Raw genomic sequence first — 72,089 nt, forward strand, 5'->3', positions numbered from 1 at the left:
TCAAAAACTATGTTTACGGTTAAAATGTATGTTGCTTGCAACGCACTTGCAACTGCACATGAGTATAATACACAAATCACATGGTCTATGGGCAAAACATAAATCGCGTGTTGAATTCTTCCTTTTCAAGAGTAAGAGATTTTTTTTTGTTGCAAGTCTGACTGACAATTTATTGAATGTGTTACTTTCTAATGATTCTCTTGTAAAATTAATTTGAATGTTTGAAATATTGAGTGGTTTGCTAAAAGCATGTCAATGGTGATAATTCGCCATAAAAACTATTGATATCGTGTGAATGTTTATACTAAGATAAGATTTTTCATAGTAATTGCTAAATATTGTACACATTTCTTAAAAAATTCTTCATATCGTAAGAAAACTTCTCATATCGTAAGAATTCTTAAGAAAATTCCTTATATCGTAGGTGAAATTATAGCAAATTCTTAATTTCGTAAAAAGTCTATAGAAAATTGTTATTATTTTATTAATATTATATTAACAATTTTTAATATCGTAAAATTTTGTATAGAACATTGTTAATATCTCAAAATTTTCTATATAAAATTCTTAATATCGTAAAATTTTCTATAGAAAAATCCTAATATCGTAAAATTTTCTATAGAAAAATCATAATATCGTAAAATTTCCTATAGAAATTTCTAAATATAGAAAAATTTTCTCTAGGAAATGATTAATATCGTAAAATTTTCTAAGGAAAACTCTTACTATCGAAAAATTTTCAAGTCTTCTATAGAAAATTCTTAATATCGGAAATTTTTCTATAGAAAATTCTTAATATCGGAAATTTTTCTATAGAAAAATCTTAATATCGGAAATTTTTCTATAGAAAAATCTTAATATCGTAAAATTTTCTATAAAAAAATCTTAATTTGGTAAAATTTTCTATGGAAATTTTTAAATGTCGTAAAATTTCCTATAAACAATTTTTAATATCGTAAAATATTCTACAGAAAATTCTTAATATCGTAAAATTTTCTATAGAAAAATCTTAATATCGTAAAATTTTCTATAGAAAAATCTTAATATCGTAAAATTTTCTATAGAAAAATCTTAATATCGTAAAATTTTCTATAGAAAATTCTTAATATCGTAAAATTTTCTATAGAAAATTCTTAATATCGTAAAATTTTCTATAGAAAATTCTTAATATCGGAAAATTTTCTATAGAAAATTCTTAATATCGGAAAATTTTCTATAGAAAATTCTTAATATCGTAAAATTTTCTATAGAAAATTCTTAATATCGTAAAATTTTCTATAGAAAATTCTTAATATCGTAAAATTTTCTATAGAAAATTCTTAATATCGTAAAATTTTCTATAGAAAATTCTTAATATCGTAAAATTTTCTATAGAAAATTCTTAATATCGTAAAATTTTCTATAAAAAATTCTTAATATTGTAAAATTTTCTATAGAAAATTCATAATATTGTAAAATTTTCTATAGAAATTCTTAATATTGTAAAATTTTCTATAGAAAAATCCTAATATCGTAAAATTTCCTATAGAAATTTCTAAATATCGAACAAATTTTCTATAGAAAATGATTAATATCGTAAAATTTTCTGTAAAATATTGTAAATATCGTAAAATTTTCCATTGAACATTTTTAATATCGTAAAATTTTCCACAAAAATTTCTAATATCGTAAAATTTTCCAAATAAAATTTTTAATACCGTAAAATTTTCTATATCGTCAAATTTTCTATAGAAAATTCTTAATATCGTAAATTTTTGTATAGAAAATTCTTAATATTGTAAATTTTTCTATAGAAAAATCCTAATATCGTAAAATTTCCTTTAGAAATTTCTAAATATCGTAAAATTTTCTAAAGACAATTCTTAATATCGTAATAATTTCTAAGGAAAATTCTTAATATCGTAAAATTTTGTAAGGAAAATTCTTAATATCGTAAAATGTTCTAAAGAAAATTCTTAATATCGTAAAATTTTCCAAAGAAAATTCTTAATATCGTAAAATTCTCTATAAAAAATTCTTAATATCGTAAAATTTTCTATAGAAAATTCTTAATATCGTAAAATTTTGTAGTGTTGTGCCCGTAGAACAGTGAGTCTACTAAGAATAAGTACCTTAATACTAACCTAGGACATGCTCATTCTAAGGAGTCTTCTAGTCCTGTTCTTCTAAGGCCATAGGATTTTTATGGTTCTACCCACCGTTTCGTTTTTTAATTCAGCACGCTCTGCATTGTCAGATTATCTTTCCCGATTTTCGCTCTTGTCGGAATTTCTTCTTTGGGAAAACACTTGTTGCTGAGTTGCCAATGTTTAGTTTATTGGGATTCAGGACGGAAAAGTAGGTTCCTAGACTTTTAATGTTGATCCGCAGATCAGTTCTGTGTACCAGTTTAGAGTCATTCATGTAGAAACTGGTTCATTTGGGTATTTGCTCTAAAATTACACTTCGTCATGATATTTTATCTGGGATCAGTGGCTCAAAATTCTCGACAAATTATGTCTCTGGTATGAAATTAGGGGCGTTCGATGTTTGCGAATTGATCAAATCCTGTTTATTAGATGCTTTATTTACCAGGGTAAATGGAGGCAAAATTCCATAACCTTTTCATGATCACAGACTATCCATTAAAAGTAACATATAATGTCGGAAATTTCTACTAAGGAACTGGAAATCTTAACGCTTTTAAAACTTTTCACAGGATAAAATTTGCCCCTTCTAATAAATTAAATATTCGACCCATATCCCATCGAACATGTTTAACGATTGGGCGATAAAGTTTGTCCACCTGTATGTTAATTAGATTTGATAAAAAATCCAAATAAATAACAATTCAAGAAGGTGGAAAATAGATTACTTTGTCAAAAACAACCCACATGTTGCAAACTGACAGATAAATTAATTATACCTAAGCATTACTTAAGAAACAGACTGTAAGTAAGAAACTGTTATTGAAGAGGAACAAGTACATGAAAATAAATAAACAATTGCGTGGCACAGTTAACAAACTTGCAACCAAACATACAACTAACAGCTTCAAAATTTTAGCAAAAACCAACCACATAATACTATAAACAACAACAACAGCAGCAATATACTGGCTGCCCATATGTTTAAGATAAAAATCTTATGAAAAAAAAACACATTATGCCACATGTTCTACATACGAGGCATTATGGTTGCATAATCCAGAAAAAAGCCAACTTCTTGTAACCAATAAACATTTTTTACTAAAATTGTCTAACAGGTGTTTGGGATAAAATTTCTTTTCTAAATTTTTTCGTCTGATCATCATAAATATTTCAAGTTCTAGTTTACGCTTGATTACAAAACAAGCTGAGAAAAAAATCCAAAAAAAGAAAGACAAACTTTAAAAGACAACAATAAAAAGAAACCAAATGGTCATCATAAAGTTTAGTGTTGCAACGGTTAATTGAAAATAAATTGAAAATTTGGTTTTGGCCATAAACGTGCTTGCAGCTCTAACATAAACTTAAACACTGGTTTATGAGTTTGAAGGCAAATAATTCGTAAATAAATATTCTTAGAACAAGTTAGGTGACTAAAATCTATTTAGAGTGTCTGCTCGGGCTGGATTTAGTTGGGTATCCAACGTTTGTGTTGTTTGTTTATTCACAATTGTCCAGCCTACAGAACTTGGACTCTGAAAGGAATCGTAAATGCCAATTTATCATTTCTATGGATAATTATTATATTATTTTATTGGTGTCCTCATTTTTAATCTCAGTAAATACGTTTAACCTAATTTTAAAACAATAAAATTATTAATATCGATAAAGTTTCTATAATAGTAAGAGATTATATAGAATTGGCGATATTTAATCAAGAACCAAAGAAATTAGTGTAGAGGTCAACCCTTCAATGGTCGCATTATATAGTAATGAATTATACATATATTTTTATGATCAAAATACCTACAGAGGTTCCATAATTTCTTGTCATGATCATGTCTTCTTAAAATCTCTACACCAATTCCCAATGGAATTTGATGCCATCGAGATGTTATGCTGAACGCTCCGCCAGTTTGATACAAGATTGGTACCAGTATACAGAACAGGACATCGGTAGGACTTTAAGCATTAGACAGGAAAGGAATAGATCTACACCAGTTTCCAACAAAATTTTATTAGCATTGTATTCTCGTAATGTTATGCCTTATAAGTCAGAAGATTGAAACAGAATTGATTACGGAATACAGATCGATCAATTTTATAGAAACAATGCTCGGACTTTTAGGATTAGGCAAACCGAAACTAGTTAACGAAATATAGATGTTTTGGAAGCATTTTAACTTTGCACGTATGTACTTTGCACGAACAGAGAGGAAAAAAGTCGACTTCAAAACTGTCCCTTCAAACTGATGAGTAAAAAATCTATTCTGACAAACGGTATCTGATCAGGAAGTTTTATCTGATGAATTTGAATTCTAAAACTCACTGCCTCGTTTTTAGGAGACATTTTTACTTTTATTTCACGAGAAAACTCCAAGAGTTTCACTCTTCTAAATTCACTTTTACAGGGCATAATCAAGGAACGTTTGATTCCTATATATGGCATCGAAAATCATGAGCAATTGGTTATGAAGGAGGAGGCGTTCCACTTGATACTTGTTGAATACTCAAAAGGCTTTAGAATTTCTACTTTTCACCGATACCCGAGTATTATAAAATACTTGAGAATGTCGGGAATTTCATGTTCATTCCTCTAATGTATCGAACATGATGGACTATTGGACTATAAAGCTGCAGAACACTCAATACTCTAGCATCGAAACTCTCTGAGCTCTTATTATCGATGCCGATTGCGAAGTCACATTTACGCGACTTCGATCATCTTTTACATAAAAAGATCGAACAGGTTTGTCAATTGAATTTATCCGCTATCATAGGATACGACAATATAGGCTCTCAACTTCAACATAACGATTGGTCTATAAAAGAAAGCATTACTACCTGCAGAATACTTCAAACTCTTGGGATCTATTTAGCATCAAAATTCTTTGAGCTCTTATTATCGATGCCGATTGCGAAGTCACATTTACGCGACTTCGATCATCTTTAACATAAAAATATCGAACAGGTTTCCCAATTGAATTCAATCGCTATCATAGGATACAACAGTATAGGCTTTCAACTACATCGTAACAAGCTCGAGAAGTCTTCTCATTATTTTGAGGAATGTTTGAGGATTAAGTGAAAATGGAAATGGAGCTTAGGTGATACACTTATCGAATGCATTTGTTTATGAAAGCATTTGGAGTAAGTCTCTCAACTCCAACTTAACAAGATCCAAACGTATTCTTATTATTTTGAGAAATGGTTGCCAATTGAGTTATATAGCTCAGGTGATGTGCATTAAGTCTCTTTGAGCTTCACAATAAAGCGTATATCACAATGCCGGAAACTTCGTCTGATTAACTTCTTTCTACACCATATTCTTTTCAGAGATATTTACGCAATCGATGACGAAGTCACATTTACGCGACTTCGGTTATTTTTAACGTAAAAAGAACAGGTTTCTTCCCTGCATTAAGACTTTTTAAGATTTCTACCCATCTTCGACTTAATAAGGTCGAAAAGTTTTCTCAATTGTATTTGCTTTCTATCATAGGGTACGTCAGTATATAAACGGGTCGTCATGGAACAAAACAAATTTCTTTTAATGATCTGAGTGCAATTGAGGCAGGTAGAGTTAAGTCTCGCCTCTTTAGCCAATAAGTCCCCTAAACGGTATTTACTTTTAGCCACAGAACAAGAGTTTCCCAGAGTAATCGTTCCGAAACGTAAAGATCTCAAGAGAAATGAAACGATATTTGAGAAATAAATTAATATATCCCAAAAAGCTGTAACACAACAAAACATTAATATTCCCCAGATCAGGGAATCGTACATGTTTAAATATTGCTTATTTACTTACAAAATATCCGAAATGCTTGAGTCCTTATTCCACAAAACAGGAGCGAGGGTCTTTTAGCTCTTGTTTAAGACAGATGTATGGATTAATGAGATAATAATTTTCCAAGACTTTGTTGAAAGTTTCTGTTATATTTCACATCTACGACACCCTTGAGATAAAGTCTAAAAGGATCGCAACTCTAATAAGGTTGATTAACTTCCCCAGTACGGCTGATAACACAATTACCGATCCCATGCTTTTCGCCCTATAATGAATAAATATCTCCTTTTTTGGTAATTGTAATTTGTACACAAATTCAAAAACTCTTTAACTGTAATTATTTCGAAATGCCATGACAAATATTTCAAAATTGATGGCGCTGATAACGAAACCCAAAGCAAAAAAAAAAAAACTTAGTACATAAAACACACATCACAAAACAATTCACATAACACCCACTAGAGCACTTAATGTCACATTGTTTATTCTGCGAATTTTCGTATAGTTTTGGAAAACCCGATCTTAATCTAACTGAAAAAAATGCCAAAAATACTAACATGCCACAAGGGAAAAAAAGGTAGACAAAACGTAACGAAATACAAAACAATTGTTTGTCAATCGTTGTGTGTACGCACTGTTTTGATCATTTATATGCGATTATAATGCAAATATGCCTTAAACGATTGTCAAATGATGCCGAGCAGCAGTAAACATGGAAGAAAAGCCCAACCAAACAATCATTATATTTGTAGCAAAAGATACAAAAACAAAGATAGCTGCTACTCATACAAGAGAGCGTGTGAGTATGGGGATACATACTACACCACTTGCAACAATATGCCTCTAACGGTTTTTCATAAAGTGCAACATTTTCGAAAAAAATAATGTACCATTAGTTGAAAACACCAAATAGGAGGCAGACAGCAACATACTCACACACACATCTAACACTAATATCTATTCAATTTATCATAGTTACTGGCAAATACTTACAACCCAAAGTTTTAGATAAAAAAGAAATGTCTGGCTAAACTATAAATATTTATTCCAACTATTCAACTTGTTAGTAATAGTACAAGCATTTAGAACCAACTGGGATTTTAATTTATTCTTACATGTAGTGACTGTTCTTGCATTATTTAACCAGTTCCCATTAAAAAAATATATACTAGTGGGTATAATATTTTATTTTAAGATTATATAACTGGATTGTCACACTGAACTAAATTTCAGTAAGCCTGTTTTGCATATGTGTGTGTATGTGTTTTTCTTTCTTTGTTTCTTAAAGATTTTCCATTAATATTGTTCTAATTGAACATTGATTAAAATTATTAACTACAACTACTGTTATGGTAGGCCTACCTACATACATACATACATATGTACATATTTACATATTGATGTGAAAGTGCAGAAGTGTGAAAGATTGTTATAATTTTTCATTTTGAAACAAATGTTATACAGAGTCGTAATTAGTCAAAAATATGTACAGTAGCTCTTTCAGCCTCCGACTATGCAAGCAGGTGGAGAACAGATAATGGTAGTTCCGTTTTTGGTACAATGTGACCGACTGTAGACTAGACTATAGACTAGACTAGACTATAGACTAGACTATAGACTAGACTATAGACTAGACTATAGACTAGACTATAGACTAGACTATAGACTAGACTATAGACTAGACTATAGACTAGACTATAGACTAGACTATAGACTAGACTATAGACTAGACTATAGACTAGACTATAGACTAGACTATAGACTAGACTATAGACTAGACTATAGACTAGACTATAGACTAGACTATAGACTAGACTATAGACTAGACTATAGACTAGACTATAGACTAGACTATAGACTAGACTATAGTCTAGACTATAGTCTAGTCTATAGTCTAGTCTATAGTCTAGTCTATAGTCTAGTCTATAGTCTAGTCTATAGTCTATAGACTATAGTCTATAGACTATAGACTAGACTATAGACTGACTATTGTTTAGACTATTGACTAGACTATAGACTAGACTATTGACTAGACTATAGACTAGACTATAGACTAGACTAGACTATAGACTAGACTAGACTAGACTAGACTATAGACTAGACTATAGTCTAGACTATAGACTAGACTATAGACTAGACTATAGACTAGACTATAGACTAGACTATAGACTAGACTATAGACTAGACTATAGACTGACTATTGTTTAGACTATTGACTAGACTATAGACTAGACTATTGACTAGACTATTGACTAGACTATAGACTAGACTATAGACTAGACTATAGACTAGACTAGACTATAGACTAGACTATAGACTAGACTATAGACTAGACTATAGTCTAGACTATAGACTAGACTATTGACTAGTTTATAGACTAGACTATAGACTAGACTATAGACTAGACTATTGACTAGACTATAGACTAGACTATAGACTAGACTATAGACTAGACTATAGACTGTACTATAGACTAGACTATAGACTATACTATAGACTAGACTATAGACTAGACTATACTACAGACTCTAGACTAGATTATGGACTAGACTTTAAACTAGGCTATATATTACACTAAGTACAGTCTACTATATATACTAGACTATAGTCCAGACTATAAACTTAGTAATAGTCAAGACTTTTAATGTTAGTTAGGGTCTCTACATAAATAAATGTATTAATATAACAATTGTTTGTTTGACCCAATTAATTTTTTTTAAATATATTATTTAAGCAAAACTTCCATGTTTTATTAATTGTTAATTAAATTTATTTCATGACAACCGAATTTATCAAGTTTCAGGTGCGATTACATATTATTTAATAGACCAAAACAAAAAATAATTAATTGAAATGGTAAAATAAATGTGTTTAACAGCAAATGAAAAAAATTAATCTAAAGAATATAAATAGAAAAACAACAAATTACCGGTTTCTGTAAGTTGTTGTTCTTGTAAATGTTAAAGAAGTTGTTTTTATTTTGAACTACCCCAACAATTTTATTTATTTATTTTTTTCGAATTTTAATTAACACAAACAATCACAGCAACAACGACAAGTGAATTGTACAAAAAAAAAAATAATAAGAAAACATGTGTGTGATGTTGTTATGATTATTTTTAGTTTTGTTTTGATTATGTTATTCGTGCGATGTTTTTCTTTCGTTTCTTTTTTTTTTTTTGCTTTTTACACAACTGGGAGAGTTTCGGTTTGAATTGGGAGAGTTTTTATTCTTGAGAGCTGTTTACGATGCGATGTTTTCAACGTCTGCGTCTGTGTCTGTTTTTGTTATTTTTATACACAAATTTTTGCTCTACGTGGGGAACCTCTAGAAAATGTGCAGCACCAACTCAATACAGTCATTTACTAACAACCAGCACCTACGGACCCCGGTGTGGAATATATTATTTTCCGTTTTTTTTTCTATTTCTTCAGCTCTATATCTTCTGAACCACAAAGACTTTTTTGTCAGTGACAGTGTGATATTTTGTTTTGTTTCGTGTGACGTTTGAATTATTAAGAACGACGGTGTGAAAATGTTAGAAAAATAATTTTTTTAAAAATTTAAATAAAATTAAAAAATACATATTTAATAGAAATTTAACAAATTCTATAATTAAACTAAATTAACAACAATTATAAAAACAAATACAAACACGATTGTTGTAAATACCGTTAAAAATAAAGAGAAAAAAGCACGATCATTATAATAGTTATTTGTTGTAATTTATTAACAAAAATAACAACCAACTTTGTTTAAATGATATTTTACTACAAACGACAACAACAACAAGAAAATTATTTTAAAAATAAAACAACAATAAATACCTACTTACATATTTAAACAGTCGCGTCGCGATTTATTATATTAAAAAAAATTAAAAATATTTATTAATATTAGTGTTTTTTTCCAGTTAAACAATTTTGTTTTAGTGCTAAAAATTTTGCGTGTTTAATAACACTTCGTTTTACTGTTTTTTAAAATTTTTTGTTACAAAAAATTAATTTTTATTAATAAAATTAAATCAAGTGTTTTTACCCAAAAAATTATCAACTTTAATCGTATCCATTTAAACAAATTAATTATGTGTGAAAATATTGTTTAAAAAAAGTAAGATGCAAAAACAAAAAACTTCAAATTTAAAGAAAATATATGTTGATCATTAAAAAAAATTTATACCAAAAATATTTTACAACAAAGTGAAAATTTTTGTAAAATTTTAAAGCAGCACAAATTTTAGATAATTTTAAATAAATTTTGAGGAGGTAACACAAGTTTTTCATTTCATTTGCAACACAAAAATATCATTCTTATTATTGATTCGATTTTTATACACTCTACTCTATTATATCTGTTTTGTTTAAGCTTTAGATCTAGTATAACCTCTCGTAAAATTAGGTTTTTATATATGATATAAGGACCTTAACCTTGCCTATAATCCTTAAACGAATCAGGCGTTAAGATCTTATAGGTTCTCTTATCTAGTTATACATGTTTAACAGAAATCGTCAAACGTCTTACATCCCGTTCTTTATAAATTAATCTTAAAATGTTCTACTAACACAGGTCCACAACATTTGAAGAAGAAGTCAAAACCCAGGGACTAATTATCTGATAATCTCTCCATCACATCAGGCCTTCTATAGACCGATCCGCATGAAGTTTTTATACCCAACCCAATATACCCTAGGTTTATTTTGATGTTTGTAACGTACAATAATATTGGTCTTTTATCCGCCTTAAAGTATACCAATCGGCTTAGGATAATTTTCTGAGCCGATTTAGCTATGTCCGTCCTTCTTGTAATCAAACTACAGGTCGCAATTTTGAAGATAATTAAATGAAATTTTGCACATGATCTTCTATGGTACCGGAGACGAAGCTTATAGAAAATAGTTTAGATCGACATATTATTTTACCTAGCCCCCATACAACTGAACCTGCCGAATAGGGCTTTTAAGTTCATAATTATGTTTAATATATTCGAATCTCGACAAAAAGCTGCAAAACCAAGTTCTATACTAGCCTTGATGACCCTCATGAATTTTATGCCTCATTGGACTCATTGGATCGCTATACAAAGCCCCCTTCAAAATATGACTTAAATGTCCACAATTTTATTCAACAATAAATAGCTTCAGTATATCTGAGGCAAGGTACAAACAATTCCACTTAAATGCTTTATTATGAAAACGAAATCACATTTTATTTTTATAACTCGTGTAGGGTCGGCATCGCCCAACTATAATTTCTTACTCGTTTGAAATGGTTATGGTTCCAAAAAAAAATGGTTTCTGGAGAATTTCATCGCTATCTTGGTACTTTTGGGCAAATTTAAGACATATTTTGAAGGAAAATTATAGGGGCACAAAGGTCAAATGGGGACCGGATATAGCCATACTTTACAGTACAATTTTGCGGACTTATTACGTTGTATATCTGTATATAGACTAGAGAAAATTCTGGACCATTATTGTTCATTTCTAATTCACCCTCCTAGGTCTTATCCTTTGGGCTCTATTGTGCCAGAGAACAGGCAGACAGGAAATGTTTAAATAGTCCAGGAATTGCACTAGAACCCATAATGTGTATATATACTTTACGTGATCTACGAGCAATATTTTAACGTTGGACACAAGGATCAAATAGGGAATCGACTTTACAGTACAATTTTGGTGACTAATTAAGAGACTAGAGGAAATTTTGGACCATCAATGTTTATTTCTAATTCACCCTTCGAGGTCTTTTTCTGTGGCCCCTATTGTGTCAGAGAACAGACTGGCGGAAATGTCTAAATAGTGCTGGAATTTCACTAGAATCCATAATGGGTAATTTCGTGTTAAGTGACCCAACTTTTAAAATCGATGTCTTCCGACAGGGAGTTTTTGGGAAAAAAATTTTAAAAATTAAAAAATAAAATTTGGAAACAAAGAAGAAATAACTATTTAACTCCTCCTGCAGTTCTTGACCAATGGAGCTGAAAATTTGTGTCTGGTCTACTACCCAATAGTACTATCCTTGGTGTAAAATTCATCATAATCGATTTTTTAAGTTGGGTCACTTGACATGAAATTGCCCATATATACAATATACTTTACGTGGTCTACGAGCAATATTTTAACGTGGAAGTCTTTAGTGTTATGGATCGGTCTTAATTATGAAGTTTTATTCAATAATCTACTGCATAGAGACACATTTTTCACATTCTAGATCGTCACATATAGATATGAGACCTAAAGCATGGAAACTTTGAAAAAAATTCGATATAATGTTTGCGACTCCGAAAATTTTATTAGTATAATCATATGAACGGGACAATTTTAGCCATGCCCACCTTATTTATTGGTTTTACTTTTTGTTTTTACTTGTGTTTGGAGAACTCTCTTTTGATTATTATTTAAAGCAAAAGTTTGCTAAAATTAGTATTTAACTTAACAAATATAACTAAAATATTTGTATTGACCACGCCCACTTTTGAAAAATTTTAAAAATATACTATAATATTATAAATAATCAACTATTATCCTTAAAGTTGTAAATATTTCTATATGTTTAATGGTTTTACTAAATTATTAACAAAATAATAAGTGGGCGAAATGTTAGGTTGTGGGCATGGTTATCATAAAACTTATATTTGATTTGGATATAAATTTTAAAACATTTTAAAAATAATAAAAATACATTACAAAAATTCATACATATATAAAAGTAGGCGGGTCCTTATTATAAATACACCTTGGCTTGATTCAGTTCGCGTGTTTTTAAGTTATTACTTTCTGTTTTACTCACGAATAACTCGTGAACACTTAGCACTTACATACATATAAAGTGGGCGTGCCCATGATATAACCGCCCCTTATTGTGAACATATCGCAAATTTCTCGCAATATATAGAATCTGTTGAACTAGTCCGAATCTATATAAAAAGTAGACGGGTCCTTATTATAAATACGCCTTGGCTTGATTCAGTTCGCGTGTTTTTAAGTTATTACTTTCTGTTTTACTCACGAATAACTCGTGAACACTTAGCACTTACATACATATAAAGTGGGCGTGGCCATGATATAACCGCCCCTTATTGTGAACATATCGCAAATTTCTCGCAATATATAGAATCTGTTGAACTAGTCCGAATCTAATATTCAATTGATGAACTGAGAAATAAACTTTTAATATCTGTATTTATAGCTTTTATTTTTTTTTAATTTCACTAAATTTAAAAAATTATATTTAATGTATTTTAAATTAATTATTATTTACGGGGTTTGAAAGTTGTTTTCAGACATACATGCATATTTGTTGCTAATTATTTAAACAAGTGTTATAATATAAATATCAGTTTTAAGCAAAATTTCTCATTTATATTTTGTTAAAAATTAATTCTATAAATAGTTCAGAAAAAAAAGTAACACAATTAAGGGACTGAATCAGAAACATGAATGGAAAATTTATTTCAAAAATTTCGTATCAAATAAAAGAAAAGAAAAAAAAATATATAAAAACATTATTTATTTGATTAGATATTTCTTACTATATCCATATATTCATATATACGAATTCAACTTCCTAGAAGTGATTAAGTAAGTGGTGAAAAGTAGCGTAAAGTTCTGTCATCTTTATTTGTCAAACATCTGGTTAACACTTATTTGAAGACTAACCAACATTAACATCAAACTAAAATCACCTCTAAAACTACTGTAGTTCCACAAATGAGAATTGTATCTGACCGTTAATCTCTTGTGTTTTTTTCAGTCTCTATTGTCGTTTTTTATTTTTTATTATTGTTCATTTAAAATTTGTATTTGATTAATTTTGTTTATATCGACTTGATTATGCAACAAAATACAAGAATACGTAGCGTTCAACATTTATAATTTTTATTCCTCTAATATTTTATTCTAAACATTTTGATTTTGTTTTTCTGAAAACAAAAATCATAAACTCGCAAAACATGATGTTTATGTTTTTTCATTTGAAGGTTGTTTGATTTTTGGGAAAATCATTATTACAATTTTCTCGTGTTGTGGTTTTAATAGATTCTTTTTTGGGTTTTCAATATTGAAAAAAATCTTTGTCTAAAGGTCAATTTGTTAAACTAATTGCATCCCGATGAGAACTAAAAATAATGTAATTTTTGTATATAAAGTGTTGAAATGAAATGTTTAATGAGATGACGCCCCGTTGTCTCTTTATAAATTAGTTGGATTTTCGTATCTGAATGATCATTATTATTAAACAGAATTTTAAATTTATAATAGAAAATTAGCTGCTAGATGTTTGAGTATATTTAAGATATTTAGACAAATTTGGCAGTGATGGAGTTGCTTTTCTAGTTTTCAAATTATATTTAGTTTTTACGAGTTAATGGACTTGTTCTTTTTCAAAATCTTTTATTGGTTTATTGTGGATTCGTTTTGTTCTAAATTAAAAATCATGACCGCTTTAGTATTTGAAGTTTTCTGTTGTTTATTTACACGCTAATTAAAACAAATTTTCTATAACAATCGCATTTTACATTAATTAATACATCTCGTCAGATGCAGGAGCGTTTGTCAGGGGAAAGGGGTTTTAAATTTATAAATAGGCTAGACTACAGACTATAGACTAGACTATAGACTAGACTATAGACTAGACTATAGACTAGACTATAGACTAGACTATAGACTAGACTATAGACTAGACTATAGACTAGACTATAGACTAGACTATAGACTAGACTATAGACTAGACTATAGACTAGACTATAGACTAGACTATAGACTAGACTATAGACTAGACTATAGACTAGACTATAGACTAGACTATAGACTAGACTATAGACTAGACTATAGACTAGACTATAGACTAGACTATAGACTAGACTATAGACTAGACTATAGACTAGACTATAGACTAGACTATAGACTAGACTATAGACTAGACTATAGACTAGACTATAGACTAGACTATAGACTAGACTATAGACTAGACTATAGACTAGACTATAGACTAGACTATAGACTAGACTATAGACTAGACTAATAGACTAGACTATAGACTAGACTATAGACTATAGACTAGACTATAGACTAGACTATAGACTAGACTATAGACTAGACTATAGACTAGACTATAGACTAGACTAGACTAGACTATAGACTAGACTATACTAGACTATAGACTAGACTATAACTAGACTATAGACTAGACTATAGACTAGACTATAGACTAGACTATAGACTAGACTATAGACTAGACTATAGACTAGACTATAGACTAGACTATAGACTAGACTATAGACTAGACTATAGACTAGACTATAGACTAGACTATAGACTAGACTATAGACTAGACTATAGACTAGACTATAGACTAGACTATAGACTAGACTATAGACTAGACTATAGACTAGACTATAGACTAGACTATAGACTAGACTATAGACTAGACTATAGACTAGACATAGACTAGACTATAGACTAGACTAGACTAGACTATAGACTAGACTATAGACTAGACTATAGACTAGACTATAGACTAGACTATAGACTAGACTATAGACTAGACTATAGACTAGACTATAGACTAGACTATAGACTAGACTATAGACTAGACTATAGACTAGACTATAGACTAGACTATAGACTAGACTATAGACTAGACTATAGACTAGACTATAGACTAGACTATAGACTAGACTATAGACTAGACTATAGACTAGACTATAGACTATACTATAGACTAGACTATAGACTAGACTATAGACTAGACTATAGACTAGACTATAGACTAGACTATAGACTAGACTATAGACTAGACTATAGACTAGACTATAGACTAGACTATAGACTAGACTATAGACTAGACCATAGACTAGACTATAGACTAGACTATAGACTAGACTATAGACTAGACCATAGACTAGACTATAGACTAGACATAGACTAGACTATAGACTAGACTATAGACTAGACTATAGACTAGACTATAGACTAGACTATAGACTAGACTATAGACTAGACTATAGACTAGACTATAGACTAGACTATAGACTAGACTATAGACTAGACTATAGACTAGACTATAGACTAGACTATAGACTAGACTATAGACTAGACTATAGACTAGACTATAGACTAGACTGACTAGACTAGACTAGACTATAGACTAGACTATAGACTGACTATGACTTAGACTGATATAGAACTATAGACTGACTATAGACTGATATAGACTAACTATAGACTAGACTATAGACTAACTAGACTAGACTAGAACTATAGTTTAGACTACTATACTAGACTATAGACTGACTTAGACTAGACATAGACTAGACTATTAGACTTAGAATAAACACGGGACCGATCCGCTTAGACTGATTACTTAGTATATGGTGCCGTCACCGTTTATTTATTCTGAATCATATTTTTTACGAGGGTCCCGCTTCTGTTCTTGAGGACTCTAAAATGATCATAAATCATATATGTTGCGATTTTCACTCTGCCTCAAAAATTGTTTATATTCAAACTAATTGTTGGTTTTGTGATGATTTTTTTAAACATTTTATTTTTAAACATTTGAAAATTTGCCAAAATGGACAAAATCTTTTTGAACGAATCACATTTAAATTTAAACTAAAAATACTAAGTTTTCAGCTAAATTAAAACAAAATAAATTTTATTTATAATAAACCGGCAAATTTAATACATTTAGAAATGAAATCAATAGCAGAGTAATGAACTACATACATACATATATATGTATATAAAAGAAATTTCAGTCTATATAAAGATTACATAAAGATAAAAATCTTAATTTAGTTGAAAATTAAAAAGATTTGCAATTTTATAGTTTATATGTAAATAAGCAAATCTAAATTTATTTGGAAATTTGAGCATTATCTCTTAAATTTTTACTTCTTTTAAAATTTATTGAATTTGTATAAAATTTAAAAAAATTTTTTTCACTTAAGACCTTCATTGATAAAAAATATTAATGGCTGAAATAATCATACTAATTATGCTTATTAACAAATAATATTGATGAGCCTAAAATAAATAAACAAAACAAAAGATAAAACAGTCGTTAGTAATTTTATGCAGAGTTAAAAAAATCATATGAACAAAAAATGTGTTTTTTGAAAGACAAACAAAAGAAAATGTGTTAAATTATGATAAAATATAAAATTTTAAGAAAATTTATTAAAATATTAATGAAAAGTTGAACAAGATCGTTTTACAGATTACCCTACTTAAGTAGACATTTTTTGCAATAAAGGTTAGTTCCAAAATATAGACCATTCTATAGATCCGATTATAGTCTAGACTATAGTATAGCCTAGACTAGAGACTAGACTATAGACTAGAAAATAGACTAGAAAATAGACTAGACTATAGACTAGACTATAGACTAGACTATAGACTAGACTATAGACTAGACTAGACTATAGACTAGACTATAGACTAGACTATAGACTAGACTATAGAATAGACTATAGACTAGACTATAGACTAGACTATAGACTAGACTATAGACTAGACTATAGACTAGACTATAGACTAGACTATAGACTAGACTATAGACTAGACTATAGACTAGACTATAGACTATAGACTACTATAGACTACACTATAGACTAGACTATAGACTAGACTATAGCCTATACTATAGACTAGACTATAGACTAGACTATAGACTAGACTATAGACTAGACTATAGACTAGACTATAGACTAGACTATAGACTAGACTATAGACTAGACTATAGACTAGACTATAGACTAGACTATAGACTAGACTATAGACTAGACTATAGACTAGACTATAGACTAGACTATAGACTAGACTATAGACTAGACTATAGACTAGACTATAGACTAGACTATAGACTAGACTATAGACTAGACTATAGACTAGACTATAGACTAGACTATAGACTAGACTATAGACTAGACTATAGACTAGACTGTAGACTAGACTAGACTATAGACTAGACTATAGACTAGACTGTAGACTAGACTAGACTATAGACTAGACTAGACTATAGACTAGACTATAGACTAGACTATAGACTAGACTAGACTAGACTAGACTAGACTATAGACTAGACTATAGACTAGACTATAGACTAGACTATAGACTAGACTATAGACTAGACTATAGACTAGACTATAGACTAGACTATAGACTAGACTATAGACTAGACTAGACTAGACTATAGACTAGACTATAGACTAGACTAGACTAGACTATAGACTAGACTAGACTAGACTAGACTAGACTATAGACTAGACTATAGACTAGACTATAGACTAGACTATAGACTAGACTATAGACTAGACTATAGACTAGACTATAGACTAGACTATAGACTAGACTATAGACTAGACTATAGACTAGACTATAGACTAGACTATAGACTAGACTATAGACTAGACTATAGACTAGACTATAGACTAGACTATAGACTAGACTATAGACTAGACTATAGACTAGACTATAGACTAGACTATAGACTAGACTATAGACTAGACTATAGACTAGACTATAGACTAGACTATAGACTAGACTATAGACTAGACTATAGACTAGAGACTATAGACTAGACTATAGACTAGACTATAGACTAGACTATAGACTAGACTATAGACTAGACTATAGACTAGACTATAGACTAGACTATAGACTAGACTATAGACTAGACTATAGACTAGACTTTAGACTAGACTTTAGACTAGACTATAGACTAGACTATAGACTAGGCTATAGACTAGGCTATAGACTAGACTATAGACAAGACTATAGACTAGACTATAGACTAGACTATAGACTAGACTATAGACTAGACTATAGACTACTCTATAGACTAGACTATAGACTAGACTATAGACTAGGCTATAGACTAGACTATAGACTAGACTATAGACTAGACTATAGACTAGACTATAGACAGATTATAGTCTAGACTATAAACTAGACTATAGACTAGACTAAAGACTAGACTATAGACAGATTATAGACTAGACTATAAACTAGACTATAGACTAGACTATAGACTAGACTATGGACTATAGTCTGATCTTTATTTGATTTATAGACAGATCTCTTTTCTGATCTTTAGATACGGTAGTAAAGGATTAATTTAATTCATTAGAAATAATATGACACAAAACATAAGTAAATAATAAATGCTTTCAAAAATTCAATAAGTATCTATTTGTCATTAATTTAACACACCCACTATCCCTAAGTAGGGTGTAATCGAATAAACAAAAATTTTCTATATCTTTAGATAATTAAATATGAATACACCCAGTAAATAGTAGAAAAAAAGATCAGTATCAAAGAAATTCATAAATTACTCGTTTTTTTAACAAAAGATCCGAATATTTTACTAAATAACACACTTTTGTTATAAATTTATTTTATAGTTTGAATAAAAACGAAAGAGTTTTATGACCTTTCTGAAAAAATCTCTTTGAAAATTAGTTTTAAAATTTTTCACCTGCTGTTGATATGTCTCTCAGGTCTGGTGGCTGCAGTTTGGTTGGTCATTGTTATTGTTTATTTTTTTATTTTTTTGGGCTTAGAAACAGTTGTCTGACAATTTGATTTAGTTTAAATATATAGTGAGTATTATTTCTTTTTGGGTGTCTTGTTTTTTTTTTTTTTGTTGTTTTCTTTTATCAGAATCTAATCTTTGACATAAATTGTCATAAAAAAACGTTGTAATAAAATTAAGCTGGTTTTTTTACAATGTTTATGTTTTATAGAGTTTCATTTTTTCTTAAATTATTTACAAGAATTTTTTGTAAATTTTGTAACATCATGTTGTTTTTTCTTTTTTGTTTAGAAATTTGATTTGTTTTTCTTTTTGAATTCTGAGAAAACCAAAATGTCAAATTAATAAATAGTTTAGAAAAGTGAGTTTACACTTTTTTTTCGGATGTTTAAGGGAATTTACTTTTTTCGATTAATAAAAAAATATTGCGATTAAAAGCTTTGATATATTTTTATAGAATTTTCTAATAAGCATCTTGTCTGCTAAGAATTTTTATGGAAAACTTTAAAGCTCAATAAAATGTTTATTCATATAAAATTGTGTCTGATATCCGGGAAAGTTTTTTTTATTAGAAAATTACTTCAGCAAAAGCTTTTCTTTAGAAAACATTGTCGGATATCCGAGAAAGCTTTTCTAGAGATAACACTGTGTGATTTCCGAGAAAGCTTTTTTATATAGAAAACTTTAATTGGATATAGAATCTTTGTTGGATATTGGAGAAAGCTTTTTTATAGATAACATTGTAACTATTGTAAGTAAGTTGTTCCATATAAAACTTTGTTCGGATAACCCAGAAAGTTTTTCTATAGAAAACTTCGTACGGATAATCGAGAAAGTTTTCCGACACAGTTTGTTTAAAAAGTTTTCTATAGAAAAACTTTTTCGGATATTCGAAGAAAGTTTTCTGTATAAAAACTGTGTCGGATATCCATCAAAGCTTTTCTATAGAAAACTGTGTCATATATCTGTCAAAGCTTTTCTATAGAAAACCGTGTCGGATATACGTCAAAGCATTTCTATAGGAAACTGTTTTGGGTATCCCTCAAAGCTTTTCTATAGAAGACTGTGTCGGATATACGTCAAAGATTTTCTATAGAAATCCGTGTCTGATATCCTTCAAAGATTTTCTATAGAAAACCGTGTCTGATATCCTTCAAAGTTTTCCTTTTACTGACAAATAGTAAAAGAGTCTGAAGAAGTTAAAATTCTTCTATAGAAAACTGTGTCGGATATCCGTCAAAGCTTTTCTTTGGAAAACTGTGTCTCTCAAAGCTTTTCTATAGAAATGTGTGTCGGATATCAGTCAAAACTTTACTATTGAAAACTGTGTCGGATATTCGTCAAAGCTTTCCTTTAGAAAAGTGTGTCGGTTATTTGTCGGCTTTTCTATAGAAAACTGTGTCGAATATACCTTAAAGCTTTTCTATAGAAAACTGTGTTCGATATCTGTCAAAACTTTTCTATAGAAAACTGTATCCGTCAAAGATTTTCTCTAGGAAACTGTAACGGATATCCATCAAAGCTTTTTTATAGAAAACTGTGACGGATTTCTGAGAAAGTTATGTTACATATCGGTTAAAGCTTTTCTATACAAACATTTTACGGATATCTGTTTAAGCTTTTATAAAGAATAATGCAACGAATAGTTGTAGGTCAAAACCACATTGAATACTTGTCAAAGCATTTCTGTAAAAAACTTTCAAAGCTATTCTTCAGACACTGTTTTGAATAAGCTCTTCTATAGAAAATTGTGCCTCGATTTATATTTAGAAACCGTTATAGGATTCTATCTAGAAATATATTCATTATTTACAGTAATAAAACCGCTTTTGTGTAGTCACAAGTTTTGATCTTTTTTAAAATTTCTCTATTTAAACAATAGAGAACCCTTATCAAATCCGCAACTTTTGCTAGAAAAGTTATAAATAAATTTGAATTTTTTCCCCATTTCATAATTGTTTATCTTATTTACCTTATGATTTATATAACGTTTTTTTTATTTTAATAAATAAAACAAGTTATGTTTATAAATCATGGATGATGCATTAAAATTTTCTCACATGAATATCTTTAGTTTTAGCCCGATAAGAAAGGCCATTCAAATGAATAGCAAAATGTCTTAATAACACGTTCAACAATTTTTATCTTCGATATTTATTTAAGATTTAAAATATTTAATTTGTTTATTCTATAGTAACAGACAAAAAAAATTTTCAAAAATTAAGATTCTGCTAAGTAAAGCACAAAAAAAATATTAAAAACCGCATTAACTCACGCAATTTGCTAAAGTTTGAGGTTGTTTGCACTTGGGTGGCGTAAAAGACAAGTTTATTCTGCTTCTTCTAGATTTTGCAAATAAAAAACAAGAATGAAAAACTTTGGAAATTTAGAAATAAATTGTTTACACAAGTTGCCATACGTTTATGGTTTTTAGACAAAAAAAACAAAAACTAAATATAAGCAAACTTACGTTCAAAATTTATATAATTTTTTTTTTATTTATATTTTCTTGTTTGCAAAATGATAAAATTGCTGTCTTATTTTTTCATTAACTTATTATCGCCTTAGAGAGAAATAAACGTCATTATTTAAGCAAATACAACGGAAAATACTGTATATATTTTTAATTTTATTTTAAATTTCAAAATGATATTTTTTTATATACAAAGTTCAATTTGATTTGTCTGTCATGTGGCTGAAATTATTTGGTTAAGTGTAATTCGCAGTATAAAAATAAAAAAAAAAACTTTGAACAACTTAAAACAAGTTTTAATTATTCTAACAATTTGAAATATTACTTACATTTAGTTACAGTGGAAAGCAAAAGTTGTGTGATGAATTAATTAAGAATTTTGCCATTATTAAAAGCCTTTCAACAGGTACTGATTCAAATCTTTTATATACTCAGCTTAATACCGTCGAAAGCTTTTCCTAGATATCGACTAAAGCTTTATTATAGGAAGCTTTTATTGACAAAAAAGTAAAAAAGTCTGATAGAAGTTAAAGCTTTTCTTTAGAAACCTGTGTCGGATGGATATCTGTCCAAGCTTTTCTATAGAAAAGAGTGTCAAAATTGCCAAAACTTTTCTATAGAAAACTGTGTCTCTCAAAGCTTTTCTATAGAAATGTGTGTCAGATATCCGTCAAAACTTTACTATAGAAAACTGTGTCGGATATACGTTAAAGCTTTTCTATAGAAAAGTGTCGGATATCTGCCAAATAGTTTTCTATAGAAAACTAAAAGTTAAAAGCTTTTCTATGGACAAGGGTGTCAGATATCCGTTAAAGCTTTTCTATAGAAAAGTGTGTAGGTTATTCGTCAAAGATTTTCTATAGAAAAGAGTGTCGGATATCCGTTAAAGCATTTCTATAGAAAACTGTGTTGGATAACCGTCAAAACTTTTCTATAGAAAACTGTGTTGGATATCCGTCAAAGCTTTTCTATAGAGAAGGGTGTTAGATATCCATCAAAGCTTTTCTTTAGAAAACTTTTCTATAGAAAAGCTTTAGCGGATATCCGTGAAAAGTTTTCTATAGAAAAGTGTGTCGGATATTCGTCAAAGCTTTTCTATAGAAAACTGTGTTTGATATCTGTCAAAACTTTTATATAGAAAACTGTGTTGGATATCCGTCAAAACTTTTCTATAGAAAAATGTGTCCGTCAAAGCTTTTCTATAGAGAAATGTATCGGATATTCGACAGGAAACTGAGTAGGAAGTCTATCAAAACTTTTCCGTAGAAAACTACAGAAAAAGCTTTTCAATAGAAAACTATGTCGGATATCCATTAAACAGTAAATTGTGTCGAATATTTCTATACATCGAAGCTTTTCTATAGAAAGCTGTGTTAAACATTCGTCAAAGCTTTTATATTGAAAACTTAAGCAAATATTCATTCAAGCTGTAGAAGGCATAGTAGCAGATGTCTGTCTATAGGAAACATAGGTTTCCTAAAAGAAAAACTTTGTCGGATATTCTACAAAAAGAACTTTTCTGGGCATCTGGCAAGACTTTCCGCTTTCAGTTTCGCATATTAAAGCTTTTCTTTAGAAAACTGTGTCGGATCTTTGCCAAAACTCTATAGAAAACTTTGTCGAATAATTCTGAAAGTTTTTTTTATAGAGAACTGTGTCCGGCAAAGCTTTTCATTTGAAAACTCTTACGGAAATCAATCAAAGCTTTTCTTTCTACAAAAATATTTTAAATTTTATTTTAAAATTTCCCTGTTTTTAATTAGTTAACTAATAATTTTATGTCTATAATTATAATTTAACATTAACTTTTATGACATTAGACTTTAGTTCAAGTAATTACTAAGTTTTTTTTTAAAGGTTCATTAACAAGGTTTCACTTTTATTTGAAATTTTAAATATTTCTGAAGAAAAGCTAAATTTTTCATAGTAAATTTTTTCTATTAAAATAATAATAAAAGTTGATGACTAAAAAAAAAATAAAGACTTGTGTCTGAAAAAATAATAAATATAAAATATTTTTTGATTTTGGCATAGATTTGTGTTTTTTTCTGGTGTCTTTCTACAAAAAGAAAAAGCCAAAATAAGAAATGTGTTTATTCTATCATAAGTTCTTGTCTCTTTTTTGTCCCCAAACGAGGCCATTTATTTTTGGCTACTTATTTTGTGCATTAAAAGCTTTAATAAAACAAATTGTTGTGTTTTTTAAAACAAAAAATAATTTGGTTTTCATAAATTTCGAAAAAAACACACATTTTTAATTAACAAAAAAAATTGTTTAAAAGTTTTTTTTTTCTATAAATAGTTTTTTACTTAATTGGGGTTATTTTAATATATTGCAGCTTATGAACGAAACTAGTGCAGATCATTTTAAATCACCCTAAAATTAAATATGTTAAACAGATCATATTTACTTGTAAATGCTTAACAAACATGTGAAAACGAAAGTAATTTTGTTTTTGGCATTTGGAGGGGAAAATCTTTCTTTAGTCAATTATTTAATAGTTAAATCAAGTACTGACAAAATGAAATGAAAATGTATCAAAACAAAAGACCATAAATAAATATATAAACAACAATGTAAATTGTTACAGATAAACAACATCATTTTAAATGAACAAATATGAACCTCCACCTTAGCGAAAAAAACAAACAAACAATTGAATACTCATGCAAACTAATAAACTCAAAATATCTTTTGAAATTCATCAAAAAAACAAAATACACTTTAGTAAAATTTACTATTTATTTGTGCCACAAAACTCAGTACATTAACATTAAAGCCTTTAATAACGCCCTCAAAATCCCCATTACATAAAATTTAGCCGTCTAAAGAGTCCTAACTATACACACTTACACATGTTTTTATTTTAAATTTTGGGGGAAACTGATCATCAGATGTTTGTGTTCAGATTAATGCCACCACTGGGTAAGTGCATTAAACACAAACTCTCACACAAGCATACCTTCACTGCTCCTCACTCAACATAAACAATTCTCATTGAGCATTTTATTTAGCGAAAATATTCTCTTTAACAGATTTCATTGCCATGAGCGTAGTTCAGTTAATTTCAAGAAAAAATTTTTCACCATTCATTGTTAGTAAAGGGAGCCGCGCACAACACTTTCTTTAAATTACGACTATAATGATTTCATATTGTTTTTGTACAATTACAGAGACAGTTTGCTACAAAAGTAATCTCTTACTATTGTAATAAATCTTGAACTTTTTCCTTATTTAAAAACATTTAATGATCTGATTGGCATAGAATTAACATTTACATATAACGAAGTATTTAATAGATTACTTTTTTTGTCTCCATTTTATCTTTGACAATTTTATACATATTCGCATTTTAAAGAAAATATTTACTTAGAGAAATGTCTCAGAAGTTGTAAATAGTTTTTCTTTGTCGCATATCCGTCAAAAGTTTTCTATGTAACCATAAAGCTTTTCTATGGGAAATTATGTTGGATGTCCAGCAGAGCTTTTCTCTAGGAAATTGTGTTAATTATCCAACAAAACTATACGAAAAAATATTGGTTATCCATGAAAGCTTTTGTATAGAAAACGGTGTTGGACAACGGACAGAGCTTTTCAATAGAATACTGTTTTTCTATATCCAACAAAACTTCCTTATAGAAAGCTGTTTTGGACATCAAAGAAAACTGTGTTAAATATCCAAAAAAGCTTTGTGCTGCAAATCCAACAAAACTTTTCTAAAGTAAACTGTTAAATATTTAAAAAAAAGCTTTATGTTGGACATCCAATAAAACTATTCTAATGAAAACTATGTTAAATATCCTACAAAGCTTTTTTATAGAAAACTATATCGGATATCCGTTAAAGATTTGTGTTGGACATCCAATAAAACTTTTCTAAAGAAAACTGAGTTAAATATCCAAAAAAAGCTTTATGTTGGACATCCAACAAATCTTTTCTATAGAAAAATGTATCCGTTTAAAATTTTGTAAAGAAAATATAAAAATCGAAAATTCGTTAAAGCTTTTTCAAATAAAACTCAATCAGATATCCGTCAAAGCTTTTTTAAAGTAGATCGATTTAAGCTTTTCAATAGAAAACTATTTCAAATATTTGTCAAAGGTTTTCTATAGAAACCCGTATAAGATATACTTTAAAGCTCTTCTAAAGAAAACTACATCAGATATCCGTCGGATATCCGTCAAAGCAAGTCTATATACTGTGTAAGTTGTTCGTTAAAGCAGTTTTAAAGTTTTTCTAAAGAAAACTATATCGGATATCCGTTAAAGCTTTTCTAAAGAAAACTTTATCGGATATTCGTTAAAGCTTTTCTAAAGAAAACTTTATCGGATATTCGTTAAAGTTTTCTTTAGAAAAGCTTTAAAAGCTTTAGCTTTTCTAATGAAAACTTTATAGGATATTCGTTAAAGCTTTTCTAAAGAAAACTTTATCGGATATTCGTTAAAGTTTTTCTAAAGAAAACTTTATCGGGTGTTCGTTAAAGTTTTTGTAAAGAAACTGTACAGGATAACCGTTATAGCTTATCTAAAGAAAACTGTGTCAGATATCCGTTAAATACTCTAAAGAAATTTGTATCAGATATCATTTAAAGCTTTTCTAAAAAAACTGTATCGAACATCCGTTAAAGCTTTCATAAAGTAAACTGTATCGGATATCCGTTAAAACTTATCTAAATAAAATTGTATCGGATTTTCGTTAAAGCCTTTTTAATGAAAATTTTAACGGACATCCGCTCCACTTTTCTAAAGTAAAATGTTCAGGATATTTGTTAAAGCTTTTCTAAAAAAATTGTATCTGAGAACAAGGAAACTAAGGAAAACTGTATCCAATATCCGTTAAAGCTATTCTAAAGAAAACTGTTCAGGATATCCGTTAAAGCTGTTCTAAATAAAATTGTGTATCAGATATCCTTTAAAGTTTTTCTAAAGAAAACTGTAACAGATATCCGTTAAAGCTTTCTCAAATAAAACTGTATCGGATTTTCGTTCAAGCTTTTCTAAAGAAAATTATATCGGATATCTATAAAAGCTTTTCTAACGATACCTATATTAGATATTCGTAAAAAGTTGATTGGATCAGTTTTCTATAGAACACTAGTACGGATATCTGTCGAAAGTTGACTCTATAAAACTGTGATGGATATCTATCGAAGCTTTTTATAGATTTTTTTTAGCAGAATTTAGTAAAAGCTTTTTGTTATTTTTCATAACACCATCTGTAGGGTATTGATTAAATAATGTGTTTCAAAAGACATACTTTTACTTACAGTTAATCTTCAGGTGCTTCGCATTACGACTAAAGTTACAATTCCATCAACTAGTAGTTGGTTTATTTTCATATTATTGCCACATAAATTTACATATAAAGTTGCAAGATTTATGGTATATTTTGTTTTTAGTTAAATAAGTATAAAAACAGTTGCTTTAATAGTAGTTTAAAATTAACAAACAAATAAATGGATTTCAATATGTTAAAAGTATATTAAAAGGATTTAAATAACGATATTGAAAAAGTAATGATTTGCAATTCAAATGTTCAAAAGAAACTTTTAACATCAACTTTATAAATCTCTTATAACTAAATAAATTTATTGATTTTTATGAAACTAGCTGGTTTTAAACTTCCGATTCTGTTTAACCTTTATCAAAAGATTTCCTAGAACAAAACCTAAAATTTAACTTACACTATTGAGACACTAGCACTTAGTAAATAATAAGATGTTTAAGCAATTTTTTATAGTTTTTGTTACAGAATTGATTTGTCTTTACAATTAAAGTGTAAAAATAAACTCTAATTAGATAGATATGCTCTGGATAAATTTCAAGTATTTTTCTACATATTTTCTCTACTCTAGAGATGTTGAAGAATCTCATGTATGATGTCTTAAATTTTCATTTCTTACAACTTTTTTATATTTATTGTGTTAAAATTACTTGTACGTGATTTTTTATAAATTGCCACCTTTACAACAAGATGACAACAACAAGTGAAGAAACATTTTATAAATAAATATGAAACATACAAAATAGCTACTGAGCTCATACCTCAAACCTTAAAGGATCAGCAGGCACAACAAGAACACAACACAACTGAATGTTAAAGGCATCAGAGCTAAAAATGCACTTACAACAATCGCACAAAATGTAATTGCAACATTGCAGTAACAAAAAAAAAACAATATACACTTTTTCTATAAAAATAAAAAGAAGCCATAACTACTAGATATAAAACAACAACAACAAGTCAAACGTTAAAAACAAAATGCAATTACATGTGTATTTTAAGGAATGATAGAAAGAAAAAACAAAAATTCTTTTATGTTTTTGAATGCTGCTACAACATACATATTCTAAACATACATTTATAAAAAGCAACAACAAAAACGCTCTTGACATCTTAAGGATTTTGAAGGCATAGGGAAGAGGCATCATTGAATTGCTATGCACTTCATTGCATCTTTGCAAAAACACAAGCAACAACACACCTCCTTTACTTTGTATCCTGTGTGATATTTGCAGTAGACATGTTGTTTTATAATGGCTCTCTGCTTTTAACAGCAACCTTTTAAACCTTCATTCATATGGCGATGTTGCAGATATGAATTTTCTTTTATATTCATTTTTTTCGTGGACTCTTTTAGATGTTGGAATTGACTACGACGTCATATTAAATACCAGATTTATTCATATTCATATCTGTCTGCCTTTTTACACTGGCATCGATTAAAATCTCTATAAAAACTTGTATTGAATATTAAGTTCACTATAACTTTACAAATTCGAATCGAATAATGCACAGATTTCCTATAGAAACTTGTGTCGAATAATCGACAAAGCTTCTATAGAAATTTGAATCGAATAATCGACAAATTTTCTATAGTTAATTCAGTCAGTCAGTTCTGGTTCAGTTCTAGTTCAGTTCTAGTTCAGTTCTAGTTCAGTCTAGTTCAGTTCTAGTTCAGTTCTAGTTCAGTTCTAGTTCAGTTCTAGTTCAGTTCTAGTTCAGTTCTAGTTCAGTTCTAGTTCAGTTCTAGTTCAGTTCTAGTTCAGTTCTAGTTCAGTTCTAGTTCAGTTCTAGTTCAGTTCTAGTTCAGTTCTAGTTCAGTTCTAGTTCAGTTCTAGTTCAGTTCTAGTTCAGTTCTAGTTCAGTTCTAGTTCAGTTCTAGTTCAGTTCTAGTTCAGTTCTAGTTCAGTTCTAGTTCAGTTCTAGTTCAGTTCTAGTTCAGTTCTAGTTCAGTTCTAGTTCAGTTCTAGTTCAGTTCTAGTTCAGTTCTAGTTCAGTTCTAGTTCAGTTCTAGTTCAGTTCTAGTTCAGTTCTAGTTCAGTTTAGTTCAGTTCTTTCAGTTCTAGTTCAGTTCTAGTTCAGTTCTAGTTCAGTTCTAGTTCAGTTCTAGTTCAGTTCTAGTTCAGTTCTAGTAGTTCAGTTCTAGTTCAGTTCTAGTTCAGTTCTAGTTCAGTTCTAGTTCAGTTCTAGTTCAGTTCTAGTTCAGTTCTAGTTCAGTTCTAGTTCAGTTCTAGTTCATTCTAGTTCAGTTCTAGTTCAGTTCTAGTTCAGTTCTAGTTCAGTTCTAGTTCAGTTCTAGTTCAGTTTCTAGTTCAGTTCTAGTTCAGTTCTAGTTCAGTTCTAGTTCAGTTCTAGTTCAGTTCTTTCTAGTTTCAGTTCAGTTCTAGTTCAGTTCTAGTTCAGTTCTAGTTCAGTTCTAGTTCAGTTCTAGTTCAGTTCTAGTTCAGTTCTAGTTCAGTTCTAGTTCAGTTCTAGTTCAGTTCTAGTTCAGTTCTAGTTCAGTTCTAGTTCAGTCTAGTTCAGTTCTAGTTCAGCTCTAGTTCAGTCTAGTTCAGTTCTAGTTCAGTTCTAGTTCAGTTTCTAGTTCAGTTCTAGTTCAGTTCTAGTTCAGTTCTAGTTCAGTTCTAGTTCAGTTCTAGTTCAGTTCTAGTTCAGTTCTAGTTCAGTTCTAGTTCAGTTCTAGTTCAGTTTAGTTCAGTTCTAGTTCAGTTCTAGTTCAGTTCTAGTTCAGTTCTAGTTCAGTTCTAGTTCAGTTCTAGTTCAGTTCTAGTTCAGTTCTAGTTCAGTTCTAGTTCAGTTCTAGTTCAGTTCTAGTTCAGTTCTAGTTCAGTTCTAGTTCAGTTCTAGTTCAGTTCTAGTTCAGTTCTAGTTCAGTTCTAGTTCAGTTCTAGTTCAGTTCTAGTTCAGTTCTAGTTCAGTTCTAGTTCAGTTCTAGTTCAGTTCTAGTTCAGTTCTAGTTCAGTTCTAGTTCAGTTCTAGTTCAGTTCTAGTTCAGTTCTAGTTCAGTTCTAGTTCAGTTCTAGTTCAGTTCTAGTTCAGTTCTAGTTCAGTTCTAGTTCAGTTCTAGTTCAGTTCTAGTTCAGTTCTAGTTCAGTTCTAGTTCAGTTCTAGTTCAGTTCTAGTTCAGTAGTTCTAGTTCAGTTCTAGTTCAGTTCTAGTTCAGTTCTAGTTCAGTTCTAGTTCAGTTCTAGTTCAGTTCTAGTTCAGTTCTAGTTCAGTTCTAGTTCAGTTCTAGTTCAGTTCTAGTTCAGTTCTAGTTCAGTTCTAGTTCAGTTCTAGTTCAGTTCTAGTTCAGTTCTAGTTCAGTTCTAGTTCAGTTCTAGTTCAGTTCTAGTTCAGTTCTAGTTCAGTTCTAGTTCAGTTCTAGTTCAGTTCTAGTTCAGTTCAGTTCTAGTTCAGTTCTAGTTCAGTTCTAGTTCAGTTCTAGTTCAGTTCTAGTTTTTCTAGTTCAGTTCTAGTTCAGTTCTAGTTCAGTTCTAGTTCAGTTCTAGTTCAGTTCTAGTTCAGTTCTAGTTCAGTTCTAGTTCAGTTTCTTTTCAGTTCTAGTTCAGTTCTAGTTCAGTTTAGTTCAGTTCTAGTTCAGTTCTAGTTCAGTTCTAGTTCAGTTCTAGTTCAGTTCTAGTTCAGTTCTAGTTCAGTTCTAGTTCAGTTCTAGTTCAGTTCTAGTTCAGTTCTAGTTCAGTTCTAGTTCAGTTCTAGTTCTAGTTCAGTTCTAGTTCTAGTTCAGTTCAGTTCTAGTTCAGTTCTAGTTCAGTTCTAGTTCAGTTCTAGTTCATTTAGTTCAGTTCTAGTTCAGTTCTAGTTCAGTTCTAGTTCAGTTCTAGTTCAGTTCTAGTTCAGTTCTAGTTCAGTTCTAGTTCAGTTCTAGTTCAGTTCTAGTTCAGTTCTAGTTCAGTTCTAGTTCAGTTCTAGTTCAGTTCTAGTCAGTTCTAGTTCATCTAGTTCAGTTTTCTAGTTCAGTTGAGTTCTAGTTCCGTTCGACTAATATTTGACATTTGCCGTAAATTGTGCTTTAATTTCTTCACTAATGTGAACGCATTACAATTTTAAATTGGAGTTACATCTTCAAGCTGGGCATACAGTAAGCAGGAATATTTGTAATTGTTTGCAGCAATTTAAAATATTTTTTTTCTATATTTATTTTTATTCTTGGTTCAATACATTTTACCACTTAAATTATTGCCAATTTTCAAGGTTATTGAAAATAATCTTCAGAATTTAGTTGGGCTCTTGTCGTTTTAATGATTGTTGAGTTGTATGCTTCATTTGGTTGTTTTTTTTTTTTTTTTTTTGTCTATCTCTGTCCTAAGGATATTTGTTGTCTCAAGATCCATATACACAAATAGACACTTAAGATTATTATTGTACATTTCGCAACATACATATGTATGTATATATGTCTGAATTTGGAGTTGTTTATTTAATATGGTTGCGTACGTAGTACGATTTTTGCGATTGTAGTTATTGAAATTAAAATTTATGGATTAGTTGGCAAGTGAGTGTAGTATATTATACTACAATTATATAATGATGTTTACGCCTAACATGATATACCAAGGAACCTTTTGGAAAGTCAGAATTTTTTTTAATACTTTATTATAATAAAATATGTTATTATTTTTTTCCACCTAATTTTTCTTTTATATTTTATCGCCTACCAAAGTAACTACAATTCGTCTAATTTATCATTAGCCAAGAAAATAACTTAATTACTATGGCTTCCATTAGATTTCATTATCTGTTTCAAAACTGGGTGACTTTAAATAAGAATAAAAGACACAAAAAGAATGAATAAAAATAAATGCATAATACACCTAGATAAAGAAAAAAAATAATAACACGAAGAAAAATTTTAGAGAGTTAAGTATGACAAATGCGAAACAAATAAATATAATTACAATTATTTTCTAATGTGAATTAAATTAAAATAAATAGTAAAAAATATATGTATGGAAAATAATTTTCGTATTTCAAAAGTAAACAAGTGTAACAGATATAAAAGTAGATATTTAGGCAACAATGATCGTACTTATGGCTACAGTGATTGCAGAAATTGGAGTAAAGTTACGATCAGGCGAAACTTTCGTGTAAATTGAAACTGGTGTTGGTTGTTAATATCGTTAGTTTTAAAACTACTATTTTAAAAATAGGTTAACCTTATTCGCTCCTCTTTTCATTATTGAAGTACATTAATTTACCATAAAGCTTTTCCGTATCACATTTTGTTATTCAGTATTTTGACTTTATTTCTAAAATGTTGTTGACTTTGTATTTACGCAGGTGTTTTTTAAATTCCTCTCAGATGATGAAATTATCGGGAAAATGATTTTTTGAAATTTTAAAATACACATTTTGCATACAAGTCTTTGCCTATGATCAGTTTTCTATAGATCTAAGAAAAACTTTGAACTGTAGTTTTTAAATGTAATCTGTATAAAAACTTTGTCTACTAGAACTGAACTAGAACTGAACTAGAACTGAACTAGAACTGAACTAGAACTGAACTAGAACTGAACTAGAACTGAACTAGAACTGAACTAGAACTGAACTAGAACTGAACTAGAACTGAACTAGAACTGAACTGGAACTGAACTAGAACTGAACTAGAACTGAACTAGAACTGAACTAGAACTGAACTAGAACTGAACTAGAACTGAACTAGAACTGAACTAGAACTGAACTAGAACTGAACTAGAACTGAACTAGAACTGAACTAGAACTGAACTAGAACTGAACTAGAACTGAACTAGAACTGAACTAGAACTGAACTAGAACTGAACTAGAACTGAACTAGAACTGAACTAGAACTGAACTAGAACTGAACTAGAACTGAACTAGAACTGAACTAGAACTGAACTAGAACTGAACTAGAACTGAACTAGAAGTGAACTGGAACTGAACTAGAACTGAACTAGAACTGAACTAGAACTGAACTAGAACTGAACTAGAACTGAACTAGAACTGAACTAGAACTGAACTAGAACTGAACTAGAACTGAACTAGAACTGAACTAGAACTGAACTAGAACTGAACTAGAACTGAACTAGAACTGAACTAGAACTGAACTAGAACTGAACTAGAACTGAACTAGAACTGAACTAGAACTGAACTAGAACTGAACTAGAACTGAACTAGAACTGAACTAGAACTGAACTAGAACTGAACTAGAACTGAACTAGAATTGAACTAGAACTGAACTAGAATTGAACTAGAACTGAACTAGAACTGAACCAGAACTGAACTAGAACTGAACTAGAACTGAACTAGAACTGTACTAGAACTGAACTAGAACTGAACTAGAACTGAACCAGAACTGAACTAGAACTGAACTAGAACTGAACAAGAACTGAACAAGAACTGAACTAGAACTGAACTAGAACTGAACTAGAACTGAACTAGAACTGAACTAGAATAGAACTAGAACTGAACTAGAACTGAAATTTTTATCGAAGAATATTCAAGAACATTTTTTATATAATTTTCCTATAGAAATTTTACTTTGAATATATTTATAGAAAAAACTTCAGCACAGCTTAATATGCAATTGTAGCGCTTCAAACCAAACAAGTGCAGTTGCAAGCCCAAAGAAATTCATATATTTTCAATAAAATTACTAGACTTTACTTCCCCAATTAGCAGTTAAGTAATTACTTCAACAAGACAAACAAAAAAGTTAAAAAATAAATAAATTAACAAACGAAAAAACGTAAACAATTCAATGCATCATCACACGCGCCACAAAAAACTAAAATGTCTTTATACCTCAACGTCAACAAATGCCACAACTAATGCAGCAGCGGCTGCTGCAGCTGCCGCAGCACCGCTCTCATTTCGTACCCGTCTACAAATGCATCTAATGACAATTATCTACTGTGTGGTAATTGAAGTATTTACCTGTTGTTTGCTTTTTTTCAATCATTTGAAAAAATTACATACCGAACTATAAGCGAATTTACAAGACGACAACAACCCATCTAGAAACCAAACCGAAATGTAACCTCATAAACCTCGAACAACGACCACAGCGAACCGCACAACAACAATAATAATATATAAAAAAGGAATTGAAGAGCAAAGGAAGCAGAAATGTGGAACTGTTGCAGTGTTGCAAGATTTGTTGCACTTTTAGTTTATTTGTTTGTTTGTATTACGAGCATAAACCGCTTAAAATAAGTAACAGCGACCTCTATAGTTTTTTTTTTCTTCTTCTACTTACATTTACAACAATTACAATTATCAACAGAACATTAACAGAAAGAGAACAAACAAAAAAGGCAGAAAAAAAAGATTTGAAATTCTTTTGTATTTGAAAATCTATTTGAAACCATAAACATTTTGAGGTTTCATGCTTGCTTTTTTTCTTCTTGCAACACTAGCACACACACACACACTTTATGTTGCCCACAAAAAGAGCGTTGACACAAACCTAACTAAAGAAGTGCAAACCATAAACTAGAAACGTAAATGTGCCCTGTGTGTGAAACGTATTAACCCCATACTGGACATGGGACTTAATGGTTAAATGGGTTTTAGTTGCAAGTATCAAAATACATACCTGTAACGGTTCTCAACTCTAAATACTTTGATGTTGTTGTTGCAGTTGTTCCATCATAAGCTTCAGTATAGTAGTGTGAAAGAAAAGTTTTGTTTTCCTTTCTACAACATCCTCTCCAGTTTAGCACCACATTACCTTACTTATTTACTGGCTACCTCTCTGCCTTAAGCTCCTTCGTTCAACATTTTAGTCAGGTGGGTCTGTTTGTTATTGTTCGTTCATTCCGTTCGTTCGTTCGTTTGTTCGCACGTTGTTCATGAGTTTGTTCTGGCATTAATGCATGATTTATTTTAAAATAGTTTTGTTGCATTCAGTTTGCTTTTTGGTTTGGTTTGTTGCAAATTGTTTGTCTTTTAAAAAAGACCTCATTAGCTGATTTTCTTATGTTCTAATATGTTTAATTTTTCAGTAATTTTCTTGTTGTCTGTTTCTTCTTATTTGGGTTAAGACACTTGTTACACAATTTTATAGGTGACTTTATAGAAATAGTTAAAATTTATACAATTTGTTTTTTTTTAAATTAAGTTCATATTGCTATTTCGAACTTTTGTTGGAGGGTTCAAAAGGTTACGACATCAATTTGTTCAATTAATTGCAGAAAGTTAGTTAACGGGTTATTTTCAGAAATTTGCCGATCAAGTAATATAATTTAAGATTAGTTCCGCTGTTTTCTGAAATCAGAATCTTAAACTCAAAGAATCCTTCGGGTCAATGAGATATATATGTATGTATCTGTGTATAGTCATTGTACAAAAACCTATAAACGGATATATTGTATAGAGCCAAATAGAAACGTAGTTGATCGAATGATCAACCAGATAGAACATTTTTCTACAAAAAATATCTGTTTTAAATCAAAAAGATCATCACAGAAGTTTTTGATCGTTAAGTTTGTGATATGAAAATGTTCGATCGACTTGTATAACATAACACTATAAAATGTTTTTGAACCCAACTCTATAGAAAACGTTTCAGCATAAAAATACCTCGATTATATTGATAGAAAGCGGTTTATCATAAATTCTATAAACATTTTCATCTTTATAGAAAAGTTTTTAATATAAAAATTTTCAAACTGTACGATTTTATTAGCAAAATTTTAAATAGGCGGGATCTTGTTTAAAAGTTTTTGATCGTAAATGTTTCATCAACAATGTTAAATGGAAATGATCTCACTAGTAGAGTTTTCGATCCGAAAGAAGTTACAAATAGGGAAACTTTACATCAAAAAGAGTTTAATATATGTTCCATCGAAAGTTGAATGGAAAAGCTCACACCACAAAAGTTTTCGATCCCGATGAATCTTGAACGAATATAAATTTTCTATAAAAAAGGTCTTAACCATTTTCAAACTGAACGATCTTATTAGCAAAGTTTTAAATCAAAAAGATCTTAATTGAAAGCTTTTGATCGTAAATTTTCTATTAAAAGTGTTCGATTGGAAATATCTCACTAGAAAATTTTTCGATACGAGAGAAGAAGATCTTAAAAGAAAAAATGTTCCATCGAAAGTTGAATGGAAAAAAGTCTTAATCATTTTGAAAATGAACGATCTTATTAGCAAAGTTTGAAATAAAAACAAAACTTGATGGAAAGTTTTTGAAAAGTTTTCGAAACGAAAGTAGTTGTAGATAGAGAACTTTTTCATAAAAATGTTCAATCTAATCGATTTTAGTAGAAAAGTTTTCGTTCGGATAGATCTTAATAGAAAGTTTTCTTAAAGTCTTAAAGATCTTCCTAGAGAAATTTAATATCGAAAAGATCGATACAAATGTTTTGATTGAAAATATCTCGAAAAAAAGTTTTCATACTAACAAATCACAATAGAAACATTTTTGTTCGAAAAGCTTTTGATTCCGGAGGATCTTGTTCGAAGAATTCTATTGTAGATAGAGTATTTTCTTAGAAAAGATATTCTAAGAATAGTTTTAAATCGAAAGGTTCTCTATATAACAATTTTCAATCTAAACGATCTTTGTAAAAAGTTTTCGTTCGGAAATATCTTAGGTTTTGGGTCCCAACTTTGTCCTGCTTGAAAAAGGTAAGATCGAAAAGATCAGGTTAGAAATGTGTTGATCAAAAAGATCTCGAACAAATCTCAATAGTTTTTGATCCCGAAAGATCTTGGCTAAAGATTTCTATTGTAGACAAATAGATTTTCTATCAAAAAAATCTTTAAAGGAAAGTTTTTGATCGAAAGGGATCTCCATATACAATGTTTCAATCTAAACCATTTTACTAGATAAGTTTTCGTTTGAATATATCTTAATAGAAAGTTTTAGGTCTTAAAGATTTTGTTAGAAGAATGTATGATCGAAAAAATCGTGTTTGAAATGTTTTCTTTGAAAATTCGATCAAAAGGAAATCCATATACATACAAATCTGTCGTTCAGAAGGTTCTTAATATAGAGATCTTCGAAGAAAGTTTTCCGATTGGAAAAGTTGTCGATCAAAAAGATTGCGATTCTATTTTGATCAGAATATGATCTGGAAGGTTGAAGGTTTTGTTGGCTATCATGTTTGAGAGAAAAGACGATTAGCGATCGTTTCATTGGTGATTCTATTTTAGTCAGAATATGAAGACAAAGTTTGAACTGGAAGATTGAAGGCTTATTTGGCTCTTATGTTATGTTTGAGAGAAAAGACGATTAGCGATCGTTTGATTGAACTATGGATTCAAAACGATGTGTTGTAAAATGAAATGAAAAACTGTCTTAACTAATCCGCCTGCAATGGCAACTTTCAAAAATACAACCATATAAAAACTTTATTTCAATTTTGAAAAAAAAAAATTAATTTATAAATAATTATATTAAATTTAATAATGTTGCTTAAATTATATTGTTTTAAAATTATAAAAATTTAAAAGATTAACAACTCGTCCAATGCCCATACACTCATTGGTCTTTCAAGTTGTAACAATGTTTTTGGTATTAAATAAAGAACGCAAAATAACAATATTGAAAATTTTTAGAGAAGTATTGAAAAGAGATCGAGTCTTTCGCAAACAAGAACGAGCCGCTGCACGAAGACAAAAAGAACAGGAAAGACAAAGAAACGAAGAAGTGAAATTGAAACATTTTTAAAACTTTCGTTTGAACAGACAAATCGTTATTAATGTCTAACTAAATACCAAAAGATGAATCGTTTAAGACCCCAAAAATTTAAGCTGAATATCAGCGCCGAGGAAGAAACCAGTCATAATAATAATAACAACAATAGTATTATGAATAATAGTTTATTGAATAAGATCAGTAAACGTTATTCTACGTTAAGCAATAAAATAACCCGACGTAGTCATGCGGCACGAGCCAGATCGCCACAGAAAGTTATATCGGGTAGTTATGATATGACAGGCTCTTTATCGGAGGATCATCGTTTGGAAATTGGTGCTCCCGTCTTAATCTCCTCCACTACTTTAGATGCTGAGCAATTTGATGTTAGTGAGGAGAGACTGAAGATGATTGGTGGTGGTGTGGCTGCTTTGCGTACTGTACCTGTCATACTCAATGATTCACAGCAGCAGGTTCATTCTTCTTCGGGCAGTGAGAATGAGGTATTTGTTGATGCTTTAAGTACTCCCATGTCTGCTGATCAAGTGGATAAATTTGAGTTGGCCTATGCAACGCCACAAAAAATGAGAACACCTCTTACCGAAGACAAAGAAGCTGCCGATACTAAGGATTTATTATATGAAACTCCACAGAAATTTGTTACACCCCAAAGGGAAGATAAGGAAACTTCTCCCGAGTCGGTTCAGTCGCAAGATAGTGACTTGACTCCGGTTAATCAAATGTCAAATTACTATGAGTCCACCAGAAATTCTCGACCTACCTCTATATTATCCCAAAAGAATCACTCACAATCGGCCCACAACTTACACAAATCAGAGCTAAAAGTTTATTTACAAAAAGCTCCTTCCATGGATTTAAATGGGGAGCACCAATTAGCTGCTGTGGAAATGGAGGAATTGGAAGAAAATTTACCCAAATTACCAGAGCTATATGGAGCCAGTAAATGCAGCTTGGCAGCCACCGACAATGATGAGGATGATGATGCTATAGATGATGATTGTGAGGCTGATAAGGAAAACTCTTCACCCTCTATGATTGCCTCGATACAAAGTAAAAGTGAACCGAATACCCCGCTATATCCCGAAAAAAATCGTAATAGTTTTTTGTCTCAACAAAAAGTCTTTCAAAGTGCTGAGAATTTAACTCAACGAAGAACCAAGCGCAGAAGTGTCATGTTCAGCAGTACCACTTCCATGAATCGTAGAGATTCCTGCAGTAATATGTCTGGTACTATGGGTTCCAAAACCAGTGTCATGAGTCAAATATCCAATTTTGAAGATTACGATTTGAAGTCGGTTAGCTGCCAAAGTCTCAATCCTCAAACTCTATTCGTTTCCATAGATGAACTCAACGAGATAACCCGCCAAATAAATGAATCTGAGGAATTCAATCAAGATATAGACTTAGAGTATTGCAATCATCGCGACCAGCTAAAGCCCAGCGAAAGGCGCATTACTTTGCTAAAGAATAAAAATGCCCGTTTGATTAATTTCAATCATAATAAAGAGAAAATCAAAAAATCCTGGTCCGGAGTTAAACACTGGATTGGTGAGGAGGGTTTGAAGATAAAAGATGTCGTCCAAAGACAACCGATAATGCAAAAAATGAATTCTTCTAAACTGAACCTAAGTAATGCAGAATGTAGAAATTCTCCCTCGCTAAATGGCAGTATGTTGTTGAAACATTCAATGAGCAGCAGGGCTGCTTCACATGAGAAAAGTTTAGATGAATCGGGTAGAGATTCTAAAATGAACTCTTCGTCTAATTTGTATGAAGGTCAAGGACCCACAAGTCCTTTACCTTCTGCTAATACAACCACTAGTTGTGACAATATTGCCGACGAAAGCAATGAATTAAATGATTCATTTGAAACTGGCGAAGGTGATTCACCTGCGGCCAAGAAAGCTAGACAAGAGGTGAGATTTTTGAAAGGATTCTTAAAGATTTTTTTTAGTTTTTGTTTTGTTCGTAGAGAATGTGGCTTGCTTTTTTAATATAAATTATTTATCATTTCTGTATATCCTTATAAATTTATTAATTTTTGATTTATATTATCTTTATAGGGCCAAAATGGCTTCGAAGAATTGCGCCGTTATATTAAACAGGGTGGAGATTTTGGCAAGGAACTTATTATCATATTACAAGAAAGGTAAGGATAATCAAATGTTATTAAAATAAACCACATATTAAAAAGCTTTAATATTTCAGAATCGATTCTGAACTTATGTATTCAAAATCATTATCAAAAATGGCCAATAAATTAAATAAAGCCTGTAGGGAATTGCCCGGCACCATAGCAGAAGCCTGGCGTGGAGTGGCCACCGAAATGGAGACACGCAGTGATATACATCGTCAACTGTCGGCCTCTTTAGCAGAGGAAATTGTAAAACCCTTAAAAACGATTGTAGAAGGACATCATAAAACCAGGAAATCGGTAAGTTTTGGAAAAAAATTACTTTTATTTACAAGCTTATGGAAAATTTGTATTACTTATATAAACAGGTCGAGAGCAATGTGGACAAAGCTTCACGCGTCTTAGCCGAATGGCGCGCTAGTGAGGCCAAAGCCAAAAAATCTTCTCATGCTGCCGCTCGTGAGAACGAAAAACTACAGGATGCCATGTTGGATGTTAGAATACAAAAATCTCCCTCTATAGCTTTGCTACATCAAAGCTCCAATAAACAAGCTGCCGAAAAAGAACTTAAATCTGCCGAAAAGGATTGCGCCAAACTCGATAATAAACGCAAAAAAGCCGAAGAAACTGTTAAACGTGCCGACGTTGAATACTATACCTTGTGCGTTAGAGCCGAACGGGCTCGTGTCGATTGGGAAATGTCCGTATTGAGAGGCTCTTCCATTTTACAGAATATCGAAAATCAACGTTTGATTAATATGAAAAATTTTGTCTCGAATTATTCACGTCTTACTGCCAATATGAATCCCATTTTGGAGAGTTTGGTTCAGCGTTTACAGCCTCAGGTGGAGAATTGTAATGTTGTTAAGGATATGCAAATTGTTAAGAATATCAGACGTAATGCCGAGGGTCCCAGCGAACAATTGCTACCGGATTTCTATTGTGAACACACAACCTTGGCTATGAATCGAGAGCGACGTAAACATGCTTTAGTTAAGCTATTGCAATTGGTTAAAACGGATTTGGAAAGAGAAAGACGTTCTCGCAATGGTCTGAAGAATCTTTCGCAATCGTTGAATAGTCAGGAACATCAGAATATCACAGACAAATTGTATCATGTAAGTGTTTTGGGGGGTTTTACCGTGTTAAGATTGTCGGGGGAAGGGGGGGGGGGGAGAGAGAGACGGGCAAGGCGGACGGAGGGGGAGGGAGCGCGGGGGAAACGGCAGGCGGCGGGAGGGGAAGGGGAGCAGAAGCCAAGGGCAGCACAGCCGGGGGCGCAACAGAGACAGGGAAGGGGGAAAGGAAGCGAGCGAGCGAGCGAGCGAGCGAGCGAGCGAGCGAGCGAGCGAGCAGCGAGCGAGGAGCGAGCGAGCGAGCGAGCGAGCGAGCGAGCGAGCGAGCGAGCGAGAGCGAGCGAGCGAGCGAGCGAGCGAGCGAGCGAGCGAGCGAGCGAGCGAGCGAGCGAGGAGCGAGCGAGCGAGCGAGCGAGCGAGCGAGCGAGCGAGCGAGCGAGCGAGCGAGCGAGCGAGCGAGCGAGCGAGCGAGAGAGCGAGCGAGCGAGCGAGCGAGCGAGCGAGCGAGCGAGCGAGCGAGCGAGCGAGCGAGCGAGCGAGCGAGCGAGCGAGCGAGCGAGCGAGCGAGCGAGCGAGCGAGAGAGCGAGCGAGCGAGCGAGCGAGCGAGCGAGCGAGCGAGCGAGCGAGCGAGGAGCGAGCGAGCGCGAGCGAGCGAGCGAGCGAGCGAGCGAGCGACCGAGCGAGCGAGCGAGCGAGCGAGCGAGCGAGAGAGCGAGCGAGCGAGAGCGAGCGAGCGAGCGAGCGAGCGAGCGAGCGAGCGAGCGAGCGAGCGAGCGAGGGAGGGAGGAGCGACCGAGCGAGCGAGCGAGCGAGCGAGCGACGAGCGAGCGAGCGAGCGAGCGAGCGAGCGAGCGAGCGAGCGAGCGAGCGAGCGAGCGAGCGAGCGAGCGAGAGCGGAGAGCGAGCGAGAGGAGGAGCGAGCGAGCGAGCGAGCGAGCGAGCGAGCGAGCGAGCGAGCGAGAGCGAGCGAGCGAGCGAGCGAGCGAGCGAGCGAGCGAGCGAGCGAGCGAGCGAGCGAGCGAGCGAGCGAGCGAGCGAGCGAGCGAGCGAGCGAGCGAGCGAGCGAGCGAGCGAGCGAGCGAGCGAGCGAGCGAGCGAGCGAGCGAGCGAGCGAGCGAGCGAGCGAGCGAGCGAGCGAGCGAGCGAGGCGAGCGAGCGAGCGAGCGAGCGAGCGAGCGAGCGAGCGAGCGAGCGAGCGAGCGAGCGAGCGAGGCGAGCGAGCGAGGCGAGCGAGCGAGCGAGCGAGCGAGCGAGCGAGCGAGCGAGCGAGCGAGGAGAGCGAGCGAGCGAGCGAGGAGCGAGCGAGGCGAGCGAGCGAGCGAGCGAGCGAGCGAGCGAGCGAGCGAGAGAGCGAGGCGAGCGAGCGAGCGAGAGAGCGAGCGAGCGAGCGAGAGAGCGAGCGAGCGAGCGAGCGAGCGAGCGGCGAGCGAGCGATCGAGCGAGCGAGCGAGCGAGCGAGCGAGCGAGCGAGCGAGCGAGCGAGCGAGCGAGCGAGCGAGCGAGCGAGCGAGCGAGCGAGCGAGCGAGCGAGCGAGAGCGAGCGAGCGAGCGAGCGAGGAGCGAGCGAGCGAGCGAGCGAGCGAGCGAGCGAGCGAGCGAGCGAGCGAGCGAGCGAGCGAGCGAGCGAGCGAGGACGAGCGAGCGAGCGAGCGAGCGAGCGACGAGCGAGCGAGCGAGCGAGCGAGCGAGCGCGCGAAGCGAGCGAGCGAGCGAGCGAGCGAGCGAGCGTAGCGAGCGAGCGAGCGAGCGAGCGAGCGAGCGAGCGAGCGAGCGAGCGAGCGAGCGAGCGAGCGAGCGAGCGAGCGAGCGAGCGAGCGAGCGAGCGAGCGAGCGAGCGAGCGAGCGAGCGAGCGAGCGAGCGAGCGAGCGAGCGAGCGAGCGAGCTGAGCGAGCGAGCGAGCGAGCGAGCAGCGAGCGAGCGAGCGAGCGAGCGAGCGAGCGAGCGAGCGAGCGAGCGAGCGAGCGAGCGAGCGAGCAGCGAGCGAGCGAGCGAGCGAGCGAGCGAGCGAGCGAGCGAGCGAGCGAGCGAGCGAGCGAGCGAGGAGCGAGCGAGCGAGCGAGCGAGCGAGCGAGCGAGCGAGCGAGCGAGCGAGCGAGGGAGCGAGCGAGCGAGCGAGCGAGGAGCAGCGCCGATCGAGCGAGCGAGGAGCGATGTAGCGAGCGAGCTAGCTATCTATCTATCTATCTATCTATCTATCTATCTATCTATCTATCTATCTATCTATCTATCTATCTATCTATCTATCTATCTATCTATCTATCTATCTATCTATCTATCTATCTATCTATCTATCTATCTATCTATCAGTTTATGTGTATTATATTTAATTCCTTTTCTAAATCTCCTACAGATAACCCGAGATCGCACGGGACTACAGCAGAGCATACTCAAGGTACCGCTGTGGCTAAAGAACAACGATAAAATGAACTCCTCCGTCAGTGGCGATGACAGTCATGAATACGATACAATATCACAGGCAAACACCACAACTTCGACATCGAATATCAGTTGTCTGGACAACAGTAGCACTGCCAATAATGGCACCAGCTCAGAAGGCTTTATCAAAACTTTCAATCGCAGCAAAAGCAATATTGAAACGTTTTCCAGTAAAACTCAAATATGTGTTACGGCGGGTAGTGAAAAAACCAAAACTCTAAATGCGGCCACAAATCTATACGATGACAACTGCAGTGATCGAGGGCAAGCAGATGGTGGTTCAAATCAACAGGACTCCGATTTTGATGAATTCAGTTCACAAGAAGACGATGACGAACAGGGTCCACTTAATGGAGGACGTAAAGAACATAAACATAATATTGAGAAATCATTGGCGAATGGCACAAATCATTTGTATCAGAATTCGGCAGAGTTACAGCAAGAACAGTTAAATAATGAGGCCACAAATGTAGCGGCGGCTGCAACGTCAGCGGTTGTCTTAGGTAGATGTAAGGCTTTATATAATTACACACCGAAATTGTACGATGAACTTGAATTAAATCCTGGTGATATTATAGAAGTTCATGCCAAACAAGATGATGGTTGGTGGTTGGGAGCATTAAAGAATCAAGTGGGCATATTCCCCGCCACCTATGTGGAAGAAATAGCCTGAGAAAAAAGGAAATATAATAATAAAATGGTTTACAATTTTGATTTGGGGATTTGAAACGGGAACATAACTGTTAAAGGAAATGTTTCTCTTTCTTATTAATCCTTTCAATAGGTGTAAGCACTTCGAACACTTTCGTTTGAACAGTCTAAAAGGTTAGGGAGTTAATATTAATACACTTGCTGGAATTTTAAAATGCATTTCAAAAACTCTTAATTAGCAAGTAAAAGTAATTAACTTTGAAAACCTTATAAAACACTTAAAAGAACAAATATATATTTAATGTTAGTTAAGAAAAAACAAACGAATCTAATTCGCCTAAACATCCAAATCTTAAGCTAGTTTTTCATAAGCCCCCAACTCCTTCCAACCATCCCCAAAAAACACCAAACCTCAATTATCTCATTCAAAAAAACAAACAAAAAACCTTACATCATCTTTTACACGTCATTGTTATTGTTATTAATTTTATTATTAATTTTTAATTTATATTAAAAATTCTGCAACAAATATCAGAAATTAAAAAAAAAAAAATAATAATAAAAATATAAATTTTAAGTAATTCGTAATACATTTTAGTTTTTATGCCTATCGATCGTATTTTATTTAATTTTAAGCATTTTTTTGTGTTTTTGTTTTACTAAAGCATGTTATAAACATTGTAAGATGTCGAGAAGAAAAAAGAAAATTGTGTCAATAAATCACAGTCATATTTAAACTGTATAAAATTAGTAGAAGTTTTGTTTTCCAATTTGTCCTCTCCTTCAAAGAGCACTTAAGGAAATTTCAAAATTTTTTAATATTTTACCTAAAATTATTAAAACATAAGTTACATTTTTAATAAGCAGTTATTACCAACAAAAAGGAAAAATTAATACGAACATGTAAATATTTACAATAAAAGTTATTTAAAATAAAAAAAAAAAACTAAATTGTATTCTTTGAAATAAAACGGCAAAAGATATAATAAGCTGAACAACATTACACTATAATCTGGTAGCTCTAATATTTTCTAATACTTGTTAACAACTAACAAAAGTAAAGCCTACCTTAAGGAGGATCACTATAATTCAGTTACTGCAAATTCTATGTAATAAACACATAAGTTTTAAAAACGTTTCTGATATATAGCTATAGTTTCTATAATACTACAACTATTAACCCAAAATTCTACAATTAGTGAGAGATTAAAATTTACTTTCAATTGTTGTAAAAATAAACTTTGAATATTCATTAACTCCTGCGTCATAATTGATTTATGTAAGCGTTTTATCGCTTGTGTTGTAAGTGTTTTTAAAATAAAACAGCGAATTTTTCAAGATTTTCGTAGCATTTGGGTGAAAAATATTAAACCTATGCGATAGCCCGTTTTCCACTCTATTCAGTGCTGAAAATTTCACTCCAATATTCTCAGCACTTTGGAAGTTAGACGTAATTTAGTAAAACAGTTTGATGACCCCATTGTTAAGCACAAAACGCTTGCGAGTGTTTCAGTAACACAGTAATAACTTCTCAACTATGACAACTATCAGCTTGAATTTTTGCATACTAAAAGTAACTGAATTGGTCTTCAATCTAGTGGAAACACTAAATTGAAAAATTCATCTGTTCCAGTGTAATTAGCGTTTTTGTAATCAAAATTTTCATTCCTTTTAGGGGGCGTGGCGATCGGCGGAAAATGTTATTTCGGGTTGGAAACTAAAAGCCATTTTCTAAACTATCCGATGCTCCAAATTTTATTTGATTAAACCAAGTACTTTAGAAATTATATCTAAATTAGTAAAACTGTTCAAAGGACACCTTGTTAAATGTTCTACGCTTACGACTGTTTTAGTTATACTTTAATAGCTTCTCTAATATTTGGACAATCAATTTCAAATTTAATACAGTGATAGAGAAAATTATGTACTTTTCGATGGTAAAACAATAAGTTGAGCAAAATTATTCACTTTTGTGTTATAAGCGTTTTTATAATTTAAGCCCTGATTTAAATAAGTGGGCGTGGCAATAGGCGGAAAATTTACATTCCATGCTTAAGCCCAATTTTCAAGCTTTCATATGAATCCAATATCTTCTATATATTCTCAAAACTACGGAAGTTATAAGCAAAATTGTAAAAATGTCATTTGGACAAACACTTGCTATCAGATTCTGTTCACCTATTAGTTCACAAAAATTTGAAATTTCATTTTTGGCAATTTTTGAAATTTTAAACATCTGAAGATTTTGCTTTATAACTTCCATATTTTACAAGCAAATAACTTGAAATTTTGCAAGGTGGTAGAGCAGGATTTTGGCTTCAAGTTTGAATTACTAGATTTTTGTAAGCTTTTTATCGCTTGTGTTGTAAGCGTTTTTAAAGTTAATCAACGAATTTTTCGAAGTAACCGTGGGCTTTGATGAAAAAAATTAATCCCATGAAATAGCTCGTTTTTCACTCTATCCAGTGCTGAAAGTTTTATAACAATATTCCTCGTACTTTGGAAGTTATGCGTTATTTAGTAAAATGGCTTGATGTACTCATTTTTAGGAATAAAACGCTTGATACTGTTTCAGTTACACAGTAATAACTTCTGCAATATGAGGATTATCAGCATGAAATTCAGCATACTGGTACGACAGCAGTTGGCCTTCAATCCGATATAACAATTGTTAGGAAACATTCATTAGTTCAAGCGTTATTAGCATATTTGTAAACAAAATTTTTGTTTACTTTGGTGGGCGTGGCATGGGTGGAAAATGCCAATTCGGGATTGAAGGAAATAGAAAATTTTCCAATCTATCTAATGCTCAAGTTTTCATTTGAATTAACCAAGTACTTTAGAAATTATACCTAATTTGGAAAACTGTTCAAAGACCACCTTGTAAAATCTACAACGCTTACGACTGTTTCAGTTATACTTTAATAGCTTCTCTAATATTAGGACAATCAATTTCAAACTCAACGTGGTGATAGAGAAAGATATGGACTTTCCAATGATGAAACAATAAGTTGTGAAACTATATACACTCTTGTGTTATAAGCGTTTTTATAATTTAAAACTTAATTTAGATAAGTGGGCGTGGCATGGGCGGAAAATGCCAGTTCGGGATTGAAGGAAACAGAAAATTTTCCAATCTATCTAATGCTCAAAGTTTCATTTGATTACACCAAGTACTTTAGAAATTATACCTAAATTACTAAAACTGTTCAAAGAACACCTTCTTAAATCTACAACGCTCACGACTGTTTCAGTTATACTTTAATAGCTTCTCTAATATTAGGACAATCAATTTCAAATTTAACAAAGTGATAGAGAAAGATATGCCCTTTCTGATGGCGAAACAATAAGTTGTGCAAACTTATTCACTCTTGTGTTATAAGCGTTTTTATAATTTAAACCTTAATTTAGATAAGTGGGCGTGGCAGTAGGCGGAAAAGTTTCATCCTATAATTAAGCCCAAAATCCAAGCTTTCATATGAATCCAATAACTTCTAAATATTCGCAAAACTACGGAAGTTATAAGCAAAATTGTAAAATAGTCATTTGAGAAAACACTTCCTATCAGATTCTGTTCACCTATTAGTTCACAAAAATTTGAAATTTCATTTTTAGCAATTTTTGAAATTTTAAACATCTGAAGATTTTGCTTTATAACTTTCATATTTTACAACCAAATGATTTGAAATCTTGCAAGGTGGTAGAGCAGGATTTTGGCTTCAAGCCAGTATTAATAGATTTTTGTAATCTTTTTATCGCTTGTGTTGTAAGCGTTTTTAAAGTTAATCAACGAATTTTTCGAAGTAACCGTGGGCTTTGATGAAAAAAATTAATCCCATGAAATAGCTCGTTTTCCACTCTATCCAGTGCTGAAAGTTTTATAACAATATTCCTCGTACTTTGGAAGTTATGCGTTATTTAGTAAAATGGCTTGATGTACTCATTTTTAGGTATAAAACGCTTGATACTGTTTCAGTTACACAGTAATAACTTCTGCAATATGAGGACTATCAACCTGAAATTTTGCACACTGGTAGGACATGAATTGGCCTTCAATCTCATAGAACAGTTGTTTGGAAACACTCATTAGTTCAAGCATCATTAGCATTTTTGTAAACAAAACTTTTGTTTACTTTGTTGGGCGTGGCATGGGCGGAAAATGCCAATTCGGGATTGAAGGAAATAGAAAATTTTTCAATCTATCTAATGCTCAAAGTTTCATTTGAATACACCAATTACTTTAGAAATTATACCTAAATTACTAAAACTGTTCAAAGGACACCTTGTTAAATTTACAACGCTCACAACTGTTTCAGTTATACTTTAATAGCTTCTCTAATATTAGGACAATCAATTTCAAATTTAACACGGTGATAGAGAAGAATATGCCCTTTCTGATGGTGAAACAATAAGTTGTGCAAACTTATTCACTCTTGTGTTATAAGCGTTTTTATAATTTAAACCTTAATTTAGATAAGTGGGCGTGGCAGTTGGCGGAAAAGTTTCTTCCTATAATTAAGCCCACATTCCAAACTTTCATATGAATCCAATATCTTCTAAATATTCCCAAAACTACGGAAGTTATTAGCAAAATTGTAAAAATGCCATTTGGAAAAACACTTGCTATCAGATTCTGTTCACCTATTAGTTCACAAAAATTTGAAATTTCAGTTTTGGCAATTTTTGAAATTTTAAACATCTGAAGATTTTGCTTTATAATTTCCATATTTTACAACCAAATTATTTGAAAATTCGCAAGGTGGTAGAGCTGGATCTTGGCTTCAAGCCAGTATTACTGAATTTTTGTAAGCGTTTCATCGCTTGTGCTGTAAGCGTTTTTAAAGTTTATCATTGAATTTTTTAAGGTTGTCGTGGGTTCTATTGAAATATTTTAATCTTCTGAAATAGCTCGTTTTCCATTCTATCCAGTACTGAAAGTTTCACAAAAATATTCCTCGTACTTTGGAAGTTAAGCGTAATTTAGTAAAATGGCTTGATATCCTCATTGTTAAGTATAAAACGCTTGATACTGTTTCAGTTACACAGTAATAACTTCTGTAGTATGAGGACTATCAGCATGAAATTTTGCATACTGGTAGGACAGGAGTTGGCCTTCAATCTGATATAACAATTGTTAGGAAACATTCATAAATTCAAGCGTTATTAGCATTTTGGTAAACAAAACTTTTGTTTACTTTGGTGGGCGTGGCATGGGCGGAAAATGCCAATTCGGGATTGAAGGAAATAGAAAATTTTCCAATCTATCTAATGCTCAAAGTTTCATTTGAATACAACAAGTACTTTAGAAATTATACCTAAATTACTAAAACTGTTCAAAGGACACCTTGTTAAATCTACTACGCTTACAACTGTTTCAGTTATACTTTAATAGCTTCTCTAATATTAGGACAATCAATTTCAAACTCAACGTGGTGATAGAGAAAGATATGGACTTTCTATTGATGAAACAATAAGTTGTGAAACTATATACACTCTTGTGTTATAAGCGTTTTTATAATTTAAAACCTAATTTAGATAAGTGGGCGTGGCATGGGCGGAAAATGCCAACTCGGGATTGAAGGAAACAGAAAATTTTCCAATCTATCTAATGCTCAAAGTTTCATTTGAATAAACCAAGTACTTTAAAAATTATACCTAAATTACTAAAACTGTTCAAAGGACACCTTGTTAAATCTACTACGCTTACAACTGTTTCAGTTATACTTTAATAGCTTCTCTAATATTAGGACAATCAATTTCAAATTTAACAAAGTAATAGAGAAAGATATGGACTTTCTGATGGTGAAATAATAAGTTGTGCAAATTTATTCACTCTTGTGTTATAAGCGTTTTTATAATTTAAACTTTAATTTAGGTAATTGGGCGTGGCAGTAGGCGGAAAAGTTTCATCCTATAATTAAGCCCAAATTCCAAGCTTTCCTATGAATCCAATATCTTCTAAATATTCCCAAAACTACGGAAGTTATAAGCTAAATTGTAAAAATGTCATTTGGACAAACACTTGCTATCAGATTCTGTTCACCTATTAGTTCACAAAAATTTGAAATTTCATTTTTGGCAATTTTCGAAATTTTAAACATTTGAAGATTTTGCTTTATAACTTCCATATTTTACAACCAAATGATTTGAAATTTTGCAAGATGGTAGAACAGGATCTTGGCTTCAAGCCTGTATTACTGGATTTGTATAAGCTTTTCATCGCCTGTGCTGTAAGCGTTTTTAAAGTTAATCATCGAATTTTTTAAGGTCGTCTTGGTTTTTTTTGAAAAATTTCAATCCCATGAAATAGCTCGTATTCCATTCTATCCAGTACTGAAAGTTTCATAAAAATATTTTGGAAGTTAAGCGTAATTTAGTAAAATGGCTTGATGTACTCATTGTTAGGTATTAAACGCTTGATACTGTTTCAGTTACACAGTAATACTTTCTGCAGTATAAGGACTATCAGCATGAAATTTTGCATACTGGTAGGGCAGGAGTTGGCCTTCAATCCGATATAACAATTGTTAGGAAACATTCATTAGTTCAAGCGTTATTAACATTTTTGTTAACAAAACTTTTGTTTACTTTAGTGGGCGTGTCATGAGTGGAAAATGCCAATTCGGGATTGAAGGAAATAGAAAATTTTCCAATCTATCTAATGCTCAAAGTTTCATTTGAATACACCAAGTACTTTAGAAATTATACCTAAATTAGTAAAACTGTTCAAAGGACAACTTGTTAAATCTTCTACGCCTACGACTGTTTCAGTTATACTTTAATAGCTTCTCTAATATTAGGACAATCAATTTCAAATTTAACACTGTGATAGAGAAGAATATGCCCTTTCTGATGGTGAAACAATAAGTTTTGCAAACTTATTCACTCTTGTGTTATAAGCGTTTTTAAAATTTAAACTATAATTTTAATAAGTGGGCGTGGCCGTAGGCGGAAAATTTACACTCTATGCCTTAGCCCAAATTCCAAGCTTTCATATGAATCCAATATCTTCTAAATATTCCCAAAACTACGGAAGTTATTAGCAAAATTGTAAAAATGCAATTTGGAAAATCACTTGCTATCAGATTCTGTTCACCTATTAGTTCACAAAAATTTGAAATTTCATTTTTGGCAATTTTTGAAATTTTAAACATCTGAAGATTTTGCTTTATAACTTCCATATTTTACAACCAAATGATTTGAAATTTTGCAAGATGGTAGAACAGGATCTTGACTTCAAGCCTGTATTACTGGATTTTTATAAGCTTTTCATCGCTTGTGCTGTAAGCGTTTTTAAAGTTAATCATTGAATTTTTTAAGGTCGTCTTGGTTTTTTGTGAAAAATTTTAGTCCTGTGAAATAGCTCGTTTTCCATTCTATCCAGTACTGAAAATTTCATAACAATATTCCTCATACTTTAGAAGTTAAGCGTAATTTAGTAAAATGGCTTGATGTACTCATTGTTAGATATAAAACGCTTGATACTGTTTCAGTTACACAGTAATAATTTCTGTAATATAAGGACTATCAGCTTGAAATTTTGCATACTGGTAGGACAGGAGTTGGCCTTCAATCCGATATAACAACTGTTAGGAAACATTCATTAGCTCAAGCGTTATTAGCATTTTTATAAACAAAACTTTTGTTTACTTTAGTGGGCGTGGCATGGGTGGAAAATGCCGATTCGGGATTGAAGGATATAACAAATTTTCCAATCTATCTAATGCTCAAAGTTTCATTTGATTACACCAAGTACTTTAGAAATTATATCAAAATTACTAAAACTGTTCAAAGGACACCTTGTTAATTCTACAACGCTTACGACTGTTTCAGTTATGCTTTAATAGCTTCTCTAGTATTAGGACAATCAATTTCAAATTTAACACAGTGATAGAGAAAGATATGCCCTTTCTGATGGTGAAACAATAAGTTTTGCAAACTTATTCACTATTGTGTTATAAGCGTTTTTATAATTCAAGACCCAATTTAGATAAGTGGGCGTGGCAGTAGGCGGAAAATTTACACTCTATGTTTAAGCCCAAATTCCAAGCTTTCATATGAATCCAATATCTTCTAAATATTCTCAAAACTACGGAAGTTATAAACAAATTTGTAAAAATGTCATTTGGACAAACACTTGCTATCAGATTCTGTTCACCTATTAGTTCACAAAAATTTGAAATTTCATTTTTTGCAATTTTTGAAATTTTAAACATCTGAAGATTTTTCTTTATAACTTCCATATTTTACAACCAAATGATTTGAAATTTTGCAAGGTGGTAGAGCAGGATCTTGGCTTCAAGATTGTATTACTGGATTTTTATAAGCGTTTCATCGCTTATGCTGTAAGCGTTTTTAAAGTTAATCATCGAATTTTTTAAGGTTGTCGTGGGTTCTAGTGAAATATTTTAATCTTCTGAAATAGCTCGTTTTCCATTCTATCCAGTACTGAAAGCTTCATAACAATATTCCTCGTACTTTGGAAGTTAAGCGTGATTTAGTAAAATGTCTTGATGTACTCATTGTTAGGTATGAAACGTTTAATACTGTTTCAGTTACACAGTAATAACTTCTGCAATATGAGGACTATCAGCATGAAATTTTGCACGCTGGTAGGACAGGAGTTGGCCTTCAATCCGATATAACAACTGTTAGGAAACATTCATTAGCTCAAGCGTTATTAGCATTTTTATAAACAAAACTTTTGTTTACTTTAGTGGGCGTGGCATGGGTGGAAAATGCCGATTCGGGATTGAAGGATATAACAAATTTTCCAATCTATCTAATGCTCAAAGTTTCATTTGAATACACCAAGTACTTTAGAAATTATACCTAAATTAGTAAAACTGTTCAAAGGACACATTGTTAAATCTACAACGCTTACGACTGTTTCAGTTATACTTTAATAGCTTCTCTAATATTAGGACAATCAATTTCAAATTTAATAAAGTGATAGAGAAAGATATGCCCTTTCTGATGGTGAAACAATAAGTTGTGCAAACTTATTCACTCTTGTGTTATAAGCGTTTTTAAAATTTAAACCTTAATTTTTATAAGTGGGCGTGGCAGTAGGCGGAAAATTTACACTCTATGCCTTAGCCCAAATTCCAAGCTTTCATATGAATCCAATATCTTCTAAATATTCCCAAAACTACGGAAGTTATTAGCAAAATTGTAAAAATGTCATTTGGACAAACACTTGCTATCAGATTCTGTTCACCTATTAGTTCACAAAAATTTGAAATTTCATTTTTGGCAATTTTTGAAATTTTAAACATCTGAAGATTTTGCTTTATAACTTCCATATTTTACAAGCAAATAACTTGAAATTTTGCAATGTGGTAGATCAGGATCTTGGCTTCAAGCTCGTATTACTATATTTTTGTAAGCGTTTCATCGCTTGTGTTGTAAGCGTTTTTAAAGTTAATTATCGAATTTTTCGAAGTAATCGTGGACTTTGATGAAAAAAAATAATTCCATGAAATAGCTCGTTTTCCATTCTATCCAGAACTGAAAGTTTCATAACAATATTCCTCGTACTTTGGAAGTTAAGCGTTATTTTGTAAAATGGCTTGATGTACTCATTGTTAGATATAAAACGCTTGATACTGTTTCAGTTACACAGTAATAACTTCCATAATATGAGGACTATCAGCATGAAATTTTGCATACTGGTACGACAGGAGTTGGCTTTCAATCCGATATAACAATTGTTAGGAAACATTCATTAGTTTAAGCGTTATTAACATTTTTGTAAACAAAACTTTTGTTTACTTTGGTGGGCATGGCATGGGTGGAAAATGCCAATTCGGGATTGAAGGAAATAGAAAATTTTCCAATCTATCTAATGCTCAAAGTTTCATTTGAATAAACCACGTACTTTAGAAATTATACCTAAATTACTAAAACTGTTCAAAGGACACCTTGCTAAATCTACAACGCTTACGACTGTTTTATTTATACTTTAATAGCTTCTCTAATATTAGGACAATCAATTTCAAATTTAACACAGTGATAGAGAAGAATATGTTTTTTCTGATGGTGAAACAATAAGTTGTGCAAACTTATTCACTCTTGTGTTATAAGCGTTTTTATAATTTAAACCTTAATTTAGATAAGTGGGCGTGGCAGTAGGCGGAAAAGTTTCATCCTATAATTGAGCCCAAAATCCAAGCTTTCATATGAATCCAATATCTTCTAAATATTCGCAAAACTACGGAAGTTATAAGCAAAATCGTAAAATAGTCATTTGAGAAAACACTTCCTATCAGATTCTGTTCACCTATTAGTTCACAAAAATTTGAAATTTCATTTTTGGCAATTTTCGAAATTTTAAACATCTGAAGATTTTTCTTTATAACTTCCATATTTTACAACCAAATGATTTGAAATTTTGCAAGGTGGTAGAACAGGATCTTGGCTTCAAGATTGTATTACTGGATTTTTGTAAGCGTTTCATCACTTGTGCTGTAAGCGTTTTTAATGTTAATCATCGAATTTTTTAAGGTTGCCGTGGGTTCTAGCTAAAAATTTTAACCTCGTGAAATAGGTCGTTTTCCATTCTATCCAGTGCTGAAAATTTCATAAAAATATTCCTCGTACTTTGGAAGTTAGGTATAATTTAGTAAAATGGCTTGATGTACTCATTATTAGGTATAAAACGCTTGATACTGTTTCAGTTACACAGTAATAACTTCTGCAATATGAGGACTATCAGCATGAAATTTTGCACACTGGTAGGACAGGAGTTGGCCATCAATCCGATATAACAATTGTTAGGAAACATTCATAAGTTCAAGCGTTATTAGCATTTTTGTAAACAAAACTTTTGTTTACTTTGGTGGGCGTGGCATGGGCGGAAAATGCAAATGCGGGATGGTAAGTAATAGTAACTTTTCCAGCCTATCTATTGCTCAAAGTTTCATTTGAATAAACCACGTACTTTAGAAATTATACCTAAATTACTAAAACTGTTCAAAGGAGACCTTGCTAAATCTACAACGCTTACGACTGTTTCAGTTATACTTTAATAGCTTCTCTAATATTAGGAGAATCAATTTCAAATTTAAAAGAGTGATAGAGAAAGATATGCCCTTTCTGATGGTGAAACAATAAGTTGTGCAAACTTATTCACTCTTGTGTTATAAGCGTTTTTATAATTTAAACCTTAATTTAGATAAGTGGGCGTGGCAGTAGGCGGAAAATTTACACTCTATGCTGAAGCCCAAATTCCAAGCTTTCATATGAATCCAATATCTTCTAAATATTCCCAAAACTACGGAAGTTATAAGCAAAATTGTAAAAATGTCATTTGGACAAACACTTGCTATCAGATTCTGTTCACCTATTAGTTCACAAAAATTTGAAATTTCATTTTTTGCAATTTTTGAAATTTTAAACATCTGAAGATTTTGCTTTATAACTTCCATATTTTGCAAGCAAATGATTTGAAATTTTGCAAGGTGGTAGAGCAGGATCTTGGCTTTAAGCCTGCATTACTGTATTTTTATAAGCTTTTCATCGCTTGAGCTGTAAGCGTTTTTAAAGTTAATCATCGAATTTTTTAAGGTTGTCTTGGTTTTGGGAGAAAAATTTTAATCCTATGAAATAGCTCGTTTTCTATTCTATCCAGCGCTGAAAATTTCATAACAATATTCCTCGTACTTTGGACATTAGGCTTAATTTCGTAAAAAGGCTTGATGTACTCATTGTTAGCTATAAAACGCTGGAGACTGTTTCAGTTGCACGGTAATAACTTTTGCTTTTTTAATCCTATGAAATAGCTCGTTTTCTATTCTATCCAGCGCTGAAAATTTCATAACAATATTCCTCGTACTTTGGACATTAGGCTTAATTTCGTAAAAAGGCTTGATGTACTCATTGTTAGCTATAAAACGCTGGAGACTGTTTCAGTTGCACGGTGATAACTTTTTCTTTATGGGGACTATATTTATGAAATTTTGCACGCTGGTAGAATGCGAAATGGCCTTCAATCTGGTAGAAAATTTATTTTAAAAAATTTATCAATTCCAGTGTTATTAGCGTTGGTATAATCAAAACTTTCGTTTACTTTAGAAGGTGTAACGGTAGGCGGAACATGTACTTTCGTGCTGGAAAGCAAGAACCGCTTTTCTAGCCTATCCATTGCTCATAGATTAGTTTAAATAAACTGTATACTTTGGAAGTTATACTAAAATGATTATGAGAGTACTATGACCCATTACTTAAACGAAACAGTAGCAAGCGTTGTAGTTTTATTTCGCAGCAATAGCTTCTAAAATATTAGGTCAGTTCACTCAAGTTTTATTATAGAAAAGAAGAAAGAGAAATTAATTTTACGTTGATGGAAAATTTAAGTTTGCAAGAGTATTCGCTGTTGTTTTCCAATAACTTTTCTATTGAAAACTTCAAACACTTTTAATTGAACATTTTTCCGACTTTTTAAATAACAACACTAATTTGTTTTTTCCTTTTGTTTTAAATTTTAACTTTAATATTTTTATAATTGAGTTCATTTACTATTTAATTAAAACAAACTCTTGGGAATACACATAAAAAAATGCATACAAATTTTTTAATTTTCTTAAAAGCTGAACATATAAATATTTGGAATACATTTGAATAATTGGATTGTAATAAATATATTGATATTTCTACATATTTTCGAATGAATCAAAATATGCAAAAATATGCCGACATGCATATGCAAGTGTGTAAATGTAAGTAAATAAATATAAATTATTATTTTTCGGTTATTTAAAAAAAAAAGACATTAAAATAATAAAAAAATTATAATTATAAATGAAAAAAACTTAACAATGAAAGTACATAATGGAAAATAAATTCATATTAAACTATAAAAATAACATAAAATAAAATAAAATATTATTAAATTATTTAAATTAAATCAGCTGGAGTTTTATGTTTCTCTTTTCCTTTGCCTTTCAAACTTCATTTGATTTTTCTAAATTACGCAACTTTTGGTACATATTTATATAATGAGTCTGTAATTGTTTCTGATACTTGAGTACCTTTTCCTTTTCATCCGACCACTGGCGTTTTTCCAATTCAAAATTAACTCTTACATCATCGAGTTGTTTGCGTAATTTGGCTATTTCTTCCGCATAACTGGCCGATTCTTCGATTAATGTATCCAAAGTACTTTCTTCTAATTTGCTAGAGGGCAATTTATTAAGTGCCTTGATATTAATGGCCACATCGGGCAGATTTTGTGAGCCATAGACGAAATTTTGTATGTCATTAGACATTTTGGCTAAACGTTTTTCTGCATTCAACTTATTTAATTCCAGTTCTTCACGCTCTTGATAATCCAAATGGCCCGCATTGCCACCACTCTCCATTATAGGTGGTGCTATTTTCAAACAATTCATTATCACCTCCAGATTACAATCATCGATAACCTTTTCATTATCCTGTTTTTCACCACTTTTTTGACTCTCAATACGTTGTTGTGTGTGTTTGCGTGTTTTATTACAGATATCGGTTAAATTATCCAATTGTTGTTTCAGTCTGGTATACTTTCCCGATGGTTCTTCGCCATATTCATGAAATATAGCCAAATCAGATAATTCTTTGCGTAATTTAGCCAACTCATTAGTCAAAGCCAAAATAACTTGATCCTTCAGTATGACAATTTTATTGAGTTGTTTTAGCTCTGTCTCGGTTTCCTTTTGAGTTTGGGCCTTTTGCTGTTCCTCCTGCCGGTGTTGTTGGGTCATTTTATGATTTTCTTGTAGACTTTGGTAAATTTGTGTTTCAGCATTGGTATTTTCGTGTTTTAAATGCACTATGGCATGTTCCTTAAGAGTCAATTCGTTCTGTAACGTGTTAAAAAATTAATACAAATAGTACTCCTTCTAGTAAAGATAAATTCTACTTACAGTTGCCTCTTTAAGTTGAGTTTTAAGTAAAGCTAATTCTCCATTTCTTTCGCATACTTTCCACTCACTTTCCTCCAGTTGTGCTTTAAGTCTGCAAATGGTATTTTGACTTTCTTCTAATTGTTCTTCTACATAAGCAGAACGATCTTTTAGATTCCTCTCGGAATTCTTTATACTGATGTTGTTGGTCCTATAGTGAAAGGAAGGAAAATATAATTGTTTCTAATGAATAAAAAAGTCAATAACCAAAGAATCATTATAAGAAATCACGACCGGAAATCAATAACGATTTCACTTCTACACTATTCGTAACAATTAGCATATATTCGCATCAGTTCAAATCAGTGATATCTATTGAAATCATCTCGTATAGTCCGTGTCAACTCATGTATCGATGGTATCGATTCGTATCTCTCTCTATCTATCTATCTATCTATCTATCTATCTATCTATCTATCTATCTATCTATCTATCTATCTATCTATCTATCTATCTATCTATCTATCTATCTATCTATCTATCTATCTATCTATCTATCTATCTATCTATCTATCTATCTATCTATCTATCTATCTATCTATCTATCTATCTATCTATCTATCTATCTATCTATCTATCTATCTATCTATCTATCTATCTATCTATCTATCTATCTATCTATCTATCTATCTACTATCTATCTATCTATCTATCTATCTATCTATCTATCTATCTATCTATCTATCTATCTATCTATCTATCTATCTATCTATCTATCTATCGATCTATCGATCTATCGATCTATCGATCTATCTATCTATCGATCTATCGATCTATCTATCTATCTATCTATCTATCTATCTATCTATCTATCTATCTATCTATCTATCTATCTATCTATCTATCTATCTATCTATCTATCTATCTATCTATCTATCTATCTATCTATCTATCTATCTATCTATCTATCTATCTATCTATCTATCTATCTATCTATCTATCTATCTATCTATCTATCTATCTATCTATCTATCTATCTATCTATCTATCTATCTATCTATCTATCTATCTATCTATCTATCTATCTATCTATCTATCTATCTATCTATCTATCTATCTATCTATCTATCTATCTATCTATCTATCTATCTATCTATCTATCTATCTATCTATCTATCTATCTATCTATCTATCTATCTATCTAATCTATCTATCTATCTATCTATCTATCTATCTATCTATCTATCTATCTATCTATCTATCTATCTATCTATCTATCTATCTATCTATCTATCTATCGATCTATCGATCTATCGATCTATCGATCTATCGATCTATCGATCTATCGATCTATCGATCGATCTATCGATCTATCGATCTATCGATCTATCGATCTATCGATCTATCTATCTATCTATCTATCTATCTATCTATCTATCTATCTATCTATCTATCTATCTATCTATCTATCTATCTATCTATCTATCTATCTATCTATCTATCTATCTATCTATCTATCTATCTATCTATCTATCTATCTATCTATCTATCTATCTATCTATCTATCTATCTATCTATCTATCTATCTATCTATCTATCTATCTATCTATCTATCTATCTATCTATCTATCTATCTTATCTATCTATCTATCTATCTATCTATCTATCTATCTATCTATCTATCTATCTATCTATCTATCTATCTATCTATCTATCTATCTATCTATCTATCTATCTATCTATCTATCTATTTACGTCATTTATTAATTTGTACCGTTCGAATTTAAAAAGAATTCCTCAAATTTTTTAAATTTACATTGCAAATATGTATGTAAATTATCGGAACAACATCATAAAGATCATTAAAAGTTAATAAACTAATTTATAAAATTATAAAACAATTACGTGGCTAGTAATTGTTCATAGAAAATGACATATTAATTGAATCTCTGTTTAGTGGCCATTGACTCATGCGACTAATATGTAGGTTGTTAGAAACATATTTACAATTAATAGCTTGAAAATTATCTCATTTAATACTCACTTTAAAATTTCATATTCATTTTTTAATTCAGCTAATTGTTCGCGTAATTTTTGAGTCTGTTCATTGTAACGCAATTTGTGCTGTTTAAATTGAAATTGTTGCATGGCTAGCATTTGCTCCATTTTCTTGATTTTCAACATATATTCACGCTGCTGGGCTTCGTAGTATAATTTTAGACGTTTCGTTTCGCTTTCCCAATAGTTTTCCTTGTCCTGAAATTAAAAATGTTATTAGTCAGTATATATGATTTTAAAAATAGGATCTAATTCGTTAACAAGCTACGTAATATGTTAAAAACAAAATTAAACCTTTTGTACTGTGAAAATTACTTTCTCATTGTGTTCCATGGTTTGTCTTAAATAAGACAATTCCGAGTCTCTGTCCTTAAGAGCCGCTTCCAATTCCGAAATGCCCGAATCTGAGGGTGATGGTGTCATATCGCATTGATCATTCGATAAACAATATTTACTGGACGTCATACTTGAACTGCCCATTGTAATGCTGTTACTCATCATGTTATTAATGCTGCTGCTGCAATTGCTACCATTGGATTTGCTGTAATAAAAAAGGCAAACAGACGCAATTGAAATTTCAATTCAAGTTAAATTCTCACTTTAATTGTTAACACAATTTATGCGCAAATTGATTTCTAAACTAAATACAACACAGCACAACACTCATTCCGATGGACAGACAACCAACGAATGGCAAATAATTGTGTATAGATTATTTTAAAAATATTAAAAAATACTCACATAGTACCACTTTGGCTATTAACATCTGAATCCGGTGTGTGTCGAATTGATTCCATACTATCGTTGATCTTCAACGATCTGGAACCACGTCGACGTGCCATAAGGCTGTTGCAATAATTATTGCTTGAATAACCACCAACAAAACCTCCAATACAACCACTGCCACCACCAACACCTGCCATACCACCGACTCCAACACCAACTCCACCATTGCCGCATCCGCCGCCAATAATACCAATACCTCCTCCGCTGCCGCCATGCCTCAAATCGGTCGTGCCTAACGATGATAAAGAAAAAATCGCATAAATATACATAAAAGCGAAAAAAAAAACACACATTTAACTTAAATAAATAAAAAATAAACAACAATAACTAAGACTGAATTAAAATTTTAAAATCAGTTTATGTGTAGCACAAATATAAATTTTAATTTTAATGTTGAATGAATGATGAGTGGTTTTTGGTTTTTTCTTCTATTTTATTTAGTTAAGTTTTTTGCGTTTTTTTTTAACTACAGGCCATTTATTTGCAATTATTAATTATTGTTTTGAAAAAATAAATACATACATAAATAAACACTCAGTATATAAAAACAACTACTTATGTATTCAGAAACAGTATGCAACAAAAATGATCCGACAAAATTAATTCTACTCTCATTCTGTCTCTCTCTCTATCTCTCGGACCATTGCTGTTTTAAAGCAGAAGTCGGCAGAGAGTAAAAAACAATCTCTCTGATGTGTTAAATTAAGAGTGCATGAATGCATATCTCTGTTTTAAACCAACTGATCTTACAAGATCCTTAACTCGCTCTGAGCTTTAATTTCAGAGTTACCTTTTGAACAGTTAAATTTAATATACTTTTATTCATAGACCGGATCACAGTTTAGAGTCTAAACTATTGCATGGACTATAGTCAAAACTAATAGAGTAAATTTAGACCAGAAATAGATCACAGATTTGACTATAGATCAGACAATAGCTCTGACTATGTGCGTGATTATAGTCTTGGCAATATACACTGCTATAGATCTGACTAAAATCTCTATTATATAGTTGATTTAGTCATGACTATGAACATGTGCATATTCAAGACTACAGACCAAACTTTGCTCTCGACTACTGACCAAATTATAGTTTCGACTATAGATTATAGTATTGACGGTACACTGAGCAATAGTCTCGAACTATAGACCGCTCTATATGCAAGATTACAGTCCAACTTATAGTTTATAGACGATATACTTGGGTAAAGTTTGACTTTAGATTAGATTATAATCTCGACAAATAACTGGGCTATATATAAGTCTCGACTACAGACCGCACTATAGACTAGACAATATTCTCAACTACAGACTACAAACTGGAAAATAGTCTCGCAAACCGTCTCGACTATTGACAGATATGTATATGGTCGAGAGTATAGACTGAACAGTAGGCTTTGATAAAATACAGACTGTAGTCTCGACAAAAGACCAGACTATAAAGATAACCATAATATAGTATCGACTATAGTCTGGACTATAATCTCAACTATAGGCTGGACTATAGTATCTACTCTAAACTAGGAAGTTGAGTTAACTACTAAACTGAAGACAGACTATAGACTCGACTAAAGAATGGACCATAGTCCCGAGTATATATAGATTATTCAATAACCTAGAACTTGGCTAAATACTGGACAATAGTCTCGGCTCTCGAGTATGGAGTGAAGTATTGAATGAACTTTAGTCTTAACTATAGACTGAACTATAGACCCAAAAATATCCAGACAATAACCTCGACTAAAGAATTAACTATAATCACGATTGTAGACTGAACAATAGTCTAGAATATAATATAGACTGTAGTCTCGACTAAAGACCCGACTATAAAGATTGACCATAATATGGTCTTGACTATTGCCTGGACTATAATCTCAACTATGGGCTGGAGTATATCATCGACTCTAAACTTGGAAGTTGACTCGGAAGTTGAGTTGACTGAAGACAGACTATAGAATGGGCTATAATCTCGAGTATATATAGATCATTTTACAATCTAGAACTTAAACCACAGTCTCGAGTCTCGACTATTGACTGAACTAATGTCTTAACTATAAACTGGACTATAGTCCGGACTATAGACTGAATTATAGCGTGGAAAATCTAATCTATAGACTAGACTGGAAAATAGCCAGAATATAGCCTCCACTAAAGACTTAACTATGATAACGATTATAATTTAAATTATAATCTCGACTAAGAACTGGACTATAGTCTCGACTATAAATAGAACCATAGTCATGTTAATAATCATGAACTATAGTGAAGATTATAGTCTTGGCTATAGACTAAATTATATTCTTGGCAATAGACCGGAGGTATACAGAATGAACTAAATCTTGACTATTGACTGGACTATAGTCTCGACTAAAAAACTTAATATAGTCTCGAGTTGACCAGTATACAGTCTCAACAATAGACTATGTTATCGGCTATAGATTATACTACAGTTTCCATTAGATCCAACTACAGTCTCGATTATAGGCCATGCTATATTATAAACTAAAAATATAATTTTCCACTCTATTTCTCTCATTTCTCACCCACTGTACTTTGTACAAGTACATGTGTAATTTGTGCAATTACTAATTTGTTTTTAATATTTATGTGTTTCGTGGTAATTTGTTGAAATGTTTTTTATTATTTTTCATTTTATTATTTCAAGGAAACTAAAAGTCAATTTCAGTTTTAAACATAAAAATAAATGTAGTTTAGCAAACCATTTACAAAAAAACATGGTTGCATTTCGAACCAATTTTAAAATATGTATATACATTTTTGTAATCGAATCCGCATTTGTAAATTATTTCCTAAGGACAGGTGATTAATAGTAATAAAAAATAATGTTGTAATTTCAAGAAAACTATTAACAACTAACATTCATTTTAAAAATATTAATCACTAAAAGATATATATTTTAACAAAATATTCTATGTTGGATAAATATGAGAATAACATTATTGATCCTCACTCTAATATTTCTAAGTTATTTTCATCATTTCATTCAAATACCAATTCCTATTAAACTTATTAATCATTTACTGTTTCAAACCATTTTTTCCCAATTTCCTGGAACATCAAACCTAACTTTCATATAATTAATCTTTTTGGAAATGAAACGAATGACGAAAATGTCATGGGAACAGAAAAAAAAACACTTTAATACAAAATTGTCATTTAACTTACTGCCAAATCTCATGTTAGAACCTGGTGCTGCAGCCAATGAAGGTGTCGAACCATAACGATCGCCCACATTATGTGTAGCTGTTGCTGAGTGAGCCTGAGCAGAAGTAACGACATCACAGTAACGTTGGGGCAGAGTATAGTCCGGTTCAAAAGGGATCGGCTTAAAAGCAATCGGGCGTAAAAGATTTGTATTTGTTGTTGTCGTTGCTGATGTCTACAAAATAAATAGAAACAAAAGATCAAAAATTAAGAGAAGAAAAAAAACTTAAAAATCTTATGAAAAAGGGAAAAAAGCTGTAAATAAAATGTGGTCTGGGTATTAAATGAAGTGTGTAAAATATATTCAAGTATGGGTGTAGTTAGTTTTATGTATATGTGAAAATTTTTAGGTATACAATGAATATGAACTCAGACTTAGAATGTGTGGTGGAGTTAGTAGACACACCCAAAAAAACCTAAATCAGATAAAATTGAATCAGACAAGTGTTTTTGCAATAAATAAAATAAATAAAACTAAATGCAATTGTTGTTGGTGGGTACTTTACATGTTTTTTATTGTTTTGCATATAAAACACAAAAACAAAACCATGAAATCAAAAATTGGAAATTAGAATCATAGGGCAAGGCCGACATTTTAACACACTGGACTTAGCCAAGACTTTTGTCTCTCCGTTGCTAAGGCTATAGTCTGTCTATAGTCAAGACTATAGTCTGTCTATAATCAAAATTATAGTCTCTCTATAGTCTGTCAACAGTCAAGACTATAGTCTGTCTAAAGTCAAGACTATGGTCTGTCTAAAGTCAAGACATAGTATGTCTAAAATCAAGACTATAGTTTGTCTATAGTCAAGACCATAGTCTATTTATAACTAAGACTACAGTCTGTCTGTAGTTAAGACTATAGTCTGTCTATAGTCAAGATTATAGTCTCCCTATAGTCTGTCAACAGTCAAGACTATAGTCTGTCTAAAGTCAAGACTATAGTCTATATGTAGTTAAGACTATAGTCTGCCTATTGTCAAGACTATAGGCACGACTATAATTAGTCTATCTAAAGTTAAGACTACAATCTGTCTTTAGTTAAGACTACAGTCTGTCTTTAGTCAAGACTATAGTCTGTCTATAGTCAAGACTATAGTCTATCTATAGTCAAGACTATAGACAAGACTATAGTCTATCTATAGTCAAGACTATAGTCTATCTATAGTCAAGACTATAGTCTATCTATAGTTAAGACTATAGTCTGTCTATAGACTTTTTATAGTCAATACTATAGTCTATCTATAATTAAGACTATAGTCCGTCTTTAGACTTTTTATATTCTATTTATATTTAAGACTATAGACTGTCTATAGTCAAGATTATAGTCTTGTCTATAGGCAAGACTATAAATAGTCTATCTATAGTTAAGACTATAATCTGTCTTTAGTTAAGACTACAGTATGTGTTTAGTTAAGACTATAGTCTGTCTATAGTCAAGACTATAGTCTATCTATAGTCAAGACTATAGACAAGACTACAGTCTCTCTATAGTCAAGACTATAGACATGACTATAGTCTACATATAGTCAAGACTATAGTCTATCTATAGTCAAGACTATAGTCTACCTATAGTTAAGACTATAGTCTGTCTATAGTTAAGACTATAGTCTGTCTGTAGACTTTTTATAGGTTATTTATAGTTAAAACTATAGACTGTCTATAGTCAAGATTATAGTCTGTCTATAGTTAAGACTATAGTCTGTCCATAGTCAAGACAATAGTCTATTTATAGTCAAGACTATAGTCTATCTATAATCTTAACTATATATAGACTACAATCTGTCTATAGTCAAGACTACAGTCCGTCTATAGTCAAGACTACAACTCTGTTTATAGTCAGGACTATAGTCTGTGTATAGTATGTCTATAGTCAGAACTATAGTCTGTCTATAGTTAGGACTATAGTCTGTCTATAGTCAAGACTAAAGTCTGGTTATAGTCAAGACTATGGTCTGTCTACAGTCAAGACTAGAGTCTGTCTATAGTCTGCTGTAGCCTATCTGTAGTTTGCCTATAGTCTATCTAGACTCTAGTCTGCCTATAGTCAAAACTATAGTCTATCTATAGTCTGCCTATAGTCTATCTATAGTCTGCCTATAGTCTATCTATAGTCTGCCTATAGTCTATCTATAGCCAAGACTATAGTCTGTCTATAGTCTATAGTATAGACTATAGTTTGCCTATAGTCTATCTATAATCAAGACTCTAGTTTGCCTATAGTCAAAACTATAGTCTATTTATAGTCTATCTATAGTCTGCCTATAGTCTATCTATAGTCAAGACTATAGTCTGTCGGTGGGCAAGACTATATAGTCTTCCTATAGTCTGTCTATAGTCCAGACTGTAGTCCGTCTACAAGTCCAGACTGTATAGTCCAAACTGTAATATGCCTGTAGTCCAGACTATATAGTCTGTCTATATAAAATATTAGTTGTCTACAGTAAGTTACAAACATTTCCCAAAACACTACACACCTGAAGAAGAGTACTATATAGAAGTAAATACATAAAACAAATCTGTACACAAACCTGTTGTTCATGATTTTCTTCAATCGGTTGAATATGAGACAAATCACTTGCGCTACGCTGTTGGTGTTGCTGCTGATGATGTTGTTGTTGTTGTTGCTGCTGCTGATGATGTTGTTGTTGCTGCTGCTGATGATGTTGTTGTTGCTGCTGCTGATGATGATGCTGTTGTTGTTGTTGTTGATTAGTATTATGCACTAAAGCAGTATGTGTTTGTAAACGTTGCTGTTGTTGCTGCTGCAAACGCATTTGATTGCTATTGTTATTAATATTATGGTTATTGTTGTTAGTATTACTATTATTATTCGTTTCTAAACACTCCGTTATATTTAAACGTTCATTAAGTTCCGTTATACTACTACGACTACCACCACTTCCGCATCCGCTTATAGAAGTTGGTGTTGCCGGTGCCTGTATTGATGACGACGACGACGATGTTGTTGTTGGACATGGTTTTCTTTGCACTTGCGTTTGCTGTAGATATGAGGCGTTTCGCTTTTGACCTTGAGCCTGTTGCATCGGTTGTGTTGTGTATTTCATTGTGGCCGATGTTAATGATTGTGTCATCATTGGTGGCAATGATTGCATTTGATTACTACAGTCATTCGATGTGTCTATGTTGTTGTTGTTGTTAGTGGTGTTATTGTTAAATGTGTTAGTTTTTGCACTGGATTTTGTCAATTCAAACATTTGACGAATGTTATTGAATTTATTACGACCATGTTGTACAAAATCTTCCAAATTACTATGACTACCAAATTTGTTACGCATACGTTTCTGTTCGTTACGTGACTTTAGTGTGCCTGTGTTGCCGGTCTGCACCTGTGGCAGACCCAATGTGTTTTTGGACACTAGTGAATTGGCATTTTCCAGCGAAGCCGATCGTATGTGTCCACGTTTAGAGAGTGTGGGTGAAGGTTGTTGTTGTGGCTGTGAAATTTGAATCGGTAAGGCAGTGTGTGATGTTTTGGTTGTCACTGTGGCCGCCATGTTGTTGTGTGCGAAAAGGAAATATCCGTTTTCTTGTAACTAGAAGGGAGAGATGAAGATGAGATGAGATGAGAGATGAAAATAACAGTTTATTAATATTTATATTTTAAGTTTTTGAACATAGTTATTAATTTTTCAAAAGTTCAGGAGATTGATAGTAAAGAGGCCACCACTACTCTCTTACTAGTGGTGTGACTAGTCACTTTAATAAGTCTCAGTGGAATAACTTTCTCTCTTAAATATATTTATAACTCACAAATAATTCTTTTATCAGTCTTTATGAGCTTTAAGGTAGAAGAGTGATTAATATGAAGTCATTAGCTACTTTACTATCTCCTAGTAAACAAAAATGTGTTTATAGCCACATGATTGATACTAATACTATTTCCATCTCAAATTCTTAGAAATAGGGTCATTACTTAACAAAGAACAAGCGGGTTATATAATAAATAGAAAAAATAACAGTTATTTGCGTGATTTGGCTAAAAGATAAGATGCTGGCTGGTGGTACCGATACTTAAAATCAGACACATAAAAACAAACAACAGCTACAAAATAGAAATGAAAACAACAAAGGTGTTGGTGGTTAAAGTGTTTGCTTGTTAAATCAAACCATATGTATGTATATTTGTTTTTGAGTATAAAGGTAAATCTAACGTTATAAGTTAATATGGCGTGCGGCTTAAACGATTATATCATTTTAATCTAAACAATCAACACAAACACATTTCACATTCCCATACCAATACCACTAACACTACACTACACATACGAAAACTAGAAAAATTAAACATTTTGTTTTTGATGTTTAACAACAACCCAGACGCAGGAGATTGATATAATGAAATCAAAGGTGCAAAAATACAAACAAAATACAGTATAAATTAATAGCAAAAAAACTTTATGATAAATGGTTTTTTATCTTACTAATATGACCGCAAAATCAAGCATCTTTCATATAAAATTAATTGCAAATAGAGAAAAACATTTCGACTTAATTAGCTTCAAACGAATCATAATGATGGTACTAGATGTATTTAGGTCAATCAAATAGTGGGTGAAATTATAATAAAGGTTAACGGTAAGCCAATGATATAAATAAATTATATATGTCTGATCAAACAAATAATTTTCTTTAGAAAACTGATCGCACACATTACATTTTCTAAAAAAAAACTGATAGTATAAACTATATACACAAATTATTGTAAAAAATCTTTGTTCATTTAGAGATCGTACAAAAGATCTTTTTAATCATCTTACAACAAATTTTCATAGAATCCTCAATAAAATATTTATAAAAAAGTAATCGAAAATCTTTTTTAAAATATTTATCGTACAAACTATTTTCTACAGCAAATTGATCGTATATATATAATTTCCATTAAGAAACTGATCACGCAATAAATTTTCTATAAAAAACTGAAATTTTGTATATGCAAACTGATGTTAAAAAATAATCTATAGAAAACTGATCTTTTACAAAAAATTATCATATAAAAATTTTTCTATAGAAAAACTGATCATATGAACAATTTTATATAGAAAATTGATTGTTTAAACAATTATATATAAAAAAACTGATCTTTAAATCAATATTATATGAAAAATTTTTAGAATAAAAAACTGATCGTACAATAAATTTTCTTGAGAAGAACTAATCAGAAATGTTCTATATGTAAACTAATAGCATAAACAATTTTATATAGAAAACTGACTGTTTAAATAAGTTAACTATGGCAAAATGATCGTACAAAAAGTTTTACAAATACATATATAGTTGTCTACAGAAAATTATCGTTTATTTTTTTTTGGAAAGCTGATCGCATATAAAATGTTTTGTAAAAAAAGGATATTAAAAAAAGTAATCTATAGAAAACTGATCGTAGTAATAATTGATCGTTCGAATAATTTGATATAGAACACTGATCATGCAAAGAGATCAGTTTGCTAGATCGTAGAAATAATTTTACACAAAAAAGTTATTGTACAAATAATAATCTACATGAAACTGACAATTTTCTATAAAAAGTGATTGTACAAAGATTTTTTTTTAAGAAAAATGGTCTTTAAAATATTTCTATATAGAAAATTATTCATAGTTACGAATTTCTATAGATATTTAACTGATAATGCAAAGAACATTCTAAAGACAACTGATTGTACAAAAAAATGTCTGTAGAAAACTGATCGCATAAAAAATTGTCTATGAAAAACTGATCGTACAAACAAATTTCTATAGAAAACTCATCATATCAAAAATTTTCTATAGAAAACTCATCATATCAAAAATTTTATATAGAAAACTAATCATAACAACAATAATCTATGGAAAATTGTGCGATCGCACAACAAATTTTCCATAGAAAACTGATCGTACAAGCTTTTTTCTTCAGAAATACTGACCGTATAGAAATTTCTTTAAACTGATCGTACAAATAAATTTTGAAAGGAAAACTGATTGTGAAAATATTTTCTTTATAGAAAATGGATTGTAGAATTATTTTTCTTCTAGATAATTGATCGTATCAACGTATTTATGTAGATAGATATTTAACTAAAGAAAACTGATCGTATCAACAATTTTTTATAGAAAACTGATCATAACAACAATACTCTACTTTTTTCTGCAGAAATACTGACCGTATAGAAACTAATTAAACTGATCGTACAAACAAATTTTGAATGAAAAAACTGATCGTAAAAATAATTTTTTATAGAAAATGGATTATAGAATAAATTTTTCCAGATAATTGATCGTATTTATTGTAGATATTTAACTATAGAAAACTGATCGTATCAACAATTTTCTATAGAAAACTGATCGTATATGTTTTTTTCTGCATAAATACTGACCGTATAGAAATATCTATAAACTGATCGTACAAATAAATTTTGAAAGAAAAACTGATCGCAAAAATATTTTCTTTATAATAAATTTTGATTGTTTCAACAATTTTTTATAGAAAACTGATCGTACTAATAATATTGTACAAATACACTTTAAAATTGATCGTTAAAATGTATTTCTAAAGATAACAAATCCTACAAATAGGAAACTGATCGTACAAGCTATTTTCTATAGAAAAACTGATCGTGTAGAATTGTTTTTACAGATAACTGATCGTAAAAACAAATTTCTAGAGATAACTGATCATATTAACAAATTTTCTGTAGGAAACTGATCGTACAAATAATTTCTTATAGAAAATTCAATGTAAAAACTAACCTTAAAAAAAACTGATTGTAGAACAAAATAATATAGAAAACTGATCGTAAAACATGGTTTTAATTTGATATATTATAAAACTTAAAAAAATAAACACAAGTAAGAAATTATAGTCGGACAAAGCCGACCATATAATACCCTACATCAGTTATAAAAATATAATGTGATTTAGTGTTCATAATAAAGCATTTAAGAGCATTGTATAGGGGCTAGAGTCAAATAAGGCCCTATCATCAGATCAAATTCATCACGGTTATCAAGGCTAGTATAGAACTTGGTTTTGCAGCTCAGGCTAAGTAAAATAATGGACCGATGTTAACAATTTTCTTCGTTTCTAGCACAATAGAAGATCATGTGCAAAATTTCATTATGTTTAAAATTGCAACCAGTAGTTTGATTACAAGGTTTACAAGCCCTATTAAGGGGTTCAGTTGTATGGGGGCTAGGTGAAATAACGGACTGATCATAACCATTTTCAATAGGCTTCGTCCCCAAGACAATAGAAGATCATATCAGAGCTTCGAATTAATCAATTCAATTTGAGCTTAATTCACCAAAATCTTAATTCAGAAATAAAATGTTTAATTTTCCAATCCTTTTTTTAATTCTCAGGAATTAATTCAAAAGCTCAATTCAAAGGCTTTCAGTTTATTTCAATTCATTCATATACTGAATTCATTCATGTTTGAATTACATTCTGCTTTGAATGATTCAACTTTTCTTTAATTCAAATCTACTCCAAATTGAATTACGAAATTTTTCTTAAATTCAATTTGTAGTAGATTGAATGAAAACCCCTTCGTTTGCAGCCAGAGTGCTGTATCTCAAAAACTAAAATTTAAACTTAAAAGATTTTTCAAATTTTTAGTTTTTTATCTCTATATAAAAGAGTGGATGCGTATAAGTTTTAAATAACTTATTTTACAGCTGATATTTATAAGTTTGTTTAATAAGAAAGATAATTCTGACTAATAATAAACACAAATTCAGTGCACAAGAAACATTTTCTATTTTTTAGTTATAACACAATTGCTGCAAATAAAGATATATAATATTTATGTACAATATACTAAAAAACATACATACATATTATGTGACCATGACTTTATAATCGTAAAACATAACAAGTCCGTTGAAGTTTGCTTAGAACTGAATCGGTCCCTAACACAAAAGAATGAGCCACTGAACGCCTTTTGTGGTGCTAGCTTTTCCTTCTAAATAGTGTTCTTTTTAACGAAAGGGACTCTGATTAATCA

At 31.7% G+C, this 72,089-nt stretch overlaps 2 protein-coding genes across 3 annotated transcripts in view; one reads left to right on the forward strand and one right to left on the reverse strand.

Annotated features, from left to right (window-relative positions):
- The first annotated feature begins 9,943 nt into the window (after positions 1–9,943).
- On the forward strand, positions 9,944–44,888 carry LOC119605267. The gene is made up of 8 exons (XM_037958262.1): positions 9,944–10,024; positions 33,726–34,959; positions 37,740–39,755; positions 39,903–39,988; positions 40,048–40,273; positions 40,342–41,091; positions 41,155–41,258; positions 43,395–44,888. The coding sequence occupies exons 3-8, from the start codon at positions 37,905–37,907 to the stop codon at positions 44,158–44,160; spliced, it is 3,783 nt and encodes a 1,260-aa protein (XP_037814190.1). The 5' UTR covers positions 9,944–10,024; positions 33,726–34,959; positions 37,740–37,904; the 3' UTR covers positions 44,161–44,888.
- Positions 44,889–56,612: 11,724 nt separating this feature from the next.
- The window catches only part of LOC119605262 (putative uncharacterized protein DDB_G0271606), an 89,511-nt gene continuing 74,034 nt past the window's right edge, over positions 56,613–72,089 (reverse strand). The window contains exons 2-8 of one of the 2 annotated variants that reach the window (XM_037958257.1): positions 66,618–67,643; positions 64,048–64,261; positions 60,818–61,094; positions 60,392–60,617; positions 60,063–60,274; positions 58,040–58,229; positions 56,613–57,976 (exon numbers count right to left, since the gene is read on the reverse strand). In XM_037958257.1, the coding sequence (XP_037814185.1) occupies positions 57,083–57,976; positions 58,040–58,229; positions 60,063–60,274; positions 60,392–60,617; positions 60,818–61,094; positions 64,048–64,261; positions 66,618–67,604 (3,000 nt within the window). In that variant the 5' untranslated portion in view covers positions 67,605–67,643 and the 3' untranslated portion in view covers positions 56,613–57,082. Of the gene's footprint in view, positions 57,977–58,039; positions 58,230–60,062; positions 60,275–60,370; positions 60,618–60,817; positions 61,095–64,047; positions 64,262–66,617; positions 67,644–72,089 lie in introns of both variants that reach the window. The other variant, XM_037958256.1, reaches the window with a different exon arrangement.

Source organism: Lucilia sericata, unplaced genomic scaffold (assembly GCF_015586225.1).
Source record: "Lucilia sericata isolate MDLA Ls3-8-SP2 unplaced genomic scaffold, ASM1558622v1 Contig000469F_arrow, whole genome shotgun sequence".
Lineage (NCBI taxonomy): Eukaryota > Metazoa > Arthropoda > Insecta > Diptera > Calliphoridae > Lucilia > Lucilia sericata.

Bases quoted from the DNA above. Each gene is read 5' to 3' on its own strand.
- LOC119605267 (XM_037958262.1), top strand. From the start codon at position 37,905: ATGAATCGTTTAAGACCCCAAAAATTTAAGCTGAATATCAGCGCCGAG. The intron at 39,989-40,047 runs GTAAGGATAATC...TTAATATTTCAG, and splicing joins ATTATCATATTACAAGAAAG to AATCGATTCTGAACTTATGT. The intron at 40,274-40,341 runs GTAAGTTTTGGA...TTATATAAACAG, and splicing joins ATCATAAAACCAGGAAATCG to GTCGAGAGCAATGTGGACAA.